Below are 72,089 nucleotides of genomic sequence, written 5' to 3'. Positions count from 1 at the left end.
TTTCCTCTGGAAGGCAGGTCTCACAATCCAAACATTGAGCTTTTTGCCAATTTCTGTTTTGTTGTTGCAAACGGTGGAATGTCTCCTGCTCTATTTCCTCTCTTCCAAATTAGAAAACTCTAGCCAAAAAGACCGGGTGGCATTTGAAATCCACATTGTCTTGCTTGTCTGTAGTTCTAGGGCTGAAAGAACCCCCACATATTTGCCAGGTGAATTGTTTTCAAGCTAAGATACGTGTAGGGCTGAGGAAATGTAGTATTGGCTGACTTTGGTGAATAGAGCCAAAACCACAGGAAGGGGGGTTAAGCGGTATGAAATGACAGGCTTGCTGTGGCTCTGGTGGTAGGTGACGGCCATGGCTTCCACCCATGGGATCTGGGAATGGTGGGCTTTGGGTGAAGCCTGAGCTTCATGGTCAAATTACACTTTAGTTAATTGCTGGTGGTTTTGTCTTGGTTAATTAGTACTTGAATGCTACTTGGCAGCATCCAGAGAAAGACTTTAATCATGGAAAATTTCAAGCACATAAAAACGTAGAGAGAATAGTATGATGAGTCCTCGTGTTCCCAGCTCCAACAATTATTATTCTTGTTTTACATACTTCATCACTCTCCTTACCCCTACCATGGGGTCATTTTATAGCAAATCCAAGACATCATTATATTTCATCTATTAAAATGTCAGTAGAAATATGTATAATGTCAGAATAAATATATCAGTATATATTGCAAAAAGATAAGAATTTTAAGGACTGTTAAAAAATAACTTCAGCTAATATGAGGGTAATCTCATGCGTGCACATTGGGAGGTTAGTGAGATTCAGAGAAGGATAAAGAAAATAAAAATCACCATCCACGGACAATTGTTAGTGACATTTCAGTACATTTCCTTCTAGTATTTTCTATACCTTATATACAAACACATATATACTATTGATTATATAATTTCACATATAGCTTTTAATTTATTTAATTTATCAGAAGCATTACAAATTATTTGTAAGCATTTTTATCTGCTGCATTTTCTATGATATAGAAACATCATTGTTTACTTGATAATAGTACTTGATAATTTAGATTGCTTCACATTTGTAATTATGAATTACTTTAGCACCTAGCTGGCTTGGTTCAGTGGATAGCGCGTCGGTCTGCGGACTGAAGGGTCCCAGGTTCGATTCTGGTCAAGAGCACATGCCTGGGGACCAGTTGGGGGGCATGCAAGAGACAGCCAATCAATGATTCTCTCTCATCATTGATGCTTCTCTCTCACTCTCTCCCTTCCTCTCTGAAACCAATAAAAAATATTAAAAAAAATAGCACCTCAGTGAACCCCTTCATAATGAAATGTCTGAATTATAGATTATTGGTGTTGAATTGAATTCTGCGGCTGAAATTACTGGGCCACTGTACATCAAGAATTTTAAGATTCTTTTTTTTTTAATATATGTTATTGATTTTTTACAGAAAGGAAGGGAGAGGGATAGAGAGTTGGAAATATCGATGAGAGAGAAACATCAATCGGCTGCCTCCTGCACACCCCCATCGGGGATGTGCCCACAACCAAGGTACATGCCCTTGACTAGAACCGAACCCGGGACCCTTCAGTCCGCAGGCCAGTGCTCTATTCACTGAGCCACACTGGTCAGGGCAAGAATTTTAAGATTCTTGATACGTACTTCTAATTGGTTTCCAGAAAGATTGGAACCCTGGACACTTCCCATAGCTGTATTAAAGTGCCTCAGTCACCTAACTCCAGCCAGAACTTGAAACAAAAACTTTTCTACTAGAATCTCATTGTTCTAATTTGCATCTATTTTATGGTACCTGCTGTGGAATATATTTTAATTTAGTCACACTTCTTTGTTCTCTAGAAGTTGCACAGTTTAACCTCTTTGAGATTTTTCATTGTGTAAATGGAAAAGCTCAAAAACAATGGAGTCCAATATAAAGTATAGTGAAATAATTTGAATTTTTAAAAATTAATAAATATTTTGAAGCCTGGCAGGGAGTTCTATGATTATTCATTCTTAGTCACCAGGCATTGCTCAACCGTTGTGTCTGTATCAATGTTATTTCAAGAATTGCTTTAAAATGTAAAATTTCCCAGTAGAAAATCATTTCGTGGGACTTGACTATTATGATTTGCCAGGAGGCGGTAGAGAACCATGTCTTAGCCCGCGATGTACTCATGTTGCCGGCTTTGTGGTGAGCGGTAGGGGTGTGAAACCATGGTTTGTTCCTTTCTCTAGAAAGTCGAAGGCGGGATGAGGATGTCACAGTGACTGCCCTGAGATCGGAAAGGGATATTGCATGGGTGCCAAGGAATAATGTTCTCCTTTGCCATGGTTGGGTGGGCCAGACAAATGAGTTACAAACACAAGTAGGAGGGACTTAGGGTTGATATTAACAGATGTGTGTGGGGGGAGGAGCTCCCAAATATTTAATCTCTGTTACTGAATGCCCATATTATGGACTGAATGTTTGTGTCCCCCACAAAATTAATATGTTGAGTTCCTAGCCCCCAACTTGATGGTGTTAAGAGGCGGGGCCTTTGGAAGGTGATTAGGTCACGAGGGTGGAGCCCTCATGAATGAGATTAGTGCCCTTATAAAAGAGACCCCATAGAGTTCTGTCACCTCTTCTACCATGTGAGGACACAGAGAGAAGATGTCAATCAATGAACTAAGAAAGGGACCCTCACCAAACACTGAATCTGCCGGTGCCTTATTCTTGCATTCCAGCCTCCAGAACTGTGAGAAATAAATTTCTGCTGTGTGCCCTTCACCCCCATCTGTGGTGCTTTGTTATTGCAGCCCGAGCAGAATAATGCTGAGGGGTTGGGAGGTACTTCAGGCTTCATCCCAAGCTTCCCTAGTGCTTTTCTTCTACTCCTGAACTGGGAGGGAGTTAAGATGCTCCAGATCAGAACTCACACCCCCACGTACTCTAACACTGACTGCTGTCTTCTCCTGGTGGGGTTTCGGTTCTGGCAACGGGGCTCACACATTGAGGCACCGAGTCCTTGCCTTGGAATCTTTCCTAAAACACGCAGGACTTTCAGGTTCAGCGTTTCCTAAAAATTGTTATTCAAATAGCCTTAGGGGGTGTGGGAGACAGGATTATGGTCCCCTGAAGATGTCCTAATCCCTGGAAACCTGTGACTATGTCACCTGATATGGCAAAAGAGACTTTGCAAATATGGATCTCCAAATGGGGAGATTCTTCTGGAATATGCGGTGGGTCCAATGTAATCACAAGGTCGTTATGAGAGGGAGAGAGGGCGGTGAAAGTCAGAGAAGGAGATGTGATGACACAGGCAGAGTTTGGAGTAATTGCCTTTGAAGATGGAACAGGGGCCACGAGCCAAGGAATGCAGGCTGCCTCTAGCAGCTGGAAAAGGTCAGGAAGCAGAACCTCCCCTGGAGCCTCCAGAAGCAACGCAGCCCAGTGACATCTTGATTTTAGCCCAGTGAGACCCATTTCAGACTCTGGGCCTCTGGGTCTGTAAGAGAACAAATCCTTGTTGCTTTAAACCACTCAGTGCATGGTAATTGATTACAGCAGCCATAGGAAACCAGCACCGGGGGAGAATCTGGTAAATGCGCTGCTGGGCAGGCTGTGCCCCACGTGGTCTTCTCTCTGTGCTTTACCTTAAAATTTATGCAGAATATGTGTACCATCTTATACTGTAACTGCATTGGTATTAAGGCCAGAATAATTTCAGTGACTTACAGATAGATGTATCAACTTTTCTCTTCACTCACCAAAGAGTCAAGCAAAAGTCATGCTCCAGAAATTTCTGCCATGTTTATTCTCTGCACATGTGTACGTCTGGACCGTGCATCCCTCTGTCTGAGAAACGTAGGAGAGTGTGTGCTTTGAATTCAGACAACTCAAACTTACTAGCTCTGTGTCCTTGGGCACATCATGTAACCACTCTGAGCCTCAACTTTCTTATCTATAAAATGGGTTAGTAGTAATGCCAATCCTGCAAGGTTGCTGTAAAGATCAATAATTATCTGTGAAAAGTGTATATAGAGCACATTGGCACATAAAATAAAGCACACGGTGTAGCAAGCACTGTTCTAACACTAACACAGTCTACACATTAACACTTCTCGTCTTCGCAGCAGCATGATGAAGTAGGTTTCATTATTATCCCCATTTTACAGATGAAGGAACTGAGGCCCAGAGAACTTACGATGTATGTCTGAATTCACACTGTGGTAAGTGGTTGAGCCAGCATTTGAACACAGCTAGTTTGGCTCTTGGACATGGTTTCTTAAACTTGGCACTGCTGACACATGGGCTGAATAATTCTTTGCCGTGGGGCTGTCCTTTACCTTGTAGGATGTCTGGCAGGATCCCTGGCTGCTCCCCACTAGGTTCCAGTAGCACTGCCACACCCCCAGTTGTGACAACACAAAATGTCTCCAGACATGGCTAAGTGTTCTCTGGGGGGCACGTTTGTCCCGGTTGAGAACCACAGCTCCAGGTTTGGAAGTCTGGTCACCCTGTGGTACTGTCTACACGGTGGTATTTAATAAGTGAAGTTTTCATTGCACTTTGGGCTCCATGTTTTACCCGAACCTTTGAAGCTCTAGCAGACTCGGGTCTCTTAATGCTCGTGTCTCTTTATCTAGGCAGCACCCCGTGGAGTCTGTTCCCTGTTTGGGGGTTGGTGTCAGGACCAAGCGGGACTTGGTGTGCGAGGATGTTAACACTCCTCGCTGGCTGCGCTGGCAGTGCAGGCAGGCTGCGGCAGCTTGAGTCAGGGCACCGAGCAGATTGCAGCAGGCAGACGCTGGTGCACATAGGCGCTTAATATTCTTTTCAGAAGGATGATTCATTTGCTCACACATGGCCTTCCTGGGAGTCGTCTGAACAATTAATGTGCCTCCACCAAATTATTCACAAGCAGTTGCCCCATCATTCTTGGATCTGGATGGGAGAAAAAGGGTCAAGAAATTCAGGATACCTGGGACAGAGAGAAGAAGAAGAACTAATCAATAATGAGCTTTCTGCTAATTGGAGCATTTCTCCAAAATACATCGCGATCATGTTTTATTTCTGAAAGGAATCTGTTAACGTTTAGGATTGATGAGGGTTAGTGCAATGGGCTGGAAGAATTCAGCAAAGGGGCCAAATTTCTGTTTCAACGGCACCAGGAAAGGCTCTGCCTCCGACTGCTCCTCAGACTCTGAGCAGCTGAATCACAAATTCAAATCCTCAGCCACACTGTGACCACACGAGAGACTAGATGGATCTCTGATCCTACCCATGACCAGGAGTCCTGTCTAGAAAGTACATTTTAATGAGGCCCGCCTGCATGCAGCCTTCTCTTTCGTTCCTAAAGCCACGTCTGGTGTCCTGCTTAGGGCAGAATTTCAAAGCCAGATGGAGTCTTGCCCAAGTCAATGTCCCGTTCATGGTTCATCTGCCCTTGGTCCACTGCCCTGTGTGATGCGTGTTGCTATTCACTTAGTCTGTGGAGACTGTATCCCACTTATATTTATGACTTCATCTTTCCCCTCTTTCTAGCACCCAGTTTTGGGGCAGGTAGGTGCCCAGATGTTTAAGTAAGATAGTGGCACAGTAGAAAGGGCTAGGTCCAGGACTGTATTTATTTCCCACGGCTGCTTTAACACATTGCCACAAACTCGGTGTCTGAGAATAGCACCCTTTCACTCTCTTGCAGCTCCAGAGGGCAGACATCTGAACTTGGGTTCACTGTGCCCAAATCAAAGTGTCGCAAGGGCGTGCTCCCTCTCAAGGGTCTAGGAGAGAATCTGTTTCCTTGCCTTTAGCAGCTTCCAGAGTGGCATTCCTTGGTGTATCACCCTCGCCTCCAACTTCAATGCCAGCAGCATAGCATTTTCCTCCAGTTGTCACACCTCCTGTAAGGACCTGAGTGATTACATTTAGGGTCTACCCATGCAGCCAGGTTAATCTCCCCATCTCAAGAGCCTTAATTTCATAGCATCTGCAAAAATCCCTGTGGTCATTCAAAGTAACATTTACAAACTCCGGGGGTTAGGACCTGGATACCTGGGGGGCCATGGTTTAGCCAACCACAGGGACCATTATAACCGTCTCACTACAGGGGCATGCAGGATTGTGCTAAGGAGTTTAATTTGCTTCACCATGGTACTAGGGTGAGCGTGGCGGGCAGGCTGGGCAAACTCTGGACCTCAGTTTTCTTATTTGCATGTGAGAAGGTTGGGCTAATGGCTCTTGTAGCTTTAACATCTTTCCTTCTTTTGGTGAATTCTATGCAATAAGAAGAGCAGGTTGTGTTGGAAACATGTTGGAGCTTGGAGTTAGGCAGACCTGGGGTTTAATCTGAGCTTCAGTACTCTTCCCTGTCAAAAGGAAATAAATATATATATCCTATGAGATATTAAATTTATAAAATACATTTTTTCTTGTTTGTTTGTTTGTTTTTCTCTCTCGGCTGTATCTCTCCTCTTGCATGAAATTGGACTGGGCTAAGGTCCACTCTGTGATAGAGGAGTCCACTTGTTCTTCAAGGTCAAGAGTCACTCCCCGCCAAAACCGGTTTGGCTCGGTGGATGGAGCGTCGGCCTGCGGACTGGGGGGTCCCAGGTTCGATTCCAGTCAGGGGCATGTGCCTTGGTTGCCGGCACATCCCCAGTGGGGGGTGTGCAGGAGGCGGCTGGTCGATGTTTCTCTCTCTTCGATGTTTCTGGCTCTCTGTCCCTCTCCCTTCCTCTCTGTAGAAGATCAATAAAAATATATTTTAAAAAAAAAAAGAGTCACTCCTACTTGGCTGCTGCTGATCTGCCTTCTGCCTGCTTGGTGGGGCCTAGGCCCCTCTACAGGTGAGACAGGGCCTTCCTCAAAGCATCCCTAGTAGCTGCCCTTCTCCAGATGTGGTCCTTCTTAGCTGGACCACATCTTAGCTGTGCAGATGCTTCACCGTCTGTACCTGTGGTCCCAGCCTCTTGCCCTGGGTTCTTGGTATGCTTACTCCCTTGACATAAAGTAAAACATGCTGTGCAGTGAGCCATGAGCACCTTAAACTGAACCTGCCTAGAACCTCCCCTTCTGCTTCGTCCCCATCCTGGGTTTTCTCTCTCTGCCAATGCCTTCCCAGCTCTTCAAGTCACCCACACTCAGAAGGGAAAGGAAGGACGGATGGATGTTGAACCCCCACATGCGCAGGCACCATATTGCTGGCACAAACTTCAGAAAAGTGAAGGAAACAGAAGGAAAGTGAAGCCCAGAGAGTTACCGACACTTGCTCTTGGTCACACAGAGCTGGCACTTGAACTCAGGTTTCCTGACTCTCCACCCTGTGCTTTTTCCACCAGGAGAGTTTCTTCAGGCACCTTCCCATGACACCTTCACAGAATTTTTTGGTCTATTTTGACTTTTTGTTTTATTGTAGTAAGGTAGGCATAACATAGAGTTTGCCATTTTAACCATTTTAAAGTGAACAATTAAGTGGTATTAGTGCATTCACAATGGTGTGCGACCATTGCCTTTTGTAGCCCCAGAACATCTTCATCACTCGAAATGGAGACCCCATAACTGTTAAGCATTCACCCCATTCCCTCCTTCCTTTAGCCCCAGAAACCACTAATCTTTCTGTTTCTATGGATTTAACTATTCCAGGTGGAATGGTGTCCTATCAAATGTGGCCTTTTGTGTCTGGCATCTTTCAAGTAGCATAATGTTTTCAAGGTTCATCCATTTTGTAGAATGTATAAGTACTCACTCCCTTTTATGGCCCAGTAATATTCCAATAGTATTCCACTGTGGGGATGCATCACATTTGGTTTATTTATTCAGCCATTGATGAACATTTGTGTTATTTCCACCTTTTGGCTGTTGTGAATAGTGCTGCTACCAATATGTGTGCACAATATTTTTGCTTGAATACTTGCTTTCATTTTTGGCGGGGATATATGCCCAGGAGTGGAATTGCTGTTATGGAAATACTACATTTAACTTGTTGGGGATGATCTTTTTTCTCCCCTCAATGCTTTTCTTGACATCATAAAAGAAAATAAATATATTTTAAAAGGAAATGTTATATCACTACCAAAAATAGAACCTGTTTTCCCTTGCCATAAGTAGAAGGTAATAGTAAACTAAGGAACAAACACATTCACACAAATTTAAAAAGAACAACCTCAAAAAAAGAAAAAAAAAAGAAAAGAGGAAACGTAACAGCACCATTAAAAGGCAACTAGCTGCTATTTTCTACTAACCCTTAGCATATTTCGCTCTCCTTAAAGAGTAGATTAACAAGTGTTAGAAAGGTGTTGAAGACCTATTAGCACTAAAATGAGACTTCCTCATTAATTAATCAGAAGGATTAAAAGAGAATCAGGGCTCTGGCCTGTGGCTTTACTGTCAGCTAGTGCCTTGTCTGTGTTAGACAAAACCATCTCTGGTACCACACCTGGCACTCTGGTGTGTCCATTCTTCCACTACCCAGCTCGTGGAGGCCTCCTTCCTCTCCATGTCACCTGGTCCTTATCACCTTCCCCTTGGACTCTGACTCCAGTCTTCTAACTTTTCTGCCCAGATGCTCACCGTCAACCACCGCTCCCACCACCAAAGGGGACTCTGAGCATATTAACTCCCCATTCTTAGAGCTTTGGTGATATCTCCATTATTACCAGGGTAAAGTCTAAACCATTAGCCAGGTACCCAAGAAGCACCACAGTCTGCTCCCTATCACAGACCAGTTCTTTCTGTCTCCTATATTGACCCATCAGGTGATCTAGAGGGCTCACTCTTTCTTTTTTTTAAAAAAATATGTTTTTATTGATTTTTAGAAGGAGAGGAAGGGGGAAGAATAGAGAGATAGAAACATCGATGAGAAAGAACCATTGATTGACTGCCTCGGGCATGCCCCCTACTGGGATCGAACCCACAAACCAGGCATGTGCCCTGATCAGAAATCAAACTAGTGACCTTCTGGTTCATGGGTCAATGCTTAACCACTGAGCTACACCGGCTGGGCAAGAGAGCTTACTCTTTCTCCCACATGCCCCACAGTTCTAACTCTGTCTCTGAGTTCTTCTCTTCTTCCATCATCTTCACCTGTGTTGATCATCTTGGTTGATCTAACTCTCAGGGTTCTTAGGAAGATCAAATAAGGCATACAGAACCCTGAAAACCCTAAAAAGAAATACAAGTGCAAAACATGTCATTGCTAGTTCTGCTTTGTCTTAAGTTCTTGAACCTTTGAATGTCAAGGGCTCCCAGGTGTTTTTTCCATTTCTTAGATTTGAATCAGTTGCCTTCCTTGCCTGCTGTGCCCTGAGAATCTTTCATGCCACCTGACAGAAAGTATGGCCTCCCACATGACCGAATGTATTCCTATTCTTTTGAAAAATATATATATTTTATTGATTTTTTACAGAGAGGAAGGGAGAGGGATAGAGAGTTAGAAACATCAATGAGAGAGAAACATTGATCAGCTGCCTCCTGCACACCCCCTACTGGGGATGTGCCTGCAACCAGGATACATGCCCTTGACCGGAATCAGATCTGGGACTCTTCAGTCCTCAGGCTGACGCTCTATCCACTGAGCAAAACTGGTTAGGGCTGTATTCCTATTCTTTTTTTTTTTTTAATAAATCTTTATTGTTCAGATTATTACAGTTGTTCCTCCTCCCCCCCCCCCATAGCTCCCCTTCACCTGGTTCCCACCCCATCCCATGCCCTTACACCCCCCCCATTGTCCTCGTCCATAGGTGTAAGATTTTTGCCCAGTCTCTTCTTGTACCCCCCAAACCCCTTTCCCCCCTGAGAATTGTCAGTCCACTCCCTTTATATGCCTCTGATTCTATTATATACACCAGGTTATTCTGCTCTTCAAATTTTTTATTCACTTGATTTTTAGATTCACTTGTTGATAAATGTGTATTTGTTGTTCATAATTTGTATCTTTACCTTTTTCTTCTTCTTCCTCTTCTTAAAGGATACCTTTCAGCATTTCATATAATACTGGTTTGGTGGTGATGAACTCCTTTAGCTTTATCTTGTCTGTGAAGCTCTTTTTCTGACCTTTAATTCTGAATGATAGCTTTGCTGGGTAGAGTAATCTTGGTTGTAGGTTCTTGCTATTCATCACTTTGAATATTTCTTGCCACTCCCTTCTGGCCTGCAAAGTCTCTGTTGAGAAATCAGCTGACAGTCATATGGGTACTCCCTTGGAGTCTTGTTGTAGTTAACCCTTGATTGCTGTTGGTATCACTGGGAGGAATTGACCTCCAGACCAAATGACCTCCAGCTGTGTCCACACGGGAAGATCTGTTGCATAGGAGACACCTTTTGGGGCAGGACTTGCTTCAGTAGGGCTTTGGTGCTCACTGAGTCTGCCCCTTGAGTGTCTCTCTTACGGATGTGAAGAGTTGTAATCCATTATCATCTCCAAGGAGGTGCAAGGTCAGCCACTGTCTGGAGCCGCCCAGCAGGAGCTACAGAGACATCTGCAGATTCCTCCCCTTTGTATGGGGTTTGGAAGTGCCCAGACGAGGCCCAGCTGTGAAGCAAGGCCACTGCTGCTGCCAGGTAGTGGGCCTTCTTTTGGAATCTCTGGGGCTCTCTGACCCAGCTGCAGTTTGTTTTAGGCTAAAGGACAGGCCATTCATATGCAAAAGCCGATGCACACAGCCTGGGTGGGGTTGTAAATTGGGTAGGGCGGGGTCTCTGGGAATCACCAGGGTGGAGCAAACAGCAATGGCTTCCCTGAACCGAGAAGCCCCTGGTTCTCCGCATCCCGTGCACCCGTGCAGGAACAATGAATGCTGCAAGCACCTCTAAGAGTAAGCCGCCCTCACTTTCCTGTCCTGATGCCATACAGTCCAGTTTCTCCCTGTATGTGTCTGGGTCCCCCAGAGTCTCGCCCATAACTGGAATTCAGAGCAAGCGGGAGATTGTATCTCCCTCCCTGTTTAAAGAACAGCACATCCAGGTGCTAGCACTTTCCGTGCCTCTGCACCTCTTACTGGTCTCAGTGCGCTTTCTTCACCCCTCTAGTTGTAGAATTTCCACTCAGCCAGCTTTCCCGCGGTTCTGGGTGGTAGTTGTTCTGCCGTTTAGTTGTAATTTTGATGTGGTTGTGGGAGGCAGCAAGTATAGGTGATTACCTATGCCGCCATCTTGGTTTGTCCTTGTATTCCTATTCTATACCTTTGCTTTAGCCATGTCATCTCCTCACCCCTCAGTGCCTGTATGTGTGCTTTGGAAGAGCAGATCTGTGCCTGCCTGTGCGAGAGACCTTGTCAGTGTAGACCGGGAGTGGAGGAAGCCTTAGCCTCGCTGGCTCTGTCAAACATATTTTCTTTCCTTATTTTTCTTCTCCTATTAGATTTTCCTTTGAATATGCTTCCTCTAATAGGAAGTGACAGTTTAATTACTTAGGTGTTTTAAATTTATATTCTGCCACACAGCTGACCACACGTGCTGAGCAGGCAATCCAGTGTTATGGCATGATTCCTTCCCTCTTACTCTTTGATTCAAAAGATTTGGGAGGAGCCATGAAATGACTGATCCCATGAGTAGCAAGAGTATTGAAAATCATTGAAGGGGACAGAAGCTTCCCTGGGGAGAAAGGAGACAAGTGTGAGTACAGATGCAGAGGTGGAGCAGGAAAGCTGACAGTTCTCCTGGCCTCAAGGCGAGGCCATCCCTTTCATTGTCCTTCTACCACTCACAGTGGATTTTCTGCATGATTATTTACTCTCTTCTTTTGAAATAGTTTTTAGCCTTCCAATTCATTCAATAGGAAAGATGGTACCTTAGCCCTTTCTATCCAACATCATAATCATTGGTAGTATCAGAGTCACATCACTGAACGTAATAATTGACAGAGACCATAGAAAGGACAGATGTATTTAATGTGGGCCATCAAACAGATGTGGAAACTGAGGTTCAGAGAGGCTCAGGGACTTGCCAAACTTCAGGCGCCCTCCTTCCTGAGTCCAAGTCCATACGTCTCCTGGTCCATAAGCTGTTGATTACTGGGGCTGTTGAAAGGACCAGCAATGACATCCTTTTTCTGTGATGGGGATGGTGATAAAACCTCATTGCAGACTTATCACTTACACCACTTTGCCTTCAGATAATCACTCACACCACACTGCCTTCAGATAAAATGCAAGCTGTTGGCCACACTGTTTCTCTTACCATGGTTTTCTGACCCTGCCCACCTCTCTAGCCTCTGCTCAATTCTCTCCCGATTTTGCAATTTGCTCTAGTCCTGCATTTCCCTAAGAAAGTTCTGAGGAATACTAGTCCTGGGAGGTGTTCCCTTCAGAGCAGAGTTTAAGCTGAAATAATTTAGGAAGATGCTGAACATCTTGAAATTCTTGGATAGTTACAATATGTATAAGCCCATTCAAGGCTCTGAGAAGTCTTGCACCACAGACATCTTTAAACTGTGTTTAATTATTTCCTAAATTGATTTAATCACACAACCCCCATATATATATATATATATATATATATATATATATATATATATATATATATATATGTATATATATATATATATATATACATATATATATATATATATATATATATATATATATATATGATTCTTGTTCTTGTTGGCTTGATAAAATATAGCAAAAAACATTGCTCTGGTGGCTGCAATACAATACATCTGGCTTCTTTCACATTTTCTATTCCTTTTCTGTGATGCTCTTGCCTCTCTTGTGTCCTTCAAAACTCATCTCAGAAGTCATGCCCCATGGGAAAACTTGCATCCCCGCCCCCATGGGATTAGGTGCCTTTCCTATGCTTTTGTGCTTTTGTAGTTTTTGTTGAGGATACTCTTGGGGCTAGGAATTGTATTTTATCTATTTTCTTCATCCATAAATATGGATTGTGCCTTCTGTTTCCAGGTATATTGTTGAAGACACTGGGAATCCTGAAGGACTAGACCAAGTCCCTTCCCTGATGAAGTTTATAGTCAATGAGATGAGGGAAAAACATGAACTTATGACAAATACATAACGTTAGAGCTAAAATAAAAGCAGAGAAAAGAGATTGAGAGGGGCAGGTGATGCCCTTTGGCATAGGGTTTTCAGAGAAGCTACATTAACTAGGATGAGTTAGGTTATGCTGCAGAAACAATAGTCCCTTTCTCTTAATGGCTTATAACAATAAAGGCTTATTTCTCATTAATGCAACATACCCAGCCAGGGTTGTCTAGAAGCTCAGGTGGACAGGGCCTGTGTCACATGGAGCATGGCCAGTTGTCATGGAGCAGTGGGGAAAAGGGAGTATGATGAGTCATGTACTATCTCTTTAAGGCTTCAGCTCACGTTTGATTACCCACAGCTCTCTCAAGGAGAGGAAAGTGCTCTCTTTTGCCTTGTGCCTGGAAAGAGAAGGAACTGGAGTGGTTGACGGACAGCACTCATATCCTCTCATATCAGGGAGGACAAGTGAGCAGACACCTTAAAGAGAGGGGAAAGGAACCATGTGGATATGGGGGAGGGGCATTCCAAGTGGAGGAAATAGTACATGCAGAGACCCTGATCTACTCCGCCTGATCCTCCATGCAAACACCTGATCTTTCAGCACTCAGCACAGGGTTGGTATTGAGTGGGCAACCAGTTAGAGAATGAATATCTTGAATTCCAGGACTTTCTCCATTTGTGAAATCTTTCTATCCCAGTTTTCCAAGTGGCAAATATAACTGAGTGTCCATTTGTAGGACTAGATCATATCTAAGCAACTCAAAGAAGGGTTGCTTGATATTGGAGTCCCTCAAGTACAGGATTTGGAATCAGTTTACTGAACTTATCTCTGGCTACCTGATTTATTTTGACCTCTCCTTTGACTGAGGCCTTTCCCCTCAAGGATCTTATGTCTTAGCCAAGAAATAAGACAGAAACATGTAAAGACACTTCAATCATATAATGTCTACAAAATACATATAAAAAGGAAAATTAGTGTTTACCTGATGGCTTTACCATACTTGGAATGACTTTACCACTACCCAGATTCCTTGGTACACTCAAAGAGAGCAGAGGCATGTCTGTCACCATCACTGAGTATCCCAGCACCTTGAATAGTGCCTGGCAAGTGATGGACAATCCATACATCCTATAGTTGTAGACTGGTTAGCTGAGGGAAGGGAAGGCTATGCATCTTTTAAGGTATGGTTTGGGGAGAGTTCTGACTTCAGGACCATTGACTGTCAAGAAGGTGAAATGAATTTGACTAGAGGAAGAGTGAATTTATCTGGTAAAGACCGTGGTGGACTGGACACCAAGCCAAAAAAGGTGATAAAGTTAGAGAACAACTAGCTGAGACCTCAATGAAGTGAATTAGATCAGAGTGAGTACTTGTGGGGAGAAAGAACACGTTTGATGGTTGAGTAGGATTTCAATAGTGGAGCTGGGGGAAAGGTTGCCACATGTGATCTATGGCGTTTAACCATAGTTATGTCCATATTAAATGCTAACTTTGGCAAAAGTAAGCAATTTCACTGGGCTTATTTAGCCAAAGAGAACAGTATAAATAAAGGCATAGGTAGCCAAGTACATGGTGGGTATGGGGAAACATATGTAGATAGTTGTGATTGGAACTTGGGGTGTTTGCATTTTGACTCTAACTCCTCTTGACTTTTATGCTAATTTGGGGCAAATGGAAATGGCACCAGTCATGTTCTTGGATCTGCCAGGTATCTTGATTTTTCTGGTTATAGTGTGCTCAGACCTATGGTCCTCTCTTGTTCGGACCACTCATTGTACTGGCTTCCCTGCTGGCCACTGCAGTGGAGAGGGTGTCTGAGACAGGCTCACTGAGGCACGCTGTGACTCCTCAGAATGAGTGACAAGTTCAGCATTCCTGTTGGCATGATGCTAAGTCAGCAGAAGGTCTTGAGTGTGCTGGCTCAGCATTGATCTTCCTGCTGGTTTGAATGAATGTCTCACCTGTAGTGTGGCCTTGAGAGAAGCTGAAGTGTCTGATGAGAGGGGTCAAGAGTCAGACAGAGGCTGGGCAGTCTTGGTGACTTTGAAGGTTTTTTTTTTTTATGTTGTTAAGAGGTTGGTACTTCCACCCGGAGATCCTTTAATGTCTCAAACTCAGAGGCCTTGGGGGAGGGAGCTTCTATGTTAATGAACTTGAAACTTCTTTGAAAAGCTGAGATTACTGGACAAACACAAGATGGTAAGGCTGTTATAGTCATTATGCTAAAGGTGGGAGGAAACTTTCAGTTGTCCATCCTGATACAAAAAATAGAGGCTGATGATCTTGAAGAAAATGTTCTGTTTTTCTGTGGGTAAGATATGCTCTAGGAAAATACCTCCGCAACTTGTGAATTGAGTCCCAAGGGAGTTCTACTGTTTTGGGACAAAATGTCTGTACTTTGAAGAAACATTTGATTTTCATGCCCCATCATTTCCTATTGGGTCACGCTTCAGTGCCTTGGTAAAAGTTGTTACCTGCTTGTAGTATGCCCCTCCCCACCCAACCGACAAAGTCAGGAAAAGAGGGGAGTTCATGAAATTGAGGCTTTGAAGGGATAAGACCAAGGCAACTCGTGGAATAAGGGGATCAGAAACTTTTCAGGGTTCTTGGCAGGATCTGGAGACCTGCTGCTCTAAATTAAAAAGCCTGTTGAATCCAGCTTACAACCTGTGTCTCAGTCCTGACCAGAAGAGGACCTTTAATGGATTCACCAAGATGATGGATAAGGAAAGTGAGGGTTCCCCAAAGGCATTCATGATAGCGATGGTTCCTATGCCGCTAAAGAAATTAACATATGCACATTTCATCACTGTTTAGGCCACAGCTAGTCTCCTCTCCAGGCTTTCTTTGACTTTTCCAGGAAGGGTTTATTCAACATATGTAACATTCAACAGATATTTGAGCATCTACCACGTGGCAAGCATGTTCAAGGCAATAAGATGCAGTAAGAAATAAGATTGATAAGGTCCCTGCCAACAGGGAATATGCTTTCTGGCAGGGAAGATAGGTAATAAAAGTATGAATAACCATATAATATAAATTCAGGTAGCCACATGTGCCAGGCAAGGAAATAAAGCAGAGTAAGCTGTAAGAGACAGAGTATTGGGGATGGGTGAAGTGTAGAAGAGGGGATTTCTCTAGCTCTGCTTTGGCCATTTCACATCTAAGTGGAGATACATGTCAGATTAATTGGCTGGATATATGAATCTGGAACTCAGGAGGGAGCCTGAGCTGTAGATGCTGCTGCCTGCATTTACATGGTTTTTAATGCCATAGCACTCTCTGCTCTTCTGTAGTTTTATTCTATAATAAAACTTCATTTAAAAAGTGAGTCAATTTGAACAAAAAGAATGGTTAAATAAGAATTTTGGTTCAAAGACAGAAATAAAACAATAAAAAGTTAATTTTAAAGTCTAAAAAAAAAAAGAATTTTGGTTAGCATACTTTTCTGGAAAGGCCAGATAAAAAGATATTTTAGGTGTTGCGGGTCTCATGATCGCTTGTAGCAATGACTCAACTCTGCCATTATAGAGAGAAAGCAGTCTAGACAGTGCATAAATCAGTGGTCATGTCTGGCTTCTAATGAAACTTGATTTCCAGATCTGGGTGTTCCACTGGATTTGGCCCCCAGGCTGTTGTTTGTCAACTTCTGGGTGCCCCCCATGTTGAGAGGTCAGGAGGATGGGAAAGAATTAGCAAGAAGGCTGAGAGACAGCAACCAGTAGAGTAGCAGAAAACCAGAGTAGTGTGGTGCCCAGGAAGGCAAGTCAAGGAAAGGAGGGATCCACAGATGGTCAGAAGGATGAGGACTAAGAATCGGCCAGTGTATCAGACAACATGGAGACTGTAGAGACCTTAATGAGAGTCTTTCTGCAGCGTGGTAGTGACTAGACCTGACTGGAGTCAACAGAGGAGAAAATGGTAAATGAAGTGGGGGCAGTTGCTAACGACAACTCTGAGATTATTTTTGCTATAAAGGGGAACAGAGAAATGAAGAATTTTGTGGAGGGAGGCATAGGGTCAAATAAGGGGTTTTGTGTCTGTGTTTTTCTAAATCCAATATACAAGGATATGCGTATTGATTTGAGATAGGGGGGGCTGGGGAGAGAGAGAGATCAATGTGAGAGAGAAACATCTATCGGTTGCCTCCCATTGGTGCCTCAGGTAGAGATTGAACCTGCAACCTAGGTATGTGCCTTGACCAGAATAGAACCAGCAACCTTTTGGTGCATGGGATGACGCTCCAACCAACTGAGCCACCTCGTCAGGGCTTGTTTCTGTTTTTAAGATAGAAGCTTTGTTTGTATTTCAGAGTTGATCTCTTTCTTTTGTTACAGTTGTACCCTGTGCACACTTTTGTAATTCCATCTTTCCCACAGGCATTTGTTCAAATATCTATGTCTTCTATGACAGCAGGGTTTCTCAACCTTTATAGTTTGAGCTGGGTAATTCTTTGCTGTGGGACCATCCTGTGCACTATGGAATGCTTAGAAGAATCCTTGGCCTCTAGCCACTAGATGACAATAGCACCTCCTCCCCTAGTTGCAATAACCAAAAATGTCTTCAGACATTGCCACATATCTTTTGGGGATGCTCCCAATTGAGAACCACTGAGTTATAATGTGAGCTCCTAAAAGGTAGGGACTAAATACTCATCTTGGTCTCCCTGGTTCCCAGTACTGTGCCTGGTGCATGTTAAGGGCTCAATAAGTACTTTGTTGGATAAATGGTGTTTCGATTTTCTGGGCGATTCAATGGGGGAAGGAAGGGGGGGTGGTCTCCAGGGGAGGGTTCAAGGTGTCTGACCTTTGCTGGGGGTCCAGGATTTGCAGTTGCATTAAGGAGGGTTGTGTAGTTGTCATCATGGGGACAACCACATCCAGCTATCATTTGTCAGATAGTTTCTGGACCATCGAGATCTCTTGCCTCATGCCTCCTTTAGCAACTTGGGAATGTCACTGTCATGTAATTTCTCCAAAAGCAGGTGGACAACGGAGATGGGGAAACTCTTTATCTCAAGTGTGAGTTCTAGTATTCAGGCTGGTACCTAGAGACCTCCTGGAGTCACTTCTCCAGCTCCTGTCTTCACCTCCAGGCAGAAACCCAAGGATGAGTGGACGTGCAGAGTCAGAGCAATAATATTAACCCTCACTCTGAAATAGCTACACCAATATACACTCTGAGGGGTAGCCTTTATTCCCACGCTAATTAAGTACAGAGAGGGGTGGTGTAGATGGGTGAATTGCTCTCAGCAGGAGCTGGAATGACAAGGAATAGATTAAGTACCTCCCTTTGCACCATCCCCTGATGCAGGCTGACATGTCCTCCTACGAGGGCTTTTATAACATGTTTTTGAATGTATGGATGATGGATATGCTTGTTGTTCCCACCTTTTCCCTGATTTCCTTTAATCTGTGTCTCTGCCCAGCATAGGGCCTGGCTGGGAGTTGCCTCTCTGAATTGATAAGAACTTACTATTCTAAAGAAAGGAGTCTCAGGGATCCAAGAATTGAGTATTTTCTCCCTCTTCATGTCTTCCCTATACAACCTTCATGGTTTTTGCCATATTACTGACCTCAAAGGTCTACAAATTATGGGTTGCTCCCTCTTTTGTGTAACTGAATTTTTATTGGAACCAAACTGCACCTATTCAGAACAGAACTGTGCCCATTTGTGTGCATTCTGTCTATGGCTGCTTTCATGATATAAAAGTAGAATTGAGTAGTTGCTACAGAGACCATGTGGCACCCAAAGCCTAAAATATTCACTATTTGGCCCTTTATAGAAAAGTATGTTGACTTATGTTCTACATTATTATTAACCATTTTTCCTCCAAATTGACTCAATTAAAATTTTATTTATTATATAGAAATGATCAAACATACAAGAGTAGAGAGAACATAGACCCTTAATCCAGGTTCAACTCATGGTCGATCTTTTTTTCTTAATACTCCCTCCTCTTTCATATCCACCACCTCAATTATTATAAAGCAAATTCCAGGAATTGTATTATCTTATTATAAAATTTCAGTAGCCATCTTAATAAGAGAATGGCTCCACTTATTGAATATAAACATAATCTTGTTATTACATTTTAGAAAGCAATAATTCCTTACTATCATCAATTACCCACAAATTGACTCAATGTGTTAAAACATAAATATGTATTTCAGCTTCGTTCCAACAGCAATTTGCTTGAAATTATGGTTTGGATATGCTATTTATGTTTTTTCTTAGATACATTAGAATAACTACTTTTTTTTTTAAGAGAGAGACAGAGAGAGAGAGAGAGAGAGAAAGAGGGAGAGAGAAAACACTGATAAGGGCGAAACATTGATCAGTTGCCCCCTGCATGCCCCCTACTGGGAATCAAGCCTGCAACCTGGGCAAGTGCTCTGACGAGGAATTGAACTGACTGGCAGCCTCTTGGTGCATGGGATGATGCTCAATCAATTAAGCCACACCAATCAGGTAGCATAGCTATTGAATTATTAAACACTTTGAAGGGAAACCTCCATGTTCCCTCATTTTGGAGCGCACCATGCTAAGGAGACCCTTGGCAGAAAGTCCTGCCAACTTTCTCCCTTGCTGGAGTGAAGGGTCTTAGCGAGTCCTCGTTGTCGCCATGCCCACAGAGCCAGTCAGTGCTTAAAGCAAACACCAGGGACATGCAAATCAACCACGAAACCTGAAGGAACAACAGCTTTCTAGTCAGTTGCCGGCTCAACACAATTTGTAATACATGTAAGACCGACAGATATAATTGGATAAACAGAAAATAGAATTAAGGTAATCTATCCTAAGTGTGCCAAATTCCTATAATGAGTTGCTTTCAGCAGTTGTGGAAACATATAATTACCAAACAAATTACATGTTATTTTTATCTAAGAAGCTAATTAAGTGTTTCATGTAAATTATTATGTGGTGGTACAAGGATCTAAGTAGTATTTGGGACCTAATTGGAAAAGGGACGAGACCCGGGAATTTTACATGGGAGCGAGATTGAGAAAGATCATAGCCAGGGGGCCTGATTCCAAGGTGGGAGTTGTGGGAAGCAGGGAGAGATCTGGAGAGACTTCGGATGCCTACAGTTGTTTGAACTTGAGCCTGGGTGGTTGAGGTAAATCAGGGCTCTTGCCTTTATGGATCCTTGGGTCTTATTTATTTATTTATTTATTTATTTATTTATTAAATGTAACTCCTCTTTCAAAACTTAGGCAGTGAAGGATAATTTATTCCAGCTTTGACCCTGGGCTCTGCCTTCTGTGTAGTACTTACTGTGCTCCCATTTTCCTGTGATTCAATAAATCTTGCAGTATCTCCTGTGTGCTTGTGCCCTTCACTCCCTGGAATGAGAGGAAATGGGCATTTTGGGATGTTCACTTCTTTTTGAAACGGAACTTTGAGCTGGAGCCAGCCCCCCCAAACACATCCCTAGGTTGAGGCAGGGGAGTGCTCTGAACTGGAGTCATAAGATTAGACATATTGTTTCTCTCCTGCTATTGCCAGCCGTGTGGCCTGCAAGGCGTTGCTCCCTTGGTATCTCACCTGTAAAAATGTGGCCCGTGTACTTCACGGAGGTGCTTCGAGGTTGTCATGCCATAATGCAAATGAACATTTGTAAAGTCTAAATCTCAATACAAAAAGTCTGGTCTTGCAGTTATTATTAACCGATGACAGCTGTCTAAAGCCAGGCAAGGGGGGTGATATAACTGAAAATACCAGGAATCATCTAGCCTGGCTAGCCAGGTGTCTTTGGAAATCAGTCTCTCCCATTCTCAGTTTGGTTCTTCCTCTGCATTGGTTTCATTCTCAGGGAATATCCTCTCAACCCCACTCCCAAAGTGGCAGTTTAATGACTCAGAAGAACTAGAGTTCAGTTTCCTTTCTAGTAGCTCTATCAAAAGGGCCAGGGCTAACTCTGATTGGACTCCTCTGGATCACGTGCCCTTAACTGAGCCAATCACTGTGGCCCACACTTGGAGTACACTTATTGATAAGCTGGCCTGGTCATATGCATATCCTTAGAGCTGGAGATGGGGTTGGCCCCACTTTAGCTACATGGAAGGAGAGGTGGGAAAGTTGGTTCCCCAAAAGTGTGAGAAGGAAGAGCTTTTCTTTACTGTGGAGAATATGATCGATTTCCTTCTTCCAGGTGATACCAATGTGAGTTTCAATAGAAAAGTGCACTAGATTGGGAGGCAGGGAGAACTTGGATTCTAGTCTTGGATTCTGTCACCAACTCTCTGTATGATCCTGGGCACATCATTACCCTTTTTGGAGACTCCATGTGGCCAGTGGGGCCTGCATTTCCTGAGGTATCTTGTTTAAATTACAAACATCAACCCTGACAGCAGAATCTGCATTTGAACAAAGCAGCAGATTTGACCTCTTTCCCGTTTCTGTCAATAAGTTTCCTCATTTGCTCTTCTTGCCCAAGGCCTCTTCAGAAGAGGCAGGGTCCCTCCTCTCTCCCCACCTGAGGGCACAGTAGACATCTATCCCATCCCTGGAGATATCCCACACCTCCCATTCCTGTCCCATCACTGAGAGAAGGTGGTGGGATTTTGACTTCCAGATCCCAGGAAAAACCAGCTTCAACAGATTGCAGGCCCCTAGGCTGGTCTCATGATCTTGATCTTGACTCAGGCTGATCTGTACTGGCTCCATCAGATGTTCTGAAGCAATTCATACATGACGGGGCTAGGCAATTTGGCCAAGCCTGTTAGGTTCTTTTTTCCATTTCCTTAATTGCAAGAATTTTTGTTACCCTAGTGGAGAACTTCCATATGAAGAATTATAAAATCCAGGCACTGCCAGGACTTAGTTAATGATGTTCTTTTCTCAGCATTTGTTCATTCATTCATCAAACTGTTTTTATGCACATTCCATATTCAGAGAATTCTGATAATGATGGCACACAGTAATAATAGTGACAATGGTAATAGTTGGCATGTACAAAAATTTTATTATGTGCCAGGCACTGTGCCAAGTGCCTTAAATATCTCACTTAATCCTCATACTAACTCTATGATGCTGTTGGTATTCGTACCCCCATTTGGATGAGAAAACAGGCTCATTGAAATGAAAGAGAATATTCAAATAGCTGGTGGGTGGTAGAATCTGGATTCAAACCCATCTCTCTCTGACTTCTGAGTCTGCATTATTAACCATAACACACACTAACATTAGCTTGAAGAAAGGAACTCATTATTCATTAAACATTATCTATAGAGCCTTTAATTCTTACTACTGCCATGAGGATGGTGCTATGCCCACTTTGGTGGTGACAAAACTGAGGTCTAGGTGTGGATTGATGAGGTCAAGGTCATATGAACCAGGGATTGGCAGAGATCAGACTTGGGCTTCTTGCTCTAAATCTAAGTAAGGCTTTTCCCACCACCTCAGGCTGTACAGGTCATAGTCTCAAGGCCCCTCAGCCACCACCTCAGGCTGTACAGGTCATAGTCTCAAGGCCCCTCAGCCACCACCTCAGGCTGTACAGGTCATAGTCTCAAGGCCCCTCAGCCACCACCTCAGGCTGTACAGGTCATAGTCTCAAGGCCCCTCCTCGGAGGAGGGGAGTCATGTCCAGTACCTGGGAGTTTCTGACAAGCACTCCATGGCCCTTACAGGTGGACCCCGGGCTCTGAGGATGAAACAATGACTCTTGGTTGAGCTTATAATACAGGTTCACATGGATTCACAGCATGTACTTTGTGCTAAGCACTTTATACTTTCTTGTTTAATCCTTTTAACAACCCTATGATTATCTCCATTTTACAGAGGAGGAAACAAGGGAGTACATAGTGTCTCACAAAAAAAAGTGTCACTTGAGCTGGATGAAGTAGGTGTAGTTCAGGGCTGGGGCAAGAAGGACAAAGGTTGCCATAAAGTGCTATGAGCGGAGTTGAATGCCTGCAGCAGGAGTGTGAACTTGATCTGCGGTCTAGAGGAAGGACGATGAAATTGTTTGTGGTGTGCAGAAGGGATGGAGGCAGGGGAAAGCGGTCTCTGCAGGCCTCCAGCTGTGTGTGAACTAAGATGCTAACAGTAGGAACAGAAAGGAGCCACCTACCTGGATAGCATGTGGAGTGGGTAACAATGTGACTTTAGAGGCTGAAAGACTTGGTTTTTCAAAAATTTATTGTGGAAAAAGCACTTAACATGAGATCTACCCTCTTAACACATTTTTAGTGTAATGCAGTAATGTTGACTATAGGCACAGTGTTGTACAGTAGATCTCTAGAGCCTGGAAGTTCTGGAGATCTAATGTACAGCATGGTGACTATAGTTAATAATAATGTATTATATATTCAAAATTTACTAAGAGACTAGATCTCATGTTCTCCCCTGCACAAATCGTAACTGTGTGAGGTGATGGATGTTAATTTATTTGATTATGATAATCATTCCACAATATATACATATATCAAAATATCACATTGTATATCTTAGATGTATACAAATTTTATTTGTCAAAAACAAATAAAATAAACTTTTTATTTTATCCTCTCCCTAACCCCTGATAAAACTACCCTTATGTTCTTTTTTTTTTAAATATATTTTATTGCTTTTTTACAGAGAGGAAGTGAGAGAGATAGAGAGTTAGAAACATCGATGAGAGAAACATCGATCAGCTGCCCCCTGCACATCTCCTACTGGGGATGTGCCTGCAACCCAAGTACATGCTCTTGACCGGAATCGAACCTGGGACCCTTCAGTCCGCAGGCCGACGCTCTATCCATTGAGCCAAACCAGTTTTGGCCCTTATGTTCTTTGATTCTATGAATTCGACTGTTTTAGATATCTCATGTAAGTGGAATCATGCATTTTTTGTTCTTCTGTGACTGGCTTATTTCACTTAATATAATGTCCTCAAGTTTCATCCATGTTGTTGCATATTGCAGGATTTCCTTCTTTTTTTTAAAGCTGAATAGTTTTCCATTATATGTATATACCACAGTTTCTTTATCCATTCATCTGTCGATAGGCATTTAGGTTGTTTTCACATCTTGGCTATTGTGAATAGTTCTGCAATGAACATAGAATTGCTAATATCTCTGTGAGAACCTGATTTCAGTTCTTTTGAATAATTACCCAGAAATGGGATTGCTGTATCGTGTGGTAATGTTTTGAAGAATCTCCATTCTGTTCCATTGTGGCCCTACCATTTTTCATTCCTATTGTGCAAGTGTTTTGATGTCTTCATATTCTTGCCAACACTTGTCTTTTGTTTTTTAGATAATTGCCATCTTGACAGGTGGGAGGTAGTATCTTACTGTCTTTGACTTGCATTTCCCTGATGATTAGTGGCATTGAGTATTTAAAAAAGATATTTGTTGTCAATCTGTGTACCTTCCCCCCCCCCCCCCAATAAACCTGATTTTAATTTGGCTCCATTATTTGAACAAGTGACTTTATCCTCTCTGGGTCTTTTTTCTCTAAAATGGGAATAACACCACCTACCTATTAGGATTATGTAGGGCTGCTGGTACTTGCCTACACCCCCTAGTCCTTACCTGTATGTTCCAAAGGCTGCTTTCTATAAGTAATACATGTGGCTCTACCTGCGAGGTCTTTCTGGCTCTGGAAGCAGGTTTAGCTCACCTACAGGATGAGTGAAGGTGCTGGAAGCAACCAGTGGTAGATAGAGAGCTGGATAAGTGCTCCTGTTTCTTGCCCTTTAGGTGGGATGACTGTGATGTAGATATTTTATGTCAGATCCCAAATGTCCCCAGTGATAATAAGGTTCAGTTGCCCGCAGTTGTAACTTGCTTAGAAAATGTACCACTTATTGTTTCATTTTCCTTCCCTGTCTCACTTCTCTTTTTTCCTACCTGAGTTTTCTGGGATCATTCCTCAGATAAGCTACTGGGAACTCAAATTCTTGTCTCAGGGTGTCCTCAACCTCAGGGTTTGGGAGAATTCAAAGTATGAGAGGTTATAATAATGACCAAATTAAGTACTGTGTATAAAGTGCTTAGTAAAAGGTAAGGCCCAATAAATGGTTGCTGCTATCATTGTCATCATCATCATCATCATCATTCTGAAGGTAGAATGAACTCATTTTTGAAGATATTTGCACTGACAGATAAGTTCATCCAAAATTATGAAGAAAATATGAAGGGAGAGGTCATCTAGAAAGTATTACAATAGTTTCTTTTTTAAAGGAAGACAGTTTATTAATTATTAATCAGTATTTTTAATCTTCAGTCCTTGTCTAAACCATGCATAACCTATCTAAAATTAAGTTTGATTAGTCTGCGGCCTCTTGCATCCTCAGTTGGTCATTCTGAGTTACCCATTTTGATTTTCTTGGTGGAGAACTGGTTTTATTACAACCCAGGTGCAAATGAACCTTGCCTTTGAAGTTTCTGTTCATATTTGAGCTTGCATGCCTAGTCATAGGCTGGAGAGAGAATAACTTTTGGATTTTCATTGTTTTAGACTTCATCTGTTGAAGAGGCGGGATTATAGGGTCTGTGCTGTGGGTTATTCTGTTCCAGTGTTTACAATATTGACTTCCCAAAGAATCAGATGATGTGCTTGCTGGAAGGCAAGGACAACAGGGATCCTTTAGAATCAGTGGGGTTGGTGGTGGAACAGGGGGAGGGGGAAGAATGATGAACAGTAGTGATGAAAAAATGAACCCATTTGCCTGTAAACTTGCTCATTTGACATGTGCATGTTTGCTCTGGACCTGGGACTTGGGGGAAGGCATATAGAAATGCATGAGAGTCTGTCTTGAGTGTTAGGAACGTAGCATGATGAATACAGCACCCGTGTGACAGTCAGTTTTGTTTTTTTAAATTTCTTTATTGATTAAGTTATTACATATGTGTCCTTATCCCCACATTATCCCCCATTCCCCCCACTCATGCCCTTACCCCTTGTTTTGTTTTTAAATCTTTATTGTTGAAGTGATGGTCAGTTTTATGTGTCAACTTGGCTAGGCTACGTTCACCAGTTATTCAGTCAAACACTGAGCCAAGTGTGGTAGTGAAAGTGTTTTGTAATTGTGATCCAAGTCTAAAATCAGTTAACTTTAAGGGAGATTGTTCTAGATCATTTGGGTGGGCTTGAATCAATCAGTTGGAAGGCCTTAAAAGTGAAGGTGAGGTTTTCCTGAAAAAGAAGAACTCCTACCTGAGGATAAAAGTTTTAACTCATGCCCAGGAATTCCAGCCTGCATTATGAACTTCAGACATGTCTAACCATTCCCCACATTATTTAAGCACATTTGTCATAATAAATCTCTGAATATATGCTTCCTATTGGTCTGTTTCTCTGATTAAACCCATAGTCACACAGATTTGCTGCCAGGAGTGGAGTTGCTTCTATAACAAATACCTACAAGAGTGGAAGTGGCCTTGGAATTGAGCAGTGGGCAGAGGCTGGAAGAATTTTCAGACAAATCATAAAAAAGTCTTGATTTCCTTAGATATACTGTTAGTCGAAATATGATTGCCAACAACTCTACCACCAAGGGCTCAGAAGGAAGTGAGGAGCATAGTAGAGAAAACATATCTTATAGAATACCCAAATTACCATGAACAGACTGTAGAAATATGGATGTTAACTACCAGAGAAGATTAGCTAACATGGAAATGGGGACTATCTTATTGGAAACTAGAAGAAGGGGATCCTTCTTATATAGTGTCAGAAAGTTTAGCTGAATGTTTCCTACAGTTATGTGGAAATCTGAGCTTGAAGGCTATGAATGTGGATAGTTAGCTGAGGAGATTTCCAAGCAAAGTGTTGGAAGTGCAGTCTAGTTTCCTTTTGCTGCTTTCAGTAAATTGTGAGAGGCAAGAGATAGATTAAAAGAAGAACTGTAGAAATTCTCAGCCTACCCAAATTGTAAAAGATGCTAAAATTAGGAGACTCAATACCAGGAAAACTATTCCCAAGAGAAAGCCAAGGGTGTGGCTGGATAACCTATTGCTAGTGCCTGGAAAGGATAAAAAAAAAATCTTAGTATTTGATTATATAGAGGCATCTTTTTAAAAAATATATTTTATTGATTTTTTACAGAGAGGGAGGGAGAGAGATAGGGAGTTAGAAACATCGATGAGAGAGAAACATCGATCAGCTGCCTCCTGCACATCTCCTACTGGGGATTGTGCCTGCAACCCAGGTACATGCCCTTGACAGGAATCGAACCTGGGACCCTTCAGTCCGCAGGCTGACGCTCTATCCACTAAGCCAAACCGGTTTCGGCATATAGAGGGATCTTTAAGAGATTAGGTGTGAGGACCCATCAGCCATCTAAGCAGAAGCCAGGGCTAGAGCTAGGATTATCTCAGGAAGATACACTGAAGTCTAATGGAATGAATCCCTGTGAATCACACAGGAGACCCAGAAAGTTTTTGAAATTTTATACCAGCAGAAACATTGCCAACTTGGACTGAAGGGATCAGAAAGAAGAGGAAATGAAAGAAAGCCATCATACTCCCAAAATTCTACAGGCAAGAAACAGACTGCTCAAACTAATAGGCAGAAATACATGCTACCCCTCATGAAAAAAGAAGGATTACTTTGACGGTAGAATCATGGAACACAGAGAATTATTGCCAGGCCTTGAAAGCTAATGTTTGTTTGCCTAGCTAGATTTCAGAATTGTTTGGGTATGGTAACTAGTTTTTTTCTTTCCATTGTTTCTCTTTTAGCTCAAGAATGCCCATAACTGATATCCTATGACTGTTCCACAATTGTATTTTGGGAGCAGATAATTTGTTTTCTGGTTTACAGTTTCACAGATGGAGACTAATTTTGCCCCAGGAATGGATTATACCTAGAATCTCAATACATATTTGAGTTAGGGTTGAGATGATGAGAGATTTGCAACTTTTAAGCTGATGAGATTTAGGTTGAAACTTTTGGGAAAGGGGTGAATACACTTTGCATGTGGGAAAGAAGTGAATCTTTGGGGGTCAGAGAATGAAGTGTGGTAGGTAGAATTATGACCTCCCCCCCAATAAAGTCCTGAAACTTGAGAATATGTTATCTTTTATGGCAAAGGGACTTTGAAGATGTGATTAAGTTAAGAATCTTCCCATCTTGAGATGAGGTGGGGGTAATCACAAGGTTACATGGAGGAAAGCATGAGTGTGAGAGTCAGAAAAAATATGATGGTGGAAGTAGAGTTCAGAGGGATGTGGCCATGAGCCATGGAATGCAGGCAGCCTCTAAGAGTTGGAAAAGGTGAGATTCTCCCCTACAGCCCTCAGAATAAAGTTTTAGGAAGCCCTGCTGACCCATTTTAGACTTCTAACCTCCAAAATTCTAAGATAATAGTTTTAAGCCACTAACTTTCTGGTAAGTTGTTACAGCAGCAATAGGAAACTAATACAACTCCTGTGCCAGGCTTTCTGCTACAGTCGTTAAACACATTATCTTGTTTCACTATTTAATCAGTCCTTCGGGATATAGGTGTTATTGTCCCTATTTTATGATCGTGAAAATGGAGGCATTGAAAGTTCAGGTAACTAGCCTAAATGAAATGATAGAGCTAGTAAGTGTGTGTGTGTGTGTGGGGGGGGGGGGGGGCGGGGTCTGAGATTTAACTGCATGTCCAACTGATTCCACTGTCTGTGGAGCAGGTCTTGAATGATAAATGCTGAGGGACATGAGGAGTACAAACAGGTAGGTTGGAAAGCCAGGAAGACACAGTTCAACGTGAGGCTTTACGTGTGGCGTGCGTGGTGACGTAGTGAAAAGTGGTTTAGCAGATGTGTAAGTGCACTGGAGTCATATTGCTGGGGCTCAAATCCAGCTTTGCCACTTTTACTGGATATGTGGCTTTGGGAAGTGGTTTCACCTCTCTTGACCTCAGTTTTCTGACCTATCATAGTAACGCTTTTCTTATAGGGGTGTGGGGCTTAAAAGAGGAAATGTGCTACATGGCTTGGCGTAGTGCCTGGCATGTAAGTGCTCATAAATAAGATAGTGATAATGATAACAGTAGTAGTAATAGCAAAACAACGAAATACTAATTACAATGATGAGTTACTTTTGGCAAAGTGATATGGTGGGGAGGGGTTAATGGGGGAGGGAGGGGTACATGCATGTTATAAGTGAAGGGAAGAGCAGGTTCTCCAAGCCCGAGCTTGGCTGGAGTGGACAACCCTTCCTTTGTGGGCTAATAGCGTGAAGCCCTTTCCTACTTCAGTATGGTCCATGTGCTTGATGCCTGGGAACTCCCTGAGGGTAGAGGTTTCCTCTGTTTCTCTCTTATTTACCACTATGTCCTGGGGATTTATCTCTTAATTGAATGAATGGTGTGATGAGACTGGAGCGGTAAACCTGAGCCATGCCAGCGAAGGCTCCCTCAGCTTCCCATTTCCCCAAGGGCTGGTTTGCTCTCTTTTTGAAACTGAGACCATCCCAGAGAAAGGCACAGACATGGGACCTGCAGAGATGAGGCTGGTTGCTGAGCATCTCCATGGCCCTTCACCACGGCAGCCCGCTGCCTACGCTGTTCCTGGCCTCATTAAACCTGTTCTCCACCAGCCGTGCTGCTTAATATAAACTGATCGCCCACAGAATGCAAGCTGGTCAATAAGTGTGTTCAGGAGCTTCACTCCACGCCTTCTTGGGCAGCTCCTACTGCTTCTTCATCACCCCAGCTCTTGCAGTCTTGTAGACGTGCCTTGACTTTTTCCATCTGCACCTTTCTAACAGAGGTCCCGGCTGCTGAGATGCAGTGGCTGAAGTCCCATTTCATGTTCCTCCCGAGCCTGGAGAGCATTGGTTTTAATATAAGCTGCCTCCTTCCCTCTCATTCCTCAGTTCCCACACTTCTGGGGAATGCTGAAGGGAGGAAGGACCCGTGATTGGCTCTAAGTTCCAGCTTCTCTGTAGCTATAATAGCATCTCTATTAACATAATCCTTTTGACTCCCCCAGCTGTTTGCTTTCCCGGGGATCTGCCTGAGTCACGCTGCTCCTGAACTTCCTTAATGAAGATATGATTGTGGGTGGCTGGAGACAGGAAGTTGGAGGAGAAGGGAGAAGGGGAGAGTCCCTTGGGTTATCTTGCTGTTACTCAGTATTGTTGAATTGGATCCTCAACATTCTATCACGTGATGTTTGGATGCTGGGAGGGGAGTTAAATATAGAATTGCTCCTTTTGGCATTTCAGAAGGTTTATATAATGTCCTGTTCCTTTGACAGTGGGGAGGGAGTGGAGAGGATGGCTTGGAAGCTGGGTCTGTGTCTGGAGCTCCATTCAAAGCAAAGTCTACTCAGCAGCCTGACCCACCTGCCTACTCAGGGGATGTTCTGTGAATCATATTTGCAAAGACGCAGGTGCTCTTCTGAGCCCAAAGATCTGCTCAGCTTAAACATTCTATTAACTCTATGATTCTACAAGTAGCCTTCGCAAGAGTGGGTGCTGAAAATAGATCAGCCGTGTGGCGTGTCCTGAATTTGCCTGGGTTACTGATTTGATTTTTCCTCCAAGTCCTCTCGGAAACTGGCTTGGGAATTCAGTTTGCTTTGCTGTTCGAATCCTGCCCTGGGGTCCCAGAGACCAGCATTCAAACCCTGCCTCTATTATGTCCCAGCTGTGTGTCCTTGAACTAGTCTCTTGGCTTTTTTGAGTCTAATTTTCTCATCTTTGGCATGTCCTCAAACCTATGCCTGCCTCTACCCCTTTCCCATTTTAGCCAATTATCCACTTTCACATTTAGCTGTGCAAACTATAAACCTAGCAGTCATCTTTGATTTCTCTCCTTCTTACCACTTCTTGCCAAGTTATCAGCAAGTGCAACTACCTCTACCTTTAAAACATAAGCACAAAATCTGTCCCTATCTTGAGTGCAACTTCTTTGTTTTATTTTTTCTTTATTGATTAAGGTATTACATATGTGTCCTTATCCCCCCATTGCCCCCACCCCCTTGAGTGCAACTCCTTGTGCAAACCACTGTTGATGACAGCAACATCTTCTAAAGTGGTTTCTGCTTCCAGCTTTGATTTCCTACAATCAATGAATGACCTAGCTGCCTGATTGAGAACAACAACAAAACCCATAAATGTAATCACATTACTCCTTCATAAAACCTTCCTACAGCTTTTCATTTTACCAAGAATTGAAATCAGTTTCTTCCCATGGCCTAGAAGGCCCGCCATCATATCATATCCTGATCACATCTCAGACAGAAGCCTGCGCTCCTTTCCCTTGGTCCCTTTTTCTCTTCCAGGAACAATCCTAGTACTCACCTTCAGTCCTTTGCACTTGCTGATCTCTGCCTGGGATTTTCTTTTTCCAGATCTTTCGATGGTAGAGCTTCTCATCAATTAAGTTTTATCTCAAATGTTGCTGCTTCTCAGAGGCCTTTTTCATGTATTTTTTATTCTCACCAGAGGATATGCCCATTGCTGTGAGGAGGGGAGGGAGGAGAGAAGGAAGAAGGGTGAAAGGAGGGAAGGAAGGAAAAAGGGAGGGAGGGAGGGAAGGAGAGAGAGAGAAAGAGAGAGAGAGAGATCTATTAGTTGCCTTCCGTATGCTCCCTGATTGGGGATTGAGCCCAGGCATGGGCCCTTACTGGGAATCAAACCAGCAACCTTTTGGTGCACAGGTTGACACTCAACTAACTGAGCCACTCCAGCCAGGAGTTTTCAGGCCTTTCTTGATCACTCAAGTTCAAATGACCTCTACCCCCAGCATTACTATATTATCAGTTCCATTTTCTTTTGTAGCATAGGTCTACCTAAACATTATTTTGCTTATATTTTTATCTGACTTTTTCCATTAGAATGTAAGTTCTTTGAGAGCAGGGAACTTAACTTGTCTTGGTCACTGCTGTATCGTGTTTCCTAAGAGAGCCATGTATGTAAGTTGGTGCATAATAAATGTCTGTTAAATGAATGGATAAAGAGTGGCCATGGGCACGAAATAAGAGTACGCACACACACACACACACACACACACACACACACACACACACACACACGTGCTTTGAAACTGCCATGGTAAGAAATGCTATGTTAAGGTGGGAGCCAGACTTTCCATAGCTCTCTAGTTGCCTTGGCCCATCCTTGATCATATTATGTTCCCAAGAAACTTTTCCTACTTCTGATTGAATCAAAATTTGTTAACTTCTCAGCTACCTCATGGGCCTTTTCATCTGCTCTGCATCTGTTTCTTAGCAGACTAGCTTGGCACATGGTACTTTTTAGAGACATTTAGCATGTAAAGCCATTTATAAAGGAGGAATTCTTTTCTATTTTTGCCGAATCATCTGTTGGAGAGAGGGGGAGGGGCGGCAGTGAGCAGGCACTCATGATTCATTCTCTGCCCATCTCCATCCTGGAAGGGTGGGAGACAGGGAGGCCCTTTCTGCACGCCAGGCGGGTTTGAATGAAGGAAGCATCCACAGTGGTGGCAAGGCCATCTTGGCATTCCACTAGTTGGGCCTATCCTTTATGTTTTACATTTTCCAGATGAGTTATTACAGCCCCTGCCTTCTGAATGTCCTTAGGAGTGGAACTGCAAAGTTAGGGGGTCACAGTCCACAAAGCCATCCTCATTTCTGGTACTGATTACAAGTTTGGGGATCCCCAAGACCACCCTTAGCATCGATAATTCACTGGACACTCACAGAACTCACTGGAAGCTGTTACCCTCATGGTGATGGTTTATCACAGCTAAAGGATACAGAGTAAGACCAGTCCTGGGCAGCACATAGGGCAGAGTCAGGAATACCATCAGAGTTTCCTCATGTTGTACCAATGCAGCTGGGCTTTGAGACCAAGCAAAGGGGCTTCTGTGAGGGATTCTTGGCACCTGTCGCTGCCAGGAAAAGGAATGGTGGCAAATGCAAGGGGTTGAGCAGGGCCCATGAGTTTGAGCTTTGGTTTTTGGTGACTGCATCGCCACTCCATCCAGGAGCTGTCCTTTGTTTATGGTGACCTCAGGACTTCAGAATGTGACTTGGAAGTTTCCCAAATCTGGTCACAGCCTCTACAGAAAGAAAGTAGATTGGTACTGCAGGCCAAACGGCATGGTTTATAAAAATGAAGGATTTCAGAGACATTTTGGGCCTGTGAGCAGGAGGAGTCATGGAGATTCTAGAAACCATATTTCAAAGACAGAACGTGTCTTTGGTAGAATTAGATGGCTGCTTTGTGATCCTTTCCGAGAGTTCAAGAAATGCCATAAAAAATTAATAGAAACCAACAGACATGAGGAAAAAATGTTGGCAATATTTGCCAAGTGGATACTACTATTTGTACAAGAAGATTACTTACAAATTAAGATAAAGGCAAAGGCAAATGTCTAAGAAAAACAGACCAGGAAAATTAACAGGTGGTTGGCTAGAATAAAAACACAAAGGTTAACAAACGACCGAGAAAATGTTAAAGCCTGCTAATAATACAAAGTACTCAAACCGATGAAGTGAATCAGCTCACAAAAGGTTTTGTTAAGTGGAGCTACATATTATTTTTATAATAAGAAAAGCAAAATCATAAGAAAGTAAAAAGAGAAGGCCTTTGGAAGGGGCTATCTCAGAGGCTACCTACTTGGTTTTGGTGGAAAGGAGGGAACAAGGGGAGGGAGGATCTGGCATCCTCCTTTCTTCTGCATTTTAGCTGCTTCCATGTCCTCAACCCCCCCCCCCCCCCCTTTCCCTCTGGCATGAATGTGTCAGACCTCCTTCTGTTTTAAGTGGGAGCGGACTCTGTACTCTAGGGAGCTGAGAACAGGGAAAGGCTTGCCTTCAAGCATCCTGTACCCCAGCTTATTCCCCCAGTCCCCCCTCCCTGCAGGACGCTTGGTTTTCTTGGCCCAGGAAAGCCTCCCCTCTTTTCCCAAGGTGCCTGAGACATCTCTGTAGCAGGTGAGGCAGCCCCTTTGCCCTTGGCCACCCAGCCTGGCGTAGGCAGACCTAGGGCTTAGCTAAACAGTCGGGGACGCAGGGAGCCCTGCTTCCTTCTGGCTGCTGCAGGCGTGGGGATTATATTTTAGCTCCTTGGCTTGTCTCTGGGCTTTCAGATTCACTGGAGGAGAATCTCTGCGGCTCCTTGTCATGTCTGGATTTGTGTAATTGAGGGAGGCTGCCTGGCCGTTTATGTGGGATTGACTTATTTCTTCGGCATGCAGGGAGCAGCTGGTCTGGAGTGTGTTTACTCAGCACAGTCTCCCCAAGGTTCCCACTTGCCTTATGCTTTTGGGGTGACTCTGTCCAGTACCTCCTGGAACTTGCAGATAAAAGCCCCCCTTTTTTCTTTGCTTCCCCTGTGCTTTTGGCAGTGAACACAAACGACTTTAAGAAATTTCATACTGGGGTGGTATACCCAGGGTCACAGACCTTCAATTTCCAGTGGGAAGCAGAAGGCTTTTAGAAGACGAGTCCTCATGGTCTCAGGCCACTATGGGACTTGATTCCTGCAGTGTTTATTGTTGTGTACGACAGATGTCTAAGGCAAATGTCTTATGACATTCCCCTTTTAAAATCTTTCCTTGACATCCGTGTTCTTCAGAATAAAATCCAGTAACTTCACTGTGACCTGCAAGGCCCTGTGTGATTTGGCTGTTGCCTGCTTTTTTGGCTTTGTTTCCTACTATTCTCCTTCTTTCCAACCCCAGGGCCTTTGCACTCACTGCTCCCTCTGCCTGTAATGCTCTTCTACTCCTTTGCACTTGGTTGGTTCCTTCTTATCCTTCAAAACTCAGTTTAAATTTATTTTCATCAGAGAGGCCTTTCATGATAATCTAGTTACTTGCTCTCATAAGAGCCCTGTCTTCATGAATTGTACTGAAACACTAAATTTTACCCATTTATGTGGTTCTGTCTCCTCCATGAGGTGGGCACTCTTTGAGGGTGGGGCCTCTGGTTCATCATTGGATGCTTAGTAGAGCAGCTGACACATGGGCCAGTTTAAAGATATTAGTAATAATTTATAGATAACTCCTAGGAAAGCAGTTTTGATTTCGTCGTTCCTGCTCTCCCCCAGCTCAGTCACACCAGGGCCACGTGGCAAAACCCTTTGCATGCAATAATTTCAGTAAACCTATATATGAGCCCACAGGAAAGCCGTGCACCCAAGCACCAAGCAATCCTGCCCTCATTTATCACCCTCTTCAGGTTGGCAAATAGCCCTGCTTGACCTGAATGAGCAAAGAGTTATCCAGGCTAAGTTGATGGTTAGGTTGGCTTCCTTTCTTGCTTGTCATTGTGAATCTGGAGTTTCGATGGCAAGCATCCTCTATGTATTGAGTGCCTGCCGCTCATGGTGCAAGCACTTGGCATACATTACCCATAATCCTCAGAGCACCCTTATATGGTAGGTTTTATTATCCCCATTTTACAGGGAAGGAAATAGAGGCAGTCAGAGGTAAATTTGAACATTGTGTTGCCAGACTCCAAAACCCGTGCTCTTTTCCCACTATCCAATGGGGCCTAGTGTTTGACACCCATGCCTACAGCCCTTCTACACGATGGTGAGCTGGTGAGACTTGCTTTTATAAAAAGACTATGCTGCTGGGTTGAGTTGTGAGGGTCAGAAACTTTTGATTTCATTTCCTCTACCTCTGGGGCCCCTTCTGGGTTCCCTTTCACTGGGAAGGAGACGGTCCAAGGAAACTGATACCAGAGAGGATACCAGGGCAGCCACAGCTCACATCCTGGATGCTTCTGTGCATGTGTTGTTCTGAGTGCTTTACAGGTATTGCCTCATGTGATCCTCATAGCAACTCTGGTTTTGCTATTACTTAAAGCATCGTTCTGTTTGTGGGGAAACTGAGGCACAAGGAAAGGAAGCAATGGAGGGTGGATATAAAGCCAGCTAATCTGACTTGAGAGCTTGAGGGCACAGCCACCATGTACTACTCACCAGTTAAGTAGAGCTTCGTAGATTCTCGCTATTCAAGCTGTGGGCCATGGACCAGTAGCTCACCATCCCTGGAAACTGGTTAGAAGTGATGGCTCTCGGCCTCGCCCCAGACCCACTGGGTCACAATCAGCATTTTAATAAGGCGCCCCTCTCCGTGGGGATTCGTGTACAAGGTAAAGTTTGAGATGGATGAATGTAAACAAGTGCAACCTTACAGATGCTGGAGGGTTAGGGCATGTGAGGTCTTGGAGACAACCTGTGATTTCAGTATCTTACAGAGCATGGCATCGATGAGTCAATGAGTTGTTGCCTCCTTTTCTGGATGGATGATTGCTAACTAATTAATTTAGTACCTTCAACAAATAGGAAAGCGAGTTGAGCTTGCGAAGTTGATCAAGGCTTAAAAAGGAGAAAAAGAAAGAGGCCACTGCTTTCTGTGGGACGCATGGCATCTCAGTTACCAGGGGGCTAGGATTGCTGAAGGCGTCCGTATTGCCGGTGAAGTTTTGGCAAACAGCCTCTCTTTGGATTGGGAAGGTAGCTACCACATTAGCTCTGCCTGTGACTCATCTGCAAGTGTGGTGAGGACAAAAGGAGCCTTTGATCCAAGACAGACTGGCTCCATCTTACTGTGTTGGGAGAAATACTTTGGTCTCCTTCTTTGATTCAAAACATTGGTTTTGTGAGCCATATATTTAATCATTGTGGCTGGACAGTTATTCAGCCCCAGTTCATTTAATTAGGTCCTTATAGATGCTCCCTTAGATACCTGAATCCTTACAAGACAAGGAGAGCCTTTTTTTAAAATCCCTCCCAATTTATAAATGTCCCAAGGGCCACGAGGCACCCACGTGGCTTTACCAATGATGTATGCGATCGTGTTCAAGTCAAAAGGATGCGTGGTTCTGTAGGTGATGATTGATGTCATATATCTGTGAATCACCTCATTTTTGGGGGGTGAGTTTAGGCCAGTGGTCGGCAAACTGCGGTTCGGCAAACTGCAGCTCGTGAGCCACATGCGGCTCTTTGGCCCCTTGAGTGTGGTTCTTCCACAAAATACCAACTTCTGTGCATGGGCCACGAAGTTTAAATCGCACTGTATGTGCGCGCCCGCACGTGGTATTTTGTGGAAGAGCCACACTCAAGGGGCCAAGAGCCGCAAGTGGCTCGAGAGCCGCAGTTTGCTGACCGCGAGTTTAGGCTGACCATGCGTCAGTGTCTCTAACGGAACCCCAAGAAGGTCGGTGTCATTTCCACACTACTTTGCTCTTTCCTCTCATCTTGCCAAGATACAGTTAGCAGGTTATTCATCTAATTCCTTTTTTTTAAAAATAGTAATGCTCCTCACTTTTTTAAAAAGGGACAAAAAGAGACTTTTAGGAAATAAGCGTCAGGAAACTAATCAAAGCAGAAAGTTTCTGGGAGGAACTTGACAGCAGCCTAACTTTAATGACCTTCAAGAAGATCACGCGCCCGAGGCAGTTACAGGATTTGGGAGAAAATAGCTCCTTCTGAATAGCCTCACCTGCTCAGTGTCCCTGCGCTTTGCAGAGGTCCCCCAGCACCCTGCTTTTGCAGCTTCCTTACCAAGAATGTCCTGAAAGAGATTTCACTTGGATTAAAACTCCTCCGGTTTGAACAAGCTGCCAAGGGGACGGCTGATGCTAAAAAAAAGGGGACCTTTGGCACAGTGCCAGGCTTCTAAGGCGGTTTTTGGCTCTGGCTACCGGAGGTGCATAATGCGTTCTGACTCGGGGCCAAATATTATTAGGAGATTTTGCTGTTTAAGCTCTCGAGTATGGGTGCAGCGGGAGAAACAACCTATTAGTCAATAGGTTACTGATTTCACAGCTGGGGATGCCCAGAAAGAAAGGGCGTTGAGTGAACGCTAGCCGTACCCATGCTGCCTGATGGAGGACACTCCTCGGACATGAAGCCTGAGTGAACAAGGTATTTGGGAGCCTAGAAACAGCCCTTTACACCATTTTAATTAGACCGAGTTTCCCTCTTGTTTGCAACGCTCTGAGATTTTATGCACATTCTGCTTGGTCCCCTCTCTTTTGCCTGACAGTGTTTCCATGCTCAGAAATCTTTCATAGGGAGTAAAATTAGCCGAGGCCCGCACTGTATTGAAGGGTCAAAAATTTTAGCACCTGCTCACCCTCCTTTCCTAGGGAGAACAGGCTTTTCTCCGTGTTGGCCTGTATGCTTCGTGTGGGTCCTAGTTGGGAGAAACCGCCGTGTTCCTGTGCAATGAAAGAAACAGCCTGGTTTCAGCTCGGGCAGAGTGGCCGGGAAACTCTCGGTGCAGCTGGACCCAGCCAGGGCCTTCCCTGGCGTTGGTGTTATGGGGATGGATAAGCTTGTGCCTTTGTGTTTCTTGGGAGCTGCCCAGTCTCCATGGTCAAAGGGACCCAGTACAAGGTGTGTGGTCCCAGACTCCACTGGACACTGCTGTTCTGAGTGATTCCAGAGCTATCGGTGGGGTCATCTGAGTGTCAGTGTGAAGAGCCCAATCTCCTTCACAGCTTCTGAGCCTGAGGCCCAAGAATTGTGACCCTCTAAAAAGGTGTTCCCGGATGAGATGGGTGACCTTCCTTCCCCCAGCAGGGTTGCAAGCCAACACAAGGGGCAAAACGATTAGGTGACCTCCTGGTAGCTCAGTTTAATTCTTCTGTGGTTGATGTCACTAGGGACAGAGGGTAGGCGTGTATGGGAGACAGTGTCCTAGGGAGCCCGGTTCTTGTGGTTGCCCAGCTCACAGCGAGCCCCACCCCTTCTTCCTCTGCAGGCTGGTCCGACCAGGGTTTGGAGCTGATTGAAGTGTAGCTCATCCTCAGACTGTCTGATGACCTATGACTTTTGTGGCTGGGCTTGAAAGGGGGAACTTGGGTATGGGGTTGGGAATTAGAAACCAGGATTTTCCAGTTAGCCTTGTTGACATGGGAGCTGAAGGTAGGAATGATCAGGGAAAGCCTGTGGGTGGAGAGAGTAGGTGAAGACTCTAGGGCAGTGGTTCTCAACCTTCTGGCCCTTTAAATACAGTTCCTCATGTTGTGACCCAACCATAAAATTATTTTCATTGCTACTTCGTAACTGTAATGTTGCTACTGTTATAAATCGTCATGCAAATATCTGATATGCAGGATGGTCTTAGGCGACCCCTGTGAAAGGGTCGTTTGTCCGCCAAAGGGGTCGCGACCCACAGGTTGAGAACTGCTTCTCTAGGGGGAGGCGGAAGTAAGAGACCATGGAGACAGAGAGACGAAGAGAAGAGAATGTTGATTTCCAATGGCCATCTGCATGTGTCTTTAGAATAAACAGTTTATTTCTTTTTCTTGAGCTAACTAGGATGGGGCTCTCTTCTTGTGAACCTAGAACACCTGCACAGGAAGAGGGAGGCAGAAAGAAAAGATCATAAGTGTATTTCAGGCAGAAGCTCTGTCTTCCTGTGTGTTTAAATGTGGAGTCTTTCTGGTTTGCTCATCACCCTCCCACCCACCCACATACATACTCCCTCTTTCTCTCTCTTTCTATCTTTCACGTAATGAATTCCAAAAAGGGAACTTTAATTAAGAGGTAAAATTCTACGACACAGCCAGAAAATTCATGTTTCATGAATTAGGAAGCTGAGAGAAAGGTCCACTGGCTTCCAGACCCAGCAGAGTTCAGTAGGAGAAGAACTGAGAAAGGGATAGAATGATTAATTAATCAAGTTGGGGTGGGAACCTCAGGTTAGACCAGGGTTTCTTAACCTTGGCAGGAAATTCTTTGTTGTGGAGCTGTCCTGTGCACTGTAGGAAGTTGAGCAGCATCCCTGGCTTCCACTCACTAGATACCAGTAGCAATCCCCAATTGTGACAACCAGAAATGTCTCTAGACGTTGCCAAATATTCCCTGAGAATAAAATCACCCCAGTTGAGAACTACCAGGTTAGGTAAAAGGAAAGTCTTATTTCCTTCCTCAAATGAATATTTTTTTCTTTTCTATTGAATCTACTGTTTATGAAATACTGTGGAAGAAATTATAAGTTTATTTTTAATTACAGAAATTAATAAGTTACAGAATTCTGGAAAATATTAGGCATGAGACTGGCTTACCAAATACACTTGGAAAATCCTTTCTCTTGGCTCTGAAAAACGGCAAAGATATCCACCTATATGGAATGGGTAAAACACATTCTAATTCAAAAGATATAAAGATAATGGTGGATGCTGTAACAAGCCCCATAATTCCCCCAGGTTTAACAAGGTAGAAGTTTATTTATTGCTCATGTAACAGTGTTCCTGGTTGGTGAACAGCTTTCCTCCATGTGGTGATTCAGGGACCCAGGCTCCTGCCATATTGTAGCTCTTCCCACAACTAAGCGCTCTCTCTCTCTCTCTCTCTCTCTCTCTCTCTCTCTCTCTCTCTCTTGTCTCTTTTTTCAGTAAGCTGAAGAAAGGGTAAGGAGATGGCATGCCCTCTTTAAAGAGCCTTGGCCTGGATGTGACTTCATTTATGCTCACCTTCCACTATTGGAAATTAGACTCCTGATAGTTTCCAATCAAGTAGAATGAATCAATATTGAATTGCTCGTCTTGGCTCAAATTCTGTGACACTCTCTGGTCATGAAAATTCGTCAGGAGCCTGTTCATGTAGAGTGCTTCCTCCAGTGATGAGGAGAGTTTTGCATAGAGTCCTCCTCTCTGCAGTTTGAGGTAGAGCTGGAATAGGAACCCAGATCTCTATGTCCAGCAGTCTGTCGGCACTTTGAATTTCTATTTCTCTTTTCTATCAGGATTAGAGATGTGGATTGTGCCAAAATAACTTTTATATCCCCAGTGCCTAGCACAGGGTTGAGCACATAGGAAGCATTCAATATATATTTGCAGGAGGGATGAATAGATAAGTACTGTCGAATAAAAACACTAATTTGAAAAGATATATGCATCCCTATGTTCATTGCAGCGTTATTTGTAATAGCCAAGATATGGAAGCAGCTTAGATGTCCATTAATAGGCAAGTGAATAAAGAAGATGTGAGATATATATATATATATATATATATATATATATATATATATATATATATATATATGATATGAAATCTTGCCAATTGTGATAACATTGATGGACCTAGAAAGTATTATGCTAAGTGAAATAAGTCAGACAGAGAAAGACAATACCATATGATCTCACTTACTATATATGTGAAAGCTTAAAGAAAATAAATGAATAAACAAAAAAAATGAAACAGAAGCAGACCATAGATATAGATAATAAGCTGATGGCCTCCAAAGGGGAGGGGGTGGAAGAGAAGGAAATAAAAAAAATTACTTCAAAATAAAAGGTCAAAAAGGTCTTAACTAAACAAACAAACAAAAAAGAAAATATTGTCTACACTCTCAGAAGCATGCACTCAAGGAAGGTTTACTTGTTAACTTGAAAATTGCAGCTTATGTGCTTGTAGAGCTATACCCTCAGCTCCACTCTGATGTTACAGGCATCAGGGCAAGACGAACTCCAAGTGCTGCATTGGGGGTGATCAGAGTTTCTTTTATTAGCCAGGGAAATAAGTGAAAGAACTCTAACTCAGGGAGCCTTAAGTCACAAATTTATTTTTTGAAAACATTCAGGGTACTTGGATTTCAGCAAGGCTGAGTACAGGTGCTCAATAAGGCCATCAAGAATCTTTTTCTCTTCATTACTTGGCTCCACTTTCCTCTGTATCAGCCTCTCTCTTTGGCAGACTCTCCTTGCTCTCCTCAGTGATGGCAAAGATGCCACCAGCAGTGACAGACATTCATCCCTCACTTAGCTACCTCAGGAAGAGGGGCTCCAGAGAATGTCTCAGGGCTGAATTTCATTGGCCAGAGTGGTGTCATGTGCCCATCCTTGCACCAATCACCATAGCCTGTCTCTCACTGGCCAGACTAGGTCATGTGTGCACCACAAGAACAAGAGTGCCCAATCTATAGGGATGGACTGGTAGGAAGGGCAGTTCTTCAGGGAAAACCTGAAATGCTGTTCCAAAGGATGGGGAAAGGGATGCTGGGTGGGCAAATATACCCAATGTCCACTATATTTCCAATGTTCTTATGTAGTGGACCTTTGTATATTTGTTCCAAACACTCATTAATATTCTTCTGATAATTATATTCGATTAACCTTTTCTAAGTCTGTGCTCCTTGAAGTCCTTATGGAGATTTGCCCCCTAGTTCAGAAGTGGAATATATCGTTCAGACTTGGGCTATTGGCATCGTATTCCCCTGATCTCAGTGAATGGTTCAGGGATTGTTACTTGGTCCAGGAAAAGCCAATGAGATGAAATCAGGCTTTAGCTCAAACTTGAATGTAGGAGCTTCTTTTTCTAAAAATTAACTTTTTATTATGAAAAACTTCCACCATACACAAAAATACCCACCATCCACCATCAGCATTTATCAACTTGTGGGCAATCTTGTTTCATTAGAGCACCACTCCCAGTGGATTCTTTTGGAGCAAAATTCCAATTTTCCCCAAATCATATCATTTCATCTCTATGTTTTTCAGTATGTGTCTCTAAAGATGGCGCTCTTAGGGAAAAAAGCTTGGTATGTCCTATTAGAAGGGAATCTGAAAAGATGTAAGGGATAAAGTGCTGCTGTCACCTTGCTTCCACATGGACCAGCAATTGGAGCCAATTACATGCTGGCAGAGCAGCAAGAAGGAGAGAAACCAAGTTCTGATGACAAATTTGGGGCTCTGAATTCAGCTGTGCATAAAGTAATAAATGGTACCACTTTCTTTTCCAGGTTAGGTGAGCCAGAATAATCTTTCTATAGGATGTTGTTGGCACCCTGGCTATATCCCCCTGGCCCACCCTGAGGGTTATTTGAAACTTAGATGGACAGTTCTCAACACAGTGATGGCTTCTCACTCTGAGCATGGGTGTCTCTCCGCCTAAGGGCTTTCTCTGGCCATGGGATTGTGCTTGGTTTTTGCAAATGGCAGACCAGAAGTGGGAGGGAATAAATGCCCCTCAGAGTCACCCTCAACCACGAGGGGCAGAAATTGGTGTATAAATATCCCAGCTTCCTTGTTGGTTAATGTGACAACACTAAGGCATACACCACACTGAGTGTCAAAAGGTCCCTTGTGTGAATAAGTCCCAGTTGCTCCCTACAGTCAATGCACTTGTGATTGGCTTTCTCTCTTACTTCCCTACTCCTTACCACGCTTCCTGTGATCACCTCCCAACTGAACCACGTGCCCCAATTCCTTGTCTCAGGATCTCTTTTAGAGAAAACCTAATCTGAGATACTCCTCCTTTCCCATTGTTATGCCCAGATTTCAGGATCCCCAAGAGACCACACCAGGGAGCCAGCCGAGTCCAATGCAAAAGCAGAGAGTCTTTTATTCAAACCCGAGTTTGGCTCCCCTACCCTCCTTACCGACACAGCGGCAAGTGGCAAAAAGAGGGCTAGCCCAGTGGGAAGAGAATTTTTATAGGGGGGTGGAGTAAGGGGAGGAGAGGGGACTGTGGGCCCTGCCGATTGGCCAGGCGCAAGTCGGTGTCTCGTTACACAGGATGTGGTCATCTCTATGGCGTGCACTTCCCTTGATTGTCATTGGTTAGTTTAAAGAAATCCTGGGTGGGGCTAGCAGAGGCTTGGGCTTCCGGGAAGAAGCCTTGCCAAGCACATGGCTCTGCCCAAAAATGGAGGATTCAGGGCAAGATGGAGGGCGTAGTCCTCGCCCTTTCACCCGTCATTCTAAAAAAAAACCCCACAAAAATCCAATTCTAAGTACGTATGCTCTATATTTTCCACCCTCAATATTTGCATGGACTAGGAAATAATGGATACATTTGGGAAACTGTGACTCCTCCCTCCCAACCCCATATTCGCACAAAATGTTTCCAGCTTGAGGATCCATTTGCAGGACCCAGGCAGGTCTCAGGACTACCTGGGATGCAGTAAATTTCACTGCAGCATAATAAAATCCAAGTATTGTGGACTTGAGCACAACTCCCAGGCTGTAAGTAATATGGATACCCCAGCAGCCTCACCTGATGGTTCAGATGATGATGTGCACATGGAAGTATGCTCTGCTTATCCTCCTTAAGATGAATTTCTCTTTGTATCCCAGACAAGGAGGGGTGAGGAGACAGCGAGAAGAGCAGCTGTCCCTGTGGGAACATTTCTGAGTGTCTTCCTACTATCTAAAATGAAAACACACATGCAAACAAACACTAAGTTGGTGATGAAGCAAGTAGCTTCATGAAGGTCCCTGGTAGTGTTTCCCTAATCTGGAGACCCGTTATCCAGCATCCTGAACCTTTAAGGAAGTAACAAAGTAAGCTGAGAAAAAAAAATCTTAGATCATCCAAAACAACATTCTTTAAGTTCATGTACTTTACTCAGAGGAGAATCCTCTCGGACTCTCACTCAGGGCTAGTTTGCTTTTTTTTTTTTTTATACACAATTCCACCACAGGGTTGGAAGCACCACATTTAAGCAGGAAGGAAACACCCAGGGCAAACTCCATAATGCAGGCCCCAGGCAAGAATTGTAAATGAGTGAGAAGAGACAGGCCAGTCACCTTACCAATGCTACATGGGAATGTAGGTCCAGTGTCATCAGTTCTTCCCAGTTTTCAGGAAAAACTGGAAATTGGAATGTTTAAGTGAAATAACCTTACTTCTATATAAAACAAGGTTTAAAGAAAAAAGTGTTAAAAACAATGTGCAGGTCTGATACATTGGGGGCCTGACTTGGCCCCATCAACGGAGGCATGAATTCTCCATTTGCCGCTGTTGCTTCTCCTTGGCTCCTGTAGGGCACTTTATTTGTCATTCCTTGGTCAGACAACTAGAATAATGAGCGTGGATCTGGGTTTTATTGGGAAATACTTGTTGGAGAAATCAATGGGTGTGTAATCACTTGTAGAAATCACTCTGATTTTGGTTGAGTGGGCAGTGTTCTTAGCTCCCAAAACAAACTAGCTGTGCATATCGCGGGATCGATGTGGCTGGTGCCTGGGGACTGCTGGGGACACAGAGATACATCTTCTGCTTTTCTCTCATGTGTTTACACGACCAGCTTTCAAAGGCTATGATTCCTCCCTGGGCGACTGGCCTGCAGCATTCTCTCTCGGCTTTGCTTGATTTAGTTAGTTTCATCCAGACTGGAATCACTGAATCTGGAGTTCTCCTGGCTTTGCACACAGATAGGCAGTTGAGCAGATCGAAGTAACCCCTTCAACTCTCTCTCGAGTGTCCAAGCAGGTTCCCCTATGGGGTTGTCCCAAGAGCGTATCAGCACCATGGACCAAGTGACATTAAGTACTGGTGGGTGGTTTTATAAAAACTGAACCAATACTCCTTCTTAAGATGCTCTTCTCAAGAATCTCCTCCTCAAGGTCTTGAGATAGTTTTTAAAGTTAAAAAAAAATCATTGTACTTATTTTACTTTTATCTGATCCCAAAAGTGTGATATGCCCATTGTTTTATAAATAAAGAATAAAATTTAAATTATTAATAATTCTGTCACACATATTTTTCCTTCTATTTCCTTCTGCATTGATGTGAATGTATTTTAGTCCATTGAGGCTGTTAACAGAAATATCATAAACTGGGTGGTTTATTAAAAAACAAACGAACACATTTATTTATCACAGTTCTAGAGCTGGGAAGTCCAAGATCGTACGCTGGCAGATTTAGTGTCTGGTAAAGACATGCCTCCTCATTGATGGCCATTGTGCCCTCAGACAGAGGAGCCAGGAGCTCTCTCTGGTCTATTCTTATAAGGACACTAATCCTACTCTTGGGGGGGGCTCCATCCTCATGACCTAATCACCTCCCAAAGGCCCACCTCCTAATACCCTCACCTTGGGGTTAGGATTTCAACATAGGAATTTTAGGTGGGCACAAACATTTAGTCCATACTGGTGTGTGTGTGGCCTTTTAATATATTTTTAGATGGAATCTGCTAAATATTTTGTGGGACATTTTTGCATCCATGTTTTTGAGATATTGAGCTATAGTTTTCTTATGATGGCTTTGGCTTTATCTGGCTTTCAAATCAAGGTATTAATAGCCTCATAAAATGAGTTTGGAAGTATTCCTTCCTTGTCTGGTACATTAAATAATTCATCTAGCATTGTTTTCCTCCACCTTAAATATTTGACAGAATTCACCAGGTAAGACAGCTGGGATTGTGGTTTTCTTTGTGAGAAGATTTTGAAATGTGAATTTAATTTCTTTAATTGATATAGGGCTGTTAAGGCTTTTTTTTATTTCTTCTTGGTGGAGTTTTGGTAATTTGCATCTGCGGCATCATGATTTATGATAAGAAATTTTTATTTGGTCTTCTTAGCTCCCCAAACCCTTGGAATTTCCTAAGTGTTAAGAGTGATAAAAATGTCTTTTTTATGTTAATGAGAGGTTTTGGGAAAGCATCTAAGGGTGGGGCCTGGTTGCCTCTGGAGCCAACCATGTGATTACGCAGTGGTTCTCAACCTTCCTAATGCCGAGGCCCTTTCATACAGTTCCTCATGTTGCGGTGACCCCCAATTTCATTGTTACAAATTGAACATAATTAAAGCATAGTGATTAATCACAAAAACAATATGTAATTATATATGTGTTTTCCGATGGTCTTAGGCGACCCCTGTGAAAGGGTCGTTCGACCCTCAAAGGGGTCGCGACTCACAGGTTGAGAACCCCCGGATTAGAGGTTTGGTACTTTCAATCCCACCCCCACCTGCAACCTTTAGGGAAAGGGGATAGGCTGGCAGTTGAATCAGTCACCAGTGGCCAGTGATTAATTCAAACGTGACTCTGTAATGAAGCCTGCCTAAAAACCCACAAAGGCGGGGTTCAGAGAGCTTCCCGGTTGGTGCACACGTGGAGAAGCCAGGTGAGTGGTGCACCTGGGGAGAGCATGGAAGCTCCTTGCCAGTTAGGGTTTGGCTGGTGCTGTGGGCTGTGAAAGAATTTACAACTAAAAGAAGAGATGCAGAGAGGATGTTTACTTTGTTTTCCAAGAGAGAAAAAGGCCAAGTATTGCTAGTCAAGGACCAGGGATGAAAGGGTGGTCTGGTCTTTTAAGTAGTGGCTGTTGCTAAGCAACAAGGAAGGGTGGGGGATTTGGGTTGAAATTGAGCAGATATGGGTTTGTCTTGATAAGTTACAGTTTGTTTGCTTTCCAGGAGTCAGTCTGGCAGATGTCCTAGAGAGGTGTCTTATCAGTATTTCTCCCAAGCCTGTAAAACAAGCTTAGAATAAAAGTTAGGAAGAGTTCAAAAGAGGCGTGTTTGAAGGGGAGGGAGGAAGGGAACTTTCTACTAACTGGAAGCTCCTTGGTGCAAATTATCCCGGAGTTTTGAAAATTGCAGGGAGGAGGGGGATGCAAAAATGTAGCTTTGAGAGTCGCTTATTTTGCCCTGCAGTTTGAACAGAGGAGCTGTTTGAATCAAAGGAGCCAACAATCTTGGCTTTTAATTACCAGGTGCTTCTCATAAATTGTGGAAGCCACAGCAAAGAAAACGAGAGGCCTTTTGCTGTCCTTACAATGCCCTTTCTCCTTCGCCTTATGCATTTCTTCATCATGTTGTTGATACATATCCTTTAATATCCATTTAATGGACTGATAATTGAATAAGTAGAATGATTCTCAAAGCTCTGTTAGCCACTCAACCTGAGGCAGGAAGAGGTGGGTGGGGGAACAGTCTTTACCTGTGGAATCTGATGTTATCACCAGGTAGAGTCTGGTAGATTATCTGGTTGATAATCTCAGAACTGAGTTGAATTCAATTCAAGTTGAATTGCTTGTTGGTAAGGGCGGCCCCCCCCACCCCCCAAGACCCCCATTGAAATTGGCCTCAGAACATCAAAAGATTGTCTTCAAAGAAATTTATGCATCTCATTTGGGTTGTCAGAATATTCCAAATTGTTCATATTATTCCTTTACTATCCCTTTAATATCTGAAAGGTCTGTAATGATGCCCCCTATTTTATTTCTGCTAACTGTGATGAGACTGGATGAGACATACATGAAAAGGACCTAGCCCAGGGTCTCTCTGTTGTATATGAAGCACTGCTTCAAACTCTGTTATCATCCTCAAGAATATCCTCTCTTCTCACCAGAAGGTAAACACCGCAGACACTTTGTGAGTTTGTTCACCTCTGTATTCCCCACCGTCTAGAACCGTGTGCTCAGATAACAGGCACTCAGAAATGCTTGTAAAATGGGTTCTTCTTGTTTAAATCTACACCTTTGATTTCAGTGCCCTGAAGCTCAGCAGGAAAACAATAGCCTCCACAATATGGCCCGTGGTTATCTCAGCCCTGGGTTATGCTAGTTTTAGGTGAACTGCAGAAGAATAACAGTTCTCTTTTATGGGAATGTTTCCTCCTTCCTACATATCCCTGGTTTCCAAATTCCGGACATAGCACTTGGCTGTTTGTTAGTGCTGCCTGGCAAGAGAATAGGTGTTTATTCAAAGGCTACAGGACTTGGTGATATAAAGTAAAAACAGACTCAGCAGGATCCTGTAAGTACTCCCCATCCAATTACCTGAGGTGAATTTAAAGTTGGCTTATGGCAACTCCCACACCAGGGCTGGAGGAAAGAGGTTGTATGTTTCATGTCCTCCAGGGGCTCCTGCTGTTGTTCATGCCCCGTAGTCTCCCTTGGTGCATGATGATCCATCTTGCTTTCCTTTTTCCACCTTCCTGCACTAACACATCCGGTTATCTAGTAACGGAGCAGGGGATAGAAACTGTCAGTGTCATAGACTTGTCCTGAGATCTCCCTCCTGGCTCTCAAATGCCGAAAGAACTTCCCTGTGTGTGGTTAGGGTTGAAGTATGCAAGTATGCATGCTTGGTCAACATTCCCTCATTAGGAAAGTCTGGTCCCCACCCTTGCCTTCCCCCCACTCCCCAATACCATGGTCCCTCTAGTTCAGAGGTTCTCAACCTGTGGGTCGCGACCCCTTTGGGGGTCGAACGACCTTTTCACAGAGGTCGCCTAAGACCATCAGAAAACACATATATAATTACATATTGTTTTTGTGATTCATCACTATGCTTTAATTATGTTCAATTTGTAGCAATGAAAATACATCCTGCATATCAGATATTTACATTACAATTCATAACAGTAGCAACATTACAATTATGAAGTAGCAACGAAAATAATTTTATGGTTGGGGGTCTCCACAACATGAGGAACTGTATTAAAGGGTCGTGACATTAGGAAGGTTGAGAACCACTGCTCTAGTTTCATGATGTCCCTTAGAAGTAGAGTTTTCTGGATTTGGAGCCAACTGACCTGGGTTCAGATCTCCAAATGTCAACTTGTGAACATTATATCTTCAGTCCAATGCCCTGGTCTTAGTTTCTTTACCTGAAAATGGAGATGACAGCAGTGCCTACCCTAGGGGGTTCTTAGGAGGATGACATAATACACAGGTTCACTTCTCATTGCACAGCCGTCTTACCTACCCTCCTTCTCTGCCTTTATCAACCCCCATCTCCCGCTCTGCCCGTTGAGTTCCTGCCTTGTTCTCCTTTTTCCAGAAGTGAAGGAGCTGACTTCTTAGCATTTCTCGCAATGCCATTTTACTTTGGTAAAAGATCACATTTCCTCCTGTGCCTTTGCATTTGTTCATCAGACATCGCTGAGAACCTTCTAGGGGTCAGGCTGCTTCCAGGCGCCAGGAATTCAGAGAAAAACTAGTCCCGCTCCTGGCCCTTGAGGGACTTAGACTCAGCCACAGAGCAAGAGGCTACAATTCATGTGAGATGGTGTGGCCAGCACAGTTGTGTAATGGTGGTGGTATTTGGGAGCTTTATCTCATTTTTAAAATAAAAAAGCCCTAGCTGTTTTTTTCAGTAGTTACAGGGTCAGCCTAAAGACTGAAGGGTCTTGGGTTTGATTCTGGCCACGGACACATACCTTGGTTGTGGATTCAATCCCTAGCCCAGTGATGGCGAACCTTTTGAGCTTGGTGTGTCAGCATTTTGAAAAACCCGAACTTAACTCTGGTGCTGTGTCACATATAGAAATTTTTTGATATTTGCAGCCATAGTAAAACAAAGACTTATATTTTTGATATTTATTTTATACTAGGGGCCCGGAGCACGAAATTCGTGCACTGGGTGTGTGTGGGGGGGGCGGGGCGGGGGGGGGAGTGTCCCTCAGTGTCCCTAAGCATCCGGCCCGGGCAGCGGGGACCTGCAGCTGCAGCGGCCCCACGATCGTGGGCTTCGCTTTAGGCCCAGGCAAGGGACCCCTAGCTCCTGGGACTGCCAGCTTCGACCGTGCCCAGCTCCCATCGCTGGCTCCACCCCTACTTCCTGCTATCACTGGCCAGGGCGGCAAAGGCTCCTGATTCTCCGATCATGGCTGCCCCCCAGCTCTTAGCTCCCCCCTGGGTTTCCGATGACTGTCAGTGGCAGGGGGCTTCTTCCTGCTTTCCCTTTCGCCTCCCTGCATTGTGCCTACATATGCAAATTAACCGCCATCTTGTTGGCAGTTAACTGCCAATCTTAGTTGGCAGTTAATTTGCATATAGCCCTGATTAGCCAATGAAAAGGGTAGCTCGTACGCCAATTACCATTTTTCTCTTTTATTAGTGTTGATATTTAAATTCCATTTAACAAAGAAAAATCAACCAAAAAAATGAGTTCATGTGTCACCTCTGACATGCATGTCATAGGTTCGCCATCACTGCCCTAGCCCCTGTAGGGGCATGTCTAGGAAGCAAGCAATTAATGTGTCTCTCTCACATTGATGTTTCTCTCTCTCTCTCCTCCCCTCCACTCTCTCTAAAAAAAAAAAAAAAAAAAAAAAAAAATTGGATGGGAAAATATCCTTGGGTAAGGATTAACAACAACAAAAGTTGAATAGGAATCTTTTAAAAAGTTAAGAAACAACAACCCACAAACCAAAAATCACACACTTCTTTCACTAATTTCTTTCTCTAGAATGTTCATCATGTTGGCTATTTCATATGGGGATATGTGCATGCCTCATTTTATCTATGTTTTCTAGAGTCCTTGGGAGTGCAAGTCCTTTTTTAATACATAACTTTATATATGAGGCGATTTTACAAAACCTTTTAAAACATAATTTGTATATGTACATTTTATTTTGTCTTATTTATTTAGAATGTCATAAGAAATTCCTGTCATTAAAATTATTTATGTTTTTGTAACCAGACAATCCATGGGCCTGTGATGCCTGTCACTACTTCAGCCAATTAAGCAGAAACAGGGTTGAATTATACATGAGCATTTATTCCAATACTGTTGACAGGATGGGAGAGCAGCAGGTCATCCACAAAAATCTGCTCTGCAGCCCCCCATAAGCCAGCTGCTTATGTTGGGTAGAAGGACAAAGATTACATGGGAAGTAGGCAACAAGGGCACGTGGGCAGTTTACAGAGATTTGCAATAACCTCTGGGTGTGCAAAGGTGGGAGTCATCAAAGGGCTTGGGGTCTTTAAAGGGCTGGCGATTCTGGTTTCTTCAACAAGGTTGGTAATCTTGCCATGATAATAGGCAGCTCCCTGATGGGGAGGATGGGCTGCATTTCTAGGTGAGTCCCCAGCAAGGTTAGCATATGCCTTCTTTAATCAGAATAAAACAATCATAGTTCACAGAGCATGATTAATACTTCTTATAATTCTAGTTGGTCCCCAATATTCTATTTCTGCCCTTATCATTTCTAATGGCTACCAAATGCAATATCATACGGCTTGTTTCATATGTATTTAAAAACCTACCCCCTTCCACATTATGAGTTTTTCAATGTGGTTTCCTTATGTTTGTATATTTATATAGTATATATTTAAATATATTTTTATTGAGTTCAGAGAGGAATGGAGGAGAGAGAGAGACAGATACCTCAGTGATGAGAGAGAATCATTAATGAGCTGCCTCCTGCCTGCCCCACAATGGGGATTGAGCCCACAACCCAGGCATGTGCCCTGACCGGGAATCGAACCATGACCTCCTGGTTCGCAGGTCAACACTCAATCACTGAGCCACGCCAGCTGGGCGTGTTTGTATATTTTTAATATCTCTATTAACGTTGGGTCGGCTGGTCCCACCACCCAGGCCTGGGTGACACCGTCACAGCCGAACGATCTTCTGGCTCTGACATAACCCTTCGATGTCCCCTCTCATTTTTCCGTGTCTGCAGAAAGACACAGTGCAAGCTGTTCACTTTGGAGGCTTTGGCAGTTTCACTGAAGGGCAGGGCCTTTCCTCTTGGGGGGCAGGTTGTCATGGTGTGGTCAGCATTGCCGAGGAAGAGCCTCAGGCCTTGGTTGGGGTTTGGGAGCCTGTCTGCTGTTGTGAATGACTTCTCCAGGCTCCCATCGATCACAAAGACTCTGGATGAACTCAGGCTCCTTTGGGACGGTGGCCACAGGCACCAGACCCGGAGCGCTGCATCCATCTTGGCAGAGAAGACCAAAGACTTTTCTTGGGCCGCTCATTAAAGTTGAGCTCGGGCTTCTTTGATTTTATGTTTTCTCTGTGTTCCTGTAACATTAGCATGTGCCTCGGCCATAGCGTTGATCTCACTGTTAACGCTTTATTTTATTGTGGCTTTCCCATCAGTCTTCCTTGCAGACTCTGAGCTCATGAGGGATGTGGAAATCTGACTGTTTCTCTTTCTGTTCCTGGCACTTACTGGAGCTCCCGCCCACACTGTGGGGTCCAATGTGTTGGCTTGATGGGAACTGAGGGATGATTCTATTGATTTTTAAGGCTAGGTATTAATGTATAGGTATTCCCTGAACTTTTCCTCTTAGGAGTCAGGACTCGGTGTAAAAACTTGGCCTTGTCAAGTGGGTGATACAAAGAATCAAAGAATATATATAGAAAATAATACAGTAATTAATAAATAATAATACAAGAATAAATCCTGTTTCTGTACTCACAACTGTAAACCTACGTTTGCCCTACCCGGTGTGGTTTCATCCCTCCTTACTACTAGGTAAAATTGTGCTCATGCCAGCTCCCTAAATGAAAGAATGTGTTTAGCCACATGCAAAGCAAGTAGCAGGGAGACTAAATATAATTATTTAATTGCTTCATTAAATAACTTATTCTAGTAATATTAGTGGATTCCTGAGATAGTCAGGCCCTCTGTTAGGCGCTGGGGATAAAAGCTGAAAAGACTTTGTCCTCATACTCATGCAGCTCTCGCATCTGGAATACTTCATATAACAAATATTCACTGAGTGTCTACTACTGCTTGAGGTGGAGGGGTTATATCAGCAAACAAAACAGACAAAATATTTTGACTCTCACCCACAATGGGAATCCGAAACGATAAAGAAGAGAGCAATATTGTCATGCCTGGCTCCCGGCGAAAACAACACAACACAAAAAAGCCCCCACACAAAATAAAACAAAACAAAAAATGGATCCTACGACAAAGCTGTAAACAAACATTGTGCTGCGGGTTCCCTTCCTCCCACTTGCCCTTTTTTTCTATTCTTCTTCTTACCCACCTCCCACTCTCCTTCTAGGGGCTGGGAGGGGACAGGGAAAGACAGTTTCTTTAGGAGCTATGAAAAGTGAGCATCCTATTTGGTGAGATTTCTTTGGGAGCCTAAGGTTGAAGTATAAATAGTCCATATCATGTCTGAATCACTCAGCAAGGTGTGTCTATATACTACATCAGCTGGTTAAAAGGAAAAGTTTGAATTCAACTTTCTTACCCAGTTTTCGTGCTGTTGCAGAACCATTTTTGATGGAATTCAATCACATATTTTTTCTTGTGTACTAGTATATCTGCCATATCTGTTTTTTTCTGACTTTGCACCTGTATGTACCCTTTTATTGATCACCTGTTTATTGATCACCCATGAGAGACATGTAAGAATGCAACACAGATGCAGTCTCAGGCTTTATGGAACTAACAATCTCATTGGAGAGAAACACCAAATAATGAGTAATGCAACGAATTATTTAGTTACATTTCTATGATTGCAAGGACAGGAATTACAGGCTGCTGTGAGAGGGCCCTGAGGGTGAGGGTGGTGCTCAAGGAATGCTTCTCTAAGGAGTCAGCCTGGTAAAGCTGTGGGTCACAGGGGAGAGAGGCAGAGGAGCAGAGCGTTCCCACAGAAGCCAGCCCTGCATTTAGAAGGACTATGGCCCTTTTTAAAGATCAGGGAGTCAGAGTAGAGGAATGGAATTATGCTGGAGGCATCAGAAAGAGCCAGGCCATGTAGGGATAGGCAGGTGACTTTGGGGAGATCCATGAAGGGTTTTATTTGGGCAGGAAACAGACATGATCAGGTTTCTTTTTTTTAACATATGTTTTTATTTATTTCAAGGAGAGAAGGGGAGAGTGAGAAAGAGAAACATCAATGACAAGAGAGCATCATCTATCAGCTGCTTCCTGCATGCCCCCTACTGGGGATTGAGCCCTCAACCTGGGCAGGTGCCCCAACTGAGAATCGAACTCTGACCTCCTGGTTCATAAATCGACATTCAACCACTGAGCCACACTGGCTGGGCAGGTTTCTGTTTTTTTAAAAGACATTCTGGCTGCTAGGTGGGGAATGAATTATAGGAGGCCACAGTGGAAGCAGGAAGAAAGGCTAGGATGTTATTGAACTTGTCCAGGTGAAAGATTACAGGGAGTTGGGCTAAAGGAGAGAGAAGTGGGTGGATGGATATGAATAGTATACAGGAGGTAGAGTGACTGGGCATGGGGTACGAGGGAAAGGAAAGAGGCAAGAATCCCAGAGTTTTAGTTTGGGCATCTGGAAGGATGGTAGTGCCAAGCACTGAAGGGGGGTTTACTTTGAAGAGAGGAAAATGATGTTTTTTCTTGAACAAGTTGGGTTAGAGGAGGCTGCAGGTCATCTCGATGGAAATGTCTAGGAAGCCACCTAGAGCTGTGTGGGGCAGGTGAGCATTTGGGAAGCATCAGCCTTGGAGATAGAGATCACCCTGGGAGAGCAGGAAGGGTGGGAAGGAAAGAGGGCCACAGCCTGAGCCTTGAAGATGCTCAGTAAAGAGTCAGGATTGAGTTTATGTGGCATTATATATGCCCAGTTTTTCTCGCAGGCCAGTTTTAGAACCACCATAGATCTGTGACGTGAATGAACAAATGAAATGAATGAATTTAATGGTTTCTTCAAACTGGTTTATATGTAAAGAACTACAGTTTATATTTTTGCTTCATTCCAGAGGGAGAGGGGGATTCCTTTGCTTCTGCCTAATAAAGGAATTAATAAAGTTTTCAAAGGAATTAAGAAAGTTTTAGAGATGTCATATGTAGCAGAATTCTTGCTCTGGCTTGACTTGGATATGTGTGAACTTTGTCCTTCACAAATATTTTAATCTTTGGCTATGATCATTTCTAGGTTCCATGGTTTAAGAAGGCCATTGATAAAGTAGATTTCTTAGGAGGAATGAAATCTTAGGAGATGACCAGGGGAGGTGCAGGCTGCTGGAAGTGGTCCCCTGAAATTATCAATGGAAGCGTGTGTATTCCAAGGAGTGGAGAAAAGTGGGAAAGGGAGAGAGAGGATTTAGTACCTTGCTATACTAAAATTACTTGAAGAGCATCCATGTTGAACATGGGATAGATATAGTCTATGTTGCTCTAGAACAGGGGTGGGCAAACTTTTTGACTCGAGGGCCACAATGGGTTCTTAAACTGGACCGGAGGGCCGGAACAAAAGCATGGATGGAGTGTTTGTGTGAACTAATATAAATTCAAAGTAAACATCATTACATAAAAGGGTACGGTCTTTTTTTTCAATAATTTTATTCATTTCAAACGGACCGGATCTGGCCCGCGGGCCGTAGTTTGCCCACGGCTGCTCTAGAATCTAAAGGAAAAGGTGAGTCCAGAGAAGGTAGACGCTGTCTCCAAAATGTATAAAGAAGAGCAATGGGTCGACTCACTCAGTTGAGAGTTGGCATTGGAGGGTCATCAGGCAGAATAAGCAGATGTCATATGTCGCAGAATTCTTGCTCTGGCTTGACTTGGATATGTGTGAACTTTGTCCTTCAGATTCTATGAGGTTATCAGGACTTCTGGCAATAGTCCCATCATATAGATAGGTATTGCTTCAGCTGCCTAAACTAATATTTCCTCATACCCCTGCTCACTCCCCCCACCGCCACCCCCCAAAAAAAGAATTCTAAGACCATGTCCTTAGAGTTTCAAGAAGAAATATTCTGGAGGCGAGTTAATATCCTTGACTGTTAGAATTGTGTATGGTTATGATTCTCTTTGTATCTATTCTGGTCTCACTTAAGATGCTGGATGATTGATCACTGCCCTTCAGAGACATGCATTTTCTGCTCCTCAAAATGTCTGCAAACTGATCCTGACTTACGCAGGGAGAGCCTTCCCTCTGCCCCGAGTGTGCCGTTTCCAGCAGGGATGATTCAGAGGCTGTGGTATTTTGGCTTCCCTGGTCTGAGTTTTAGCTTTGATATGGCTAGATGTACGTCTTCGGATAAGTCTACATTCTCCCATCTTCAGTTGCTTTATCCTTGAAAAAAATGTAGCTGTTGCCTCTGATGGTATCTACTTCCTCAGAGTTCAGGCGAGGTCCCCCATGAGAGAACTTAAGAGAAATTGCTCAGCCGTCTGTGAGCTTCTTGATGTCAAGGGTCATCCATTCCTTTCTTTCAGTGCCGAGCACAGGATGTGGCTCAGAGTAGACCATAACTGCTTGTTCAGTGATGTAGCAACTGAAGTGTAGTCACTGCGTGCCTGTGGGTGGGTGATTATCTCCAGGATGTGTGATCCAAGGAAACAGTGCTCTAGGATTATGGAGGAAGGATGATACATGTGGTCTCTGATTCTGGAGAGACCTAAGTTTGAATCCTGGCTCCGCCACTTACTAGCTCGGTGACCTCAAACAAGTTAACTTAACCTCTCTGAGCCTTTGTGTCCTCATTGAAAAAGAATTAATAATACCACCAACGTCAGTGCGTTCTTGTGATGACTAGATGAGTTAATCACATGAAAATACTTCACCCAGTCCCGGAAATGTACTGGTTGCTTCATAAATATCAGTTGCTAATGTTATCATCTTTAAGATTACCACCGTGTTGTCAGTTTTGCCTGTCACCTTTGCCTTTACGAGGTGGCTTGATGTCCTGGAAATTGAGATTAAATTTTGAGTGGATTTCCCCAAACCTGCTCAACTAGCCCCCAAATTATGGCAACAACAGTTCCCTCTTAGAGCGGTGCTGTCTCTCCAACAGATTTGAAAGTTCTGTCAGGAACCGGGGTATTTATGTGTGTTTTTTTTTCTTATTTCCACCTGATTTCTTTTAGTCTGAGACCTACACTGATTTTCAAGCCAGGGAGAGATAAAGTTGACGGACAACCCCGGTCTGCCTTGTTGGGAGATTAGGCTCTCGTCCCAGGGTTATAATTAGTATCCCGAATACTGGATTGAGAGGTGTTGGCCAGAAAGGGGAGAAGAACTGGCTAAATCACAGCCCTAAATGACTCCTGGGATTCTGGCCAACACCAAGGAACAATCTTTCTTGGAACCCCAACATCTGCTATTATTCAGAAAGCTTCTGGCAAGGTAAGCCAATTTAATTAATTAGAGCATACTCTTTTATAACTCTTAGAGTTTTTTTAAAAAAATATTTTATTGATTTTTTCCAGAGAGGAAGGGAGAGGGATAGAGAATTAGAAACATCGATGAGAGAGAAACATCAATCAGCTGCCTCCTGCACACCCACTACTGGGGATGTGCCCGCAACTAAGGTATATGCCCTTGACCGGAATTGAACCTGGGACCCTTCAATCCTCAGGCCGAAGCTCTATCCACTGAGCCAACCGGTTAGGGCTAACTCTTGGAGTTTTTAATCCTTTGACACAGCAGACAGCTCTGAGCTACTTAACTTACCTAGTTTTTTTCCATGTTTCTTCATGTTGCAGCTTTTGGTTTCTCTTCTCCCCAAGGTATGCCTGTCAGATCCTTTAGGAAGCAGATGTTGAGTTGGAGTCAGGAGTGAGTGCAAGAGATTTATTAGGAGGGGGAGGCAGAGGTATACATGCCTGTGAAAAATAAAATGAGAGAGGGAGGAAGCAGGGTTGGGCAAGGGAGAGCCTCAGACCGTGATGAAGATCTGACAGTCTCTGCCAACTCAACAGAAAACTCCGGGACAGAGATTGCCCATTAGAGGAATCCCACACTGGGTAGAGTGGCCAGGCCCCAGTGCCCACCACACTCAGTTGCTGGCCTAGGACTGCAGGGAAAAGCATGGCTTCAACTTTGAAGCTGAAACAGATCCTGAAGGCGCTGTAGTTGGAGGCCATCTGTGAATTGTGCTCCTTGTGGCCGAACGACCTGTTCTTTCTTGGTGGCAGATGCGAGTGGTGTTTGCGTGGAAGCCCTCCTTGGGGACCAGCATGTCTATGATGGATAAACTCCAATGATTAGGGAGACTGGCCGGATGCCGCCATCTGCACCATTCAAGCCAGTTTCCTTCATAAATATGTATTTATACTTTCTGGATGCTAGTCACCCTGGTGGGCAACCTAACTTGAGATACAGTGAATCCAGCAAGGACTGTGCCTTCAAAGAATATAAAACCTCTCCGATGAAGTGAGAAGTGTGAACAAGCAACCACTTATAAAAGTGTAAATGGACAAGGGTCTTAGGAGAGGTGCAGAGAAGATCATCATTATAATAACAGCTATCATCTCTAGAATCCTCACGAGGGACCAGGTTTTTCCACACCACCTCATTTCTTCAGGGGGTGTGAACACTATTATCCCATTTTACAGATGAAGAAATGGAGGTTCAGGGAGGAGAAGTGACTTGACCAACATTGCACAACCAGTAGAAATCCTTCTCTCCATGTCCTCCATCACTCTTAAGCCAGTGAGATCCTTTCAAATGCAAACCTAATCATGCCACTCCCTGCTTAAACCCCTTTGATGACTTCCTTTGCTGTGGTGATTGCACTAAACATGTCGCAATGGACTTCAATGGCTGCCTGGATGACCTCAGCCACATCCCCAGCTGCATTTCTCACCTGTCCCTAGCTCTCTGCACAAGTCATATTGGCCTTCTTGCCGTTCCCCTCATGTTCCGCTGCTTCTTTCTACCACAGGCCCTTTGCACCTGCTGTTCCTTCCACTATCACTCCATGACTAGAAAATTATGTTCATGTGCGTAAATAGCTCTCACTGCCATTTGTAATGTTCCATTTACGTTTGTGATTATTTGACTACCTCCTGTCTCCCTGCACTCCAGGCTCCATGAGGGTAGAGAACTACCCATTTATCTTCACTTTTGTATTTCCAGCACCTAGCATAGTGCCTTGCCTGTGGCAGGTGCTCAAGAACCATGTTGAAAGGACCTATGTTCCAGTGCTGGTGTTTGAACCGAGAGCGTCTGACTTCACTGCCAGGGGGAAGCAGAGTTCCTTCTAACTGGCGGTGACAGAGAGTCCCAGTGGCATTCCGGAAGCAGGAGCATTGGAATCCAGCCTGTGAAGCCAGGCCTGTCTCTTGGCCCCAGTAAACAAGACAGGGAATCAGAACCTTAGCGACCGAAGGACCAGGTAACAGAGTATGAACAGATCTCTTCTGACCTGTCCTACTTTGGGAAGAAAACAGCTCCAGAGAGTACCAGCCTCGTGAAAGAGCACCTACTTCCACATTTTCTTTGATCCAGGAGAGCATTGGTTTGCTGAGGAGGGAAGGAGGCAGGATTGCGTCCTATTTTCTTTCCTGAGTAATTTGTTTCCGCTGGTGCTGAATCCAGGCACTCCCGGAGACCGGGCCCTGCATTGCATTTGGAGCTCTGGTGATTTGCATTTAATTACGGATAATGTGTCTTCTTTTAAAATTGTAAAGTTGCTTGCAGCATTAAAAGAAGTTCTTATTGGAATGAAAACACCAAAAGCTTTAGAGTATCTTTTATACTGACCGTGTGGAGTCATTTCAAAATAGGTAGTCGATTTTCACAATGGTTTTGCAGTTATCCATAATGATGCCCTTTCTAAGTCTTTAAGGTCAAGTTGGAGATCTTTGGTCAGATGCACAAGATAGGAGGACTGCTTTGCTTTGATCCAAATTCTTGTAGATGGGGGAGTTTAAGAAAGCAAGTGCAGGAGGGCTCCCGCTGGGTAAGTGGGGACCTCCTGTCCCCACTGCTGCCCAGCTCTGGCTCTGGTAGAACCTAGGATTTTCCCACGGTGGCAGACTTTGACAGGGCCTCTTTTTAGCCTCTGGGTTTCAGGGACCAGAAGAAAGGTCTGCTAGTCCCTCTAAGGAACTGGTGGTCCAATATGGCTGGAGGCTCTGTTTCTTCCCTGATTCCTCCTAGCTCATTTAATGGAAGTGATACCCTTGTAATTAACCTGGGTGAAATAGGAAAGGTACTTGTCCGTCAGTCACACCTGGGAATGGGTCACTGGCCAGAGTGAGTAGGCGTGGCCACTGCAAGTGCAGGAAGATTTAAGATATTTAAATCTCCCAGACAAAGGATTTCTTGTGTTCTTGCCCTGTTGTTTCTCTTGGGACTCTTGTTGAAGGGGCCAACTCTCTTGGCTCCCCTGCATTCGCCCACATGGGTCACGGCCATGTGGGTCCCATACACAATGGACTAGTGAACTGCAGCTAGCTTGATGCTGCACCGGACCCAGCTCCACCATGGAACAGAAACTTTGGGTGCTGGCTTTGCTCCTAGCTCGACTGAATCCCCAGCTGCACATCTTTCAGGACTGGATTATGGGAAATGGGACTTTGCAAACCGAGGGATGTAATTCCATGAAAATAAAGCTTTCTACCACATCTCGTTCTCCGAGGGAGGCCTCCACAAATGCTTATTACAGCAGTACCCCAAGGACCCCACTCCCACTAGCAACGGGGAAAGAACATCCACTCTTTTGTCCAATCACAGAAGGATGCCAAGATGATATGTGTGGTGGGAAGATTTCGCAGGGAAGAGGCCCGGGACCTCCTCCTCTCAGATTTCCAATTTCAAATATCTCTGCGATAATTTGTTTAATAGGAGCTTTAAAGAAGCCACTTTCAAATTTGAGTACAACTACTTTTAAAAGAGCAACTTGGCATCACAGCCCTAAGTGGAAAACCAGTATCACTTCCCAGAAATAGAAAGTAAGTGCAAAAATAAATTCAACTTGAAGACCCAACAGTCTTTTCATTTCTGGTTGGAGACTGCTGCCTGCCTAAGGCACTGAGCCCCAGGCCTGATCACTTTTAAAACGGGAGATTAGCAAGTGTTGTAAGGGTTTTTGGGACCTTTTCCTTGATGTTTTCAGAAGGGTTGAAACAGACTTGAACGTGAGCAGCTTTCTCACCTTGTGATTCAATGTTGCTTACTTCTTTATCCTTGTACCACTTAAAAATGACCACCAGTAGAACAGCTTCATGCTGGGGAAAGTGTTCTAGCCTTTTCCAGTAGACAGCTCTGAATTGGTTCATTCTGTAGACTGAGTCTTTGTTTCCTGGGCAGGTTCAGGGGGCCTGGCGTGAGAGTGATGTATGAGACTGGTCAGTTTCAAGGTGTTAATGGTGGTTGTAGCAGGACAGTGCATGGACGGGGACCAGAAGGAGACATAAAAGAGGTGGGGTGTCTGCCATGGGTAGGAGGGTGCCTGGCATGGGTTGAAATAGTGGAGGTAAAACCCATGATTTCACTGTTATCCCTGGACTTTCTTCTCTGGGGGACATTTGGGGAAGGTGATGTGAAGTCTTAAAACTTTTCTGAGTTCCTTTATCTCCTCTTATCGGGTTCAGATCTTTGCTGTTCCCTGTGTGGTCTGCAGACCAGCAGCATCAGCATAACTGGGAGCTTGTCAGAGATGCAGAATCTGGAGTCTCCCACCCAAGACCCCCCTGAATGTTAACACTATTCATAGGTGGTTCATGTGCATATTAACATTGAGATTGCACACCCACGACCATGGCAGCATTATTCACAGTGGCCAAGAGGCGGAAGCAATCCAAGTATCCATCATGGATGAATGATAAACACAATGTAGTATACATAGACAATGGGATATTATCCAGCCTTAAAAAAAGGCAGGAAACCCTGTTACATGCTATACATAGGCCAGTATGTTTAAGTGAAAGAATCTAGTCACAAAAAGGCAAGTACTCTATGATCCCACTTATATGAGTTATCTAATGTTGTCAACTTCATAGAAACAGAGAGTAGAGTGGTGGTTGCCAGGGGCTGCAGAGAGGGGGAGATGGGGAGTTGCTGTTTATTGGGTACACAGTTTCAGTTTTGCAAGATGAAAATGGAGATCTGTTGCACAACAATGTCAATACACTTAACCCTACTGAACCGCACATTTCAAAAACGGTTAAGATAGTAAATTTTATGTTATATGTTCTTTACCACCATTAAAATAAATTAAAAAGGAAAAGAGGAACACTATTATCCACCTTCAAAATAATTGAGGTGCAGTTATAATTGATTCCCCAAGTATAGTGGGCAGAATGGCCCACTCGAGCATGCTTGTTCAAGTACAGATTGCTCCTGCCTCCAGAGCGTCTGATTCACTAGGTCTGGGTGGGGCCCAAGGATGTCCATTTCTCACAAGTTCCCAGGCTCTGCTGCTGCTGGTTGGGGCCTGGATGGTGAGCCACACACCATTCGCCTTGATGTGTGCCAGTCCAGAGAACGTCAGAGTCTAATAATCCTCTGAGGCCCCTAGGAGTTCTCAATCCAGAAAGAGCATTGGAGCTTGAACAGCTGAAATGAATAAAACCAGTGAATCTGATTTTATTATTCTGGGATGGAACCTGGACCCATATATTTTAAAAAAAATGTGTGTTTTTATGTAAATCAAATGCAGAAAAGTTGAAAGAATAGTAAAAAGAACTCTTATATACCCTTTACCCAGATGCACCTATTGTTTACATGTTGCCCCATTTCCTTCGCACATTTTTGGCAGGAATGTACTTCAGTGACAACTATTCTTCTCATTGCTCACATGGGGAGGCACAGGGTGTCTCTTGGTCCTGATACCGGTGATCTTCATTTTGTCATGAAGTAACTTGTAGGGAGATGTGCTGAGACTGTAAATTTCCTGCTCTTCATCCTGGTTTTGCTCAGTAGCTTTAGGATCCACTGATTTTTTTGACTCCATCATTCCTTATCTTCCTTTATTTACTTATATCAGCATGCACTCACTACTCTTCATTTTTTTTCAGTGGGCTATCATTATTTATATCTATGTTTAGATTGTCCCAGATTTGGCTAAGCATCACCTTTTCAAACTGTCTCTTGTGGTTGTTTGTTTTGACTGTTCCTGTCTTAGTGAGTTTGAGCTGCCATGACAAAATCCCATAGATTGGGTGGCTTAAACCACCGACATATTTTTTTACAGTTGTGGAGGCTGGAAGTCTGGGACCAGGGTGCCAGCATGATTGGGTTCTGGTGAGAGCTTCCTTCCTGGCTTGCCATGGCTGCCTCCCCGCTATGTGCTCACATGGCTTTTCCTCTGCATTTGCTCACTGGGTGACACATATACTCTCACCTCTGGGCCACATTTCTCATTTCTAAAAAGAGACAAACCAAACTACATGAGCTGTATGGTGATGTCTTGGTCAGAGCTCCCCAGGACCATACCCTCCCTGGAGTCTTGGGTCCCACAAGCGAAAGCCACAGTGTAACAAAGCATATTGATTAACTATGGCTGCATAGCAGACCACGCTGAAAGTCAGTGGCTGACAGCAATAATTACCTATCATCACTCACACACCTGTGGGTTGAGGAGTGTGGGCTGATCTTGGCTGGGCAAGCTCCTTGGTGCTTCCAGCTATGGGTATGGCTGGGCTTAGGTCCTCCATGAGCTTCGGACTCAGGGCTGCGCTGATGTGTTTGTGTTGTGACCGAGGCGGAAAAGCCACTGGCTGTCTGGGAAAAAATTCCTCTTGTGATAATAATTGGGATTTCAGAGAACAGGCAGAACCACGCAAAGTCTCTTAAGGCCTAATCTCAGAACTGGCACACTGCCACTTCTGCCTCCCTCTATTGACTAGACCAAGTCATGTGACCAAACCCGAAGTAAAGAAGGTGGGATATACACCTTCCTCGCTCCCTTAGTAAAAGGGACCACAGAATCACATGACAAGGATGCAATAAGGAGTTAAGAATTAGGCTGAAAATTCAATCTACCAAAAAAGGATTCACCCCTTTATTTTAGCTGCTAGGGAATCCCCTACAATAGCCAGAGACTGTAGATCTTAAATATAAAGCCAGCTGATGCCATCTGATTTAATGCAGGCACTGGGGTTCGGGTGCCAGCACCATGTGGCCAATGGAAGAGTGATGCTGAATTTTAGCTGGATGCATGGGCCTCTCCCACCACACAGGGCGGGACACAGAGGTCCAGTAGATGGGAAACCTGCTGAGAAACAGGACAGACGGCTGCCACACGCCTCTGGTAGTTGATCTTTTTCAAGACCAGGCAAGAAAAAAGGATACATTTACAGTTGGGACCACAGGCTGCAGTGGGAAGACACTGTAACTCCTAGCTCCATTTGTTTTCTTCCTCTAGTGGTCTTTGCAGGGTGAGAGGAGGCATTAAAAATTACTTACATATTTCTCAGTCCTTGAGATCTACTGAGAATAAGAGGTGGAGGCCTAAGAGAAGTGACTCTAGAATTATCTGCCTGATTTGGATCTTAGCTCCATTATACTAACTTGCTGTGTGAGCGTGGGCAAGTCACTTGACCTCTCTGTGTTCTAGTTTCCTCATCTGTAAAAAGGGAATAAAATAGAACTGACCTCAGAGGGTTGTGATGAGCATTAAATTAGTTAATATATATCAAGTGGTTGGAACAGTACCTGGCACGTGGTAGGCAGTTACTAAGAGTTATTATTAAAGGCCAAATCTTTGAGAGAAAAAACTGCCCATTTCTAGTGGTCCCTTTGGAGCTGAGAAGTTATTTTATCAGACAAAGGAGGGCTCCTGTGTCCAGACATTCTTGAGAAGAGGGGACTTGTCAATCTCTTGAAGACACGACCATCTCCACCCAGGGCCTCCTGGTCACCCTGGAGAGACTGGAGGCGCTGCTGCCCCTGCGGTCTAACTGCTAACTCAGGCAGATCTCACCTGACAGTGCCTTTCTGCTGAAATGCTCGTTTATTATTCAGCGTAAAGACTGATTTTCTCTGGACTGGAACAAGATGCCCTTTCTAGAACTGAAGAGATTAAAAATATATGCGAGTAACTCTTGTGCTGACACGATTGTGCTGTTTGTGTCACTTTTTTAATGCTTCCTCAACATTGTTTGGGTAGGATTATTTGGAGAGAAAGAGGTTAGAACCTGTCCCTCCTCTGACTAACCTCTCCTACCTCTTGCAGAAAGGACGAAGTTGGCGGTACAGCAAGCCACGCCGTTGACGAGACTATTGCAAGGGCTAGTGGGGGCTTAATTACTTTCTCTATTTTTACGGCTTTCTTGAGGTCTAATTTACAAATCATAAAATTTACTCATTGTAAATTCAGTGTTTTTTTTTCTCATAAATTTACAGATATTTTTGCAGCAATCACAAGGCAGTTTTAGAACATTTTTTTAAAAAATATATTTTATTGATATTTTACAGAGAGGAAGGGAGAGAGATAGTTAGAAACATGATGAGAGAGAAACATCGATCAGCTGCCTCCTGCACATCCCGCAACCCAGGTACATGCCCTTGACCGGAATCGAACCTGGGACCTTTCAGTCCGCAAGCCGATGCTCTATCCACTGAGCCAAACTGGTTTCGGCAGTTTTAGAACATTTTCATCACCCCTGCAATATCCCCTCCAGCCTGTGTGCAGTCAATCATTGCTTCCACGCCCAGTCCCTGGCAACCACTGACCCGCTTTCTCTGCATATAGATTTGCCTGTTCTGGACACTTCACACGAAGGGAGCCATATGATATGTAGTTGGCTTCTTTAACCTCGCATAATGTTTTTGAGATTAACCCATATTGTATCAGGTGTCACCGGTTCATACGTTTCTACTGCCAAATAATATTCCATTGTATGGACACTGAACATTTTGTTTGTACGTTCACCAGCTGATGGGTATTTGGGTTGCTTCTAATTTTTTTTCTATTATAAATAATACTCTGATGAACATTCATGTACAAGCATTTGTGTGCACGTATGTTTTAGTTTCTCTTGGGTAGATACCCTAGTTGAAATTGCCTAATGGTTTTCCAAAGTGGCTGCAACATTTCAGCAGTGTATGAGCATTTCAGTTTTTCCATATTTTTGCCAATACTTGTCTTCTTTGTTAAATCTTTCTAGTGACTATGTAACTGGTATCTCATTGTTTTAAAACTCATTTCCCTAATGACTAATAATGTGAGCATCTTGCCATGTGTTTATTAGCCACGTGTAGGTCATCTTTGGTGAGATACCTATTAAATCTTTTAAGTTGTCTGTTTTCTTATGATAGAGTTGTAAGAGTTCTTTATTTATTATTGCTACACGTTCTTTATTGTATATATGATTTGGAAATATTTTCTCCTAGTCTGTGTACACAGGTACTTGACATGACCTCAGAGAGTCAATGGCGGCAATTTCCATGCTGATGTTTAGGGAATCTGTCTCAAGATGATAAAATGAACTCCCAACCTGGACTCTATACCAGGGGCTCCGAGCCTGGGATGTCTGAGCCTGGGATGTCTGAGCCACCTGTAGGTGGATGCATAATTGTGTCTGTATGCGATTTCTCAAGGGAGAGGCTCCAAAGCTTTTATTAGTTTCTTAGTGAGGCATGTGCTCTCTCCAAAAGGGTGAGACCAGCCCTGGCCAGCATGGCTCAGTTGGTTGGAGCGTCATCCTGTAACCAGAAAGTTGTGGGTTCAATTCCCAGTCAGGACACATACCCAGGTTGTGGGTTTGATGCCAGGAAGCAAAAAAACAAACAAAACAAAAAACACCGCCCCCGACTCCCCACCCCCCACCCCCCCGCCACACACAAAACTCCCCCTCACACCCAGAACAATATGGTGAGACCATTGATGATGATGTTGATATTAGTAATAGTAAGTAAACTTTATCAAGTGCCTAGAAAATGCCAGTATGTGTTGAGTGTATTATATAGATTATCTCATTGAATCTTTGTATCAGTCCGTTTAAGCTTATTTATGCTGCAGTAACAAACAACTCCAAAATCTACATGGATTACAAATCAAAGGTTCATGTCTTGCTCTCAGCTTATGTTAGGTTTGTTTGTGGCTCTGCTTCATGTTTTAGAGTCAGAACTCAGTTTAAAAGAGAAGCCCTATCAGGGTCATCGCTACTCCCAGAGCAAAGAGAATAACATGAAGACATGAGATGAGCCATAACTGTTCATCTTGGAAGTGGCACACCTGGCTTCCACTCACACTCCACTGGCTCTGAGTCTTACATCAGAGGGGACTCCAGCTGCCCAGTGTGGAGGGGTCCGGCAGAGAGGGGCGGTGAATATTTGAGAAAGAATGTAATCTATTACAATTCTTATAAAAATCAGTGAGGTAGATGGTGGTGATTATTATTATTGTTCCCTCTTTACAGATGAGGAAACTGAGAAATGACCCCCCTCTCTGCCCTAGTGCTGCATAATTATTATGCGATGGATCTAGGATTGAGAGTAAAGTGGACTCAGTCTGATGCCAGAGCCTGTGGCTGTAACCACTGCATTAGACTGGCTTCCCTGGATAGCAGCAGCAGGCTCCTCCTCTCCTCTTCTCCCCACTCCAGCTCAGGACAGTCCAAACACATCAGTCTCTTAAAGCTTCATCAATCTGTGATAATGCTCAAGAGAAAGCCACTTCCCTAGCTGGAGTCCATGTTTTCAGTCTCTGGCCTTGGGACTCATTCTGGAGTGCCCCGCTAGGCATTTGTTTGGCAGGATTCCTGTTTGCTAAGAGCTTACCATTCCTGCCATGGTGGGAATGTGCTGGGTATTTTTAGAGCTCAGCACTGCCTGCTTTTCCCCGCGGTCCGCGGATTAACCCAGGAGTGGCATATGCCCACGCATTGCCTGCCTGGTCTTGGTACACAGTCCTCTCTGCTGTTGAGCAAACAGATTGTCCCAGGTAGATATGGAGCCAGATTTTTTTCTCTGCTTCCCTCCTCTTCTGAGCTGCTCCTCCCCTTTGTATGGTGTAGCTCCTCCTGGGGACCCATCAGACTTTGCAGCTGCTTCGGAGCCAGCAAAGATGGTGGGATTTGCTCACTTGCAGTTCAGTCTGGCCAGGAAGCTGCTGGTTTTGCCACAGATGTCTTCATGTTTGCAGCTTTGCCTACCCTCCTGGGGGAAGGAGAGGATTCAGAAGGCTCAGGAAGTGATGGTTTCTTTCAGAATCACTGTTCCTCCAAAGCCACCATCAATGTGTATTGAACGCTCTCGTGGCCCAGAAACAGATGGCAGTGCCACTGTGAGAATGGTGGCTTTGGTTTGCTGATTGTGGAAAAACTCCAGCTAGGGACCAGCGACATTGCAATTTGTTGTGTAGATGTTATGAAGGAAAGCTGGGGATTTGCACAAAAGGTACTTAAAATATCTGGAAGCACTAACTGTGGTGATCTAACTTAAAAAATACTTCCAAAGTGCCTACTGTGTGCAAGGCATAGGATTTCATTTCATGTAGAGGCTACAACGTTCCAGAGGACACCGGAGAACGGATAAGCACATCCCCTAATATAACCTCCAGCATTCCATTTACAGGATGTGATAGACACCAAGTTCTTCATTCATTCTTCATCATTCTTCATTTATTCATTAACTCACTCATTCTAGTGTTGTGGTTAGGAGCATAAACTTTGGGGTCAGACTGCCTGAGTTTGAATCCTTACTCTCTAACTCACTGGCTGTGTGAGAGCGCTGGTGACCCCAGTGCTCCCTGCCTCAGCTTCTGCCTCAGGGCTGTCAGCAGAGCCCAGCTCACAAAGCTGTTGCATAGATTAAATGAGCTGATATACATGCAGCACTAGAAGTTCCCGGTGCCTCGGAAGCACTAGCAAGGCACCGGCTCCTCCTCCTCCTATCATTTGTGCAACACATTCATTGAGTGTCCCCTACATGCTGAGTTCTGACCCAGGTCCTAGAGACAGAGCACGGAGCCAAATCCAAGTCCTTGCTCCTGAGGCGCTTACATTTCAGAGGATGGAGGCAGAAAATAAACACGTAAATGCATAATGCCTCAGCTGGTGATGAAGGCTTGGGAGGAAAGTGCCTGAGAGATTCCAGGCAGACTCCTGAAAAGTCAGATGAGGGAGAGATTAATTCCTAATGAGCGGAGATTATGTAAACCTCCCCGGAGGAGGTGACATCTGCGAAGACGAAGATGTCGTCTGGTGAGGCACGCACACAACATCCAGTCCCGAAATGAGCTTCTTTTGCCAGGACATTGAAATATTCTTCTCGGGAGGCATATTTGTCATATCCCCTTTTTCCTTGTTTCCTAAAAATAGGGATCCTAAATGAGGTCTAATGACCTTGGTGGGAGGTTCCAGGAAGGCTCTTCTCCCAGCGACAGATCCCAGGAGAGGACTCCCAAGGGCGTGAGGCAGAAGCAGCTGCGAGGAGAATTTGGTGTGTCTGCCGGACAGAGGGCAGACTGGGAGCAGTGAGAGATGAGGGTGCAGAGGTGGGTGGATGGGGAGCAGGGGGCGCTGTGTAGGCCTTACTCAGTAATTCAGGTTTTTAAATCGACGGCATTGGGAAACCATATAAGTACAGTAATTTCTGAACCGGAAGCATTCCCTGATCAAACTGGCTTTACCAGGGGTGGGGAATGTTCGGCCCTTGGGCCGTATAAGGCCCGCAAAATCATTTGGTCTGTTCCTGCCAAGGCATTAGGGGTGAGTTAATTAAATGTTTGACCAGATATAGAGGCTAATTTTTAATTGATAATTTTGTATGGCCCATGAATGATGTTATAAATATCCAAATGGGCCTTGGCAGAAAAAAGGTTCTCCCCACCACACAAAGGTTACCACTTAAATCCAGTAACCAACAATTTAGCACTTAAATACTGTCTCACAATGTTGAGTCCTCTCTCCCACCCGCCAGGCACATGTTCACTTTTGCATGAACACCCATTCTGGGTCTGGGCTGGGAAGACTTGACACGGGGGGGGGGGATGGTGGGGGGGAGTGTTATGTCTTGCACACCTGTCAGAGATTTGCACACCAGAACAGCTCCCTTCTGCATCTTCTCTCTTCTAGCTCCTGCAAATGCCAAATGGTGGGAGTTTCTTCTTGGCTGAAGTTGTTTTTTTTAGGTTTGAGACTCAAATGTTTCTTTTGAAAACATTTTATTTTTCTCAAAGAGAAACTTCTTTCTCCTGTGCTAAGAGTCCCCTTTTCCTTAACTCTTAGAGGAAGCTTTCCTAACCAAGCTGTGATCAAGTCAGCCGAGTGTCCCCATGTTGGCCATCAGTGTTTTGTTTTGTTTTTAAAAAAGATAATGGCAGGTAAAGGAAATGGGCCAGCTAGGTTTTGAAGTCTTTTCTGTTTTATTATTACTAAAGGAGGCCCACAGGGGGAATGCCTAGCGCTACTTCCTCATTTTGGTACCAGTGACATCATTCCCACCTTGACCTCTTTAGGAATTGTTGGCTCTGGGCGGGTGTATTAGCTATTTATTGCTGCATAATGAATTACCCCAAACTTAGTGGCTGGCACCTATTTATTGTTTCATAGATTTTGTGAGTTAAGAGTCTGGTAATGGCTTAGCTGGATTCTCTGCTCAGGGTCTCACAAGGCTGCACTCCAGTTGTCAGCTGGACTAGGGTCTCATGTGCTTTTCCAAACTCATGTGGTGGTGGTTAGAATTCATTTCCTTGCAGCTGTAGAACTCATAAAGCATTTCTGTTCAGAACCAGCATGAAAGAGAGAGAGAGAGAGAGAGAGAGAGAGAGAGAGAGAGAGAGAGAGAGAAGGGAAGAGACTCCTGTTTCTCCCAGTCCCTGAGCACAGGAAAAGTCTAAGCGCCCTTTAAAGCATTCACCTGATGAAGCCAGGCCCACCTAGGCTAGTCTCACTGTTGTCTAACTCAGTGATTGGCAAACTCATTAGTTAATAGAGCCAAATATCAACAGTACTTCTTCAAAATAGACTCACCCAGGCCGAAAACCGACTTCTGCACATGGGCCACGAAGTTTCAATCGCACTGTACGTGCGCGCCCGCACGTGGTATTTTGTGGAAGAGCCACACTCAAGGGGCCAAAGAGCCGTGTGTGGCTCGCGAACCGCAGTTTGCCGACCACAGGTCTAACTCAACTGATTAGGGCCATTAATAACATCTGCAAATCTCTCTATCTTTATTGTATGACATAGCATAATCACAGTAGTGATATCATCATATTCACAGGTTCTACCCATGCTCAAGGGGAGCTCATTCGAGGGCATGCATCATTGGTGGTCATCTTAGAATTCGGCCTGCCCCAGCTTGTAACCCAGACCTGAGAGAGACTCTTTCCTGTTCTTCCTGATTTTTGGATGAAGCGTATGGCTTGGAGAACAGCTGTTTTCCATAGCCCTCTCATAATTCCATTGTAAGGGGAGGTGGAGCATGACCACCCAACATTTTGGAGGTCTCAAGTGTGGGTGAAATAAAACCATTGGATGCAGACTAGGCAGCTCTTGTTTGCAGAGCAGGTGAGAGCCCCCTGTTTCTAGGTGGCTTTGTTAGGACTGAGTTCTGCTGGATGAAATAGACCAGTGACTTTGTAACCCCATGGGAAAAGAAGGGTTCTGGGAGTTGATGAGTTCTGGAAGTGAAGCTAACCTTAGGCCTCCTCACTCTGGGTTCTTTTCTATTGGGTGCCGTTGTATTTGCTATTTTCTATTCATAGGTTTCAGCTTCCCTCTCTGAAAAAGGAAGGCATAGGGCCAGGAGACCTCTGAGGTCCCTACTCATGTTAATATTGTATGACCACAGATCTAGTGACCCCAGAGCCAGTGCACATCACCTTTGGGGCACCTGCCAGTGAAGAAGCAGGCAGGTGTGGGGAGAGAGTCCCTTTGAAAACAACCAGTTCCAGCTAGATTGTGCCGTCATGAAGGTAGGGAAACCCTCTAGGCATGGAGAAGTTCTATTTCTACTTAAAACCGCGCCCGGTTGTATTTGAAAATGGCAGAATCTTGGTCTTAGGGGCCACCCAGTTCACTGGGCTGCTGTCTTCATGCCTCAATCGTACTTTTAATCAGAACAGATTTCAAGCATTAATCTTCAGTGCTTGTTCCTGCCATTTCCAGCTACTCGACACCTTTTCATAAACAAAATGACAGTTTGATTGAATGTGGTTT

The sequence above is a fragment of the Myotis daubentonii genome, chromosome 4, assembly GCF_963259705.1.
Source record: "Myotis daubentonii chromosome 4, mMyoDau2.1, whole genome shotgun sequence".
NCBI classification, from domain to species: domain Eukaryota; kingdom Metazoa; phylum Chordata; class Mammalia; order Chiroptera; family Vespertilionidae; genus Myotis; species Myotis daubentonii.
Note: the sequence above shows the minus strand (reverse complement) of the source record.